Raw genomic sequence first — 72,089 nt, 5'->3', positions numbered from 1 at the left:
GGAGAAGGTGTGTTATGCAAGACTCAATAACATAGCATAGGCAGCATAGCAAAGAACTTTAAAGATTCTCTGGGTGGGTTAGTACTCTGTACAAACAAGGCAACTTCAGTGACTGGCATCAACAGGGCAGGAAATTCATATCAGTCTCCTATACTATAATCTTTGGTGCAGTGACTGGCTGGCAAAGCTGTATTTCTGCCTGTAAAATGAAGTGATATTGGAACTGAGCGATGTCTCGGCAACAAAAATGCAATGCCAGGTGGTGGCCTCAAGGGCCACTAACGGAGAAGCACAATAAGACACCATTTTGACCCAAAATTCATGAAATCTGCCCCAATGTAAGGCAGTATTTTCTTTACTAGAGTGCATGTAATCACTTCTAAGGACTCTACTTTCTGCAGTTAAATCACAGTGAGATTACTTTGCTTAAGCAGTGAAACGAGGATTGTAACCCCCTCTGCAAATTGGGCGCTTCACCAAATACCTTCTGAGCTCTACCTGGTAAACATATTTAAGCTTTGGTTTTCAATGACTACAGTAATAATATCTTATAGCGTTCACTTGAAAAACAACACAAATGCCATAGTAAAGCAACCAGACAATATGCAAATATTACAGAAACATGTTCAGCCAAAAAAACATATACTTTTATTTTCCACTTCTTGAATGCAAATCTATAAATCCTAGAATGCAAAATCATGATAGCCTGAAAAATCCCCTATTGTACAGCATGCTTTCAACATTTTAAGAAATACTGGGGTCCTTCAACTTAAAAATGCAAATTGCACGGAAGGATCCTGTTAGCTTGCCGCTGTGTGCAAACAGGTTCCCTGCATGCAATTGTAGTCATTTGCACTATGAATTGCAAAACAAAGCTGTAAATGAAGACGTATGTACAACTTCGCAGTTTCACTGTGTAGTACAAATTTAGTAAATGCCACATGGCTGGCAGTGCTTTCAATGGATTCCTTTGGAATCCGCCTGCTTTTAGCTGGTGTAAAAAAGCAGTCAGATTCCATAAGAATCCAAAGCATTTGCACTAGCATGAACATGCCATGCTGGCGAAAATGCTTGGGCCCTTGTATGACAGAGAAGATGGAGGTTTCACAAAAGGCAATTATGTTCTGTGCCCCCTCTCCATCATACAAATGAATGAACATATGGCTTTACCTGAAAGGTTTGTATAACACTTTGACATATACATTTTACACCTTTGCTTTTTATCCAACGTCATAATAATCATGGACCCAACTCTAATATAAATTATGTAAAAAGGTCACCTGGTATATGTCACAAAGTCCCAGCTACTTGTAATGAATGATGTTAAGACATATACAAGCAAGCCTTTTTTATGCTTGCTGAGCTAGTGAACATCATGGGTATAAACTCATCTTTAAATGATAGCTTTTTTGCTTTACACACTTTCTCTTGGAAGAGACACAGATTTGCTGGTTAATTGGAGCTGTAAGGTGGGACTTTCAGTTGGAAATGTCCCCTGGCAGTGCTGATTGCTTACAAATTCCTGCCTAAGGAAGGAACTGCTGAAAACCAAAGGAAAATATTTGGCAGACCGGAACTCCGTTCACGTTCTGGATGTCATCCTTCTCATAGCACCACTTCCACACCGAGTAATGGAAGCCTTTGAATGGCCGCAACCTAAGGTGCAGTTGCCCGAGCAGATTGAGCTAGCAGGTTGGTAGCTGCATAAAATGGGATATAAGCTGTCAGTAGGGGTCTGCAGCAAGCACACCAGTATCATAGGTAGCAGCGTGAACAGCAACCCAGGGCAGCCCCGTAGGACCCCCAGCACCTTGAATAGGCCTTAGCGTGAGCAGATCAGCAGCAGAGGAAGCAGAGCCTTGGGGCTCTCCAGCTCTGTGAGGTGGCAGCGGCTCACGCGTGTTACATGCAGAGGCATAGTGTGGAATATCTAAAAAGTGGGCCCTGAAGCTAATGTAGTTGGGCCCACCACAGTGACATTAACATCTGTAAATGCCTAATCAACGCTGTTGAGTGGACATTTACAGATTATGGGTGGGCCTTGCCTGCTCAGTTCCTACCCTGTCTATGCCTCTGGTTGCATGGGCATAGTAGGGTGACCAGGTCCAGGTTTTCCATGGACTGTGCCGGAATTTGGTGCACTACCACCCTCTTCAGAACCTGATGCTGATCTGTATAATATTACATGTGATTGACTCTGCTCCAATCCTACCAGCCTCTAATATGCAGCGAGTGACAGGTTTATGTTGCTGTTTTCTCGAGCTATGAATGTAGAATTGCAATATTGAAAGGAGATTATGTAGGCTTCCATTGAGGACGAGGGAAAGCAGAGCAACAGTCCTAGTCTCTTTTTTTGCTTAGCATTTTATCAGGTTATTGTGTTGTTATGTGTCTTTTAGTCTTTAAAGTACCGTTGTAAAACCCAGAGCAGATGTATATGTCCACTATTAAAAACAAGCATTGACAAAACCAATGACAATATACATTGTAAATATCCTCATCCGCTACCGTGAACGCAAATAATTTTCAATATGTCTTTTGCTAATGGTATGTGTCTTCAAACACTCAATTTACATGCATGTTTGGAACTTTAAAGTTATGTGTGGCCAATGTTTTTATGGCATTCAAGCTTATAAATACATTGTACATGTGCACGGTCAGAGAAACAGAAAGTGCCACATTCATTTCAAAGCAAAAGTCAGCAGACATCAAGCAATATGTGAAAGATGTGTGCAGGAGCAATAGGTAAAGCTGGGTGTGCTGCTAGGGCTCTGCACCCTAGGTCCTGCTCCTCCCTTGTCTGCCTGGTCTGCAGGCTCTCTATCTCTCCTGGCCTCTCTCTGACTGTGGCAACCATCTACAGGCCATCTGGCCAGGTTGCCCTCCTCCTCCCTGAATGGGCCGACCTCGTCCCTTCTCTCCTTGCCTCTACTTCTCAGCTCCTCATCCTCGGAGACTTGAACATCCTCCTGGATGCTTCTAATCCCTCCTCGGGCTTTTCCACAACCTCTGCAACACTCTCTCTCTTTCCATTCTGCTCTCTAGCCTGACACAATCTGCCAGGCATACTTTGGATGTTCTCATCACCTCAGACATCCCCCTCTCTAACCCTCTCACCGCTCCTCTCTCTTGGAATGCCCACTTTCTACTCTCCTCTCATCTGAAACTCTCTATCCCTCAGGCAAAGCACCCCCCCTAGCACTGCAACACACCTTCTCGGCCATTCGACACATGAAGCGTGTGTCAGTAGATGCCTTTGCCACTACTTTCTCTGCTTCTCCTACTCCTGCGGCTGACTCACACCAACACAACCCTTTCTAATCTGCATCTTTCCATCTCTAACACCCTGCACATCATTGCCCCTATCATGTGAATCTGGCTGAAGCCTACCTCCAAGTGAAACTCTTGGTAGGATTCCGACCTCACCATCCTGAATCACATGTTCGAGGTGGCTGAGAGGAAGTGGAGGGCTTCGGGTGCATTCTCTAACAAACCAGCCTGCCGCCTGCTCCAAAGGCAATACAGATGCTCTGTCCTGTCCAAGAAGAGAGCACACATTCAAGCATGCGTCTCTGCAGCCTCTAAAAACATGGCCAAACTGTTTAAAATCTGCAATTAGTTGGCCAATCCTGTTGCAATCTCTACCTCTCCTGTTCCCTCCCAGGCCCTCTGTACGGCTCTGGCCTCTCACTTCTCAGATACAACTCAGGATATCCTGGCCTCTATCTCCTCTTCCTCTCATGGCCCCCCTTTGGCCATCTCTTCCTCTACTTCTCCTTTCTCCGCTTTCTCTCTGACAACACCTGATGAGGTTTCTAGACAAGTCAGATATTTGAAAGTGTCATCCAAACAGGTGCTCCCCTGCTGTTCCAGAACCATTGAGGACCATATTGACACCCTTGCTTCAGCCTTGGCCGATTTCTGTAATCACTGTTTTGCCACTGGAACTTTCCCCTTAAGCACTCCCTTGTGCCCCCCCTCCTCAAGGAGCCGTCAGCCGATCTTACCTGCCCGGCAAACTATCGCCCAATTTCCATCACCACTTTCCTGGGCAAACTCTTGGAAAAGCTGGCCATCTCCCAGCTTACTCTCCATGCTGAATCTGTTGGTTGTCTCCGTGGCCATCAGTCTGGTTTCAGAGTTGCCAGAGGCATGGAAACTGCTCTCCTGAACACCCATGAAGATCTGCTCTCTAACCTTGATTCCAGCATTCCTTCTGTCCTCATCCTCCTCATCTTTCCTCTGCTTTTGACACAGTCAACCACACCATCCTCATCAATGGACTCTGTGAGAACCTTGGCATCAGGGATCAGGCTGTCACCTCCTTCCTCTTGGACTGCCCCTCCCAGGACCAACTTGGCCCCTTTATCTCTGTCACTTCTCTCTCTACCGGTGGTGTTCCCCAGGACTCTATCCTCTCACCCTGGTTTTTCAACCTCTACTTGGCCCCTTCAAGCCACCTGATCTATACCTTCCCCTCTAACTTCCAGTGTTATGTGGATGACACTCAGTTTCCCTTAAGGCTCCCCTCAGCCTCCTCTCCGTTCTCGCTCATTCCTGAATGTCTATCCGCGATTCAGGATAGGTGCGGCTCCACCGATCTCTGCCTTAATGCCAGTAAGACAGAGATCCTTCTCATTGGGACCCCCACCCCTGCTTTCCCTCTCTCATTCTGGACTTATGCCTTGGGCATTCTTCCTTTGCCTTTCTGCAAGGCAAAAAACCTTGGTGTCATCTTCGACTCCACTTTCTCTTTCTCTCCTCGCATCTTGGATGTCGCCAAGACGTCCCACTACCAGCTGCACTGCCTCAAAGAGACTCTTACTTTCTAACCTTCTCCCAGAAGCTCGATGTTGCCAGAGCCCTGGTTCTCTCTAGGCTGGACTACTGCAACAGCCTCTTTCCCAATCTGCCTTCCTCTACTCTCCACCCTCTGCAACTAATCCAGAACAGGACTGCAAGACTTATCCTTGGCCTCAAGCCCAGGGACTGTATCTCTCCAGCCCTGAAGTCTCTTCACTGGCTCCCGGTGGCTGCAAGGATCAAGTTCAAGACCCTTTGCATTATCCAAAAAGCTTTCTGATGCCAGGGCCTTCACTACATCCAGTGCTCTCTTACAAAATACCTTCCTTCTGGAGCCCTTTGCTCAGATACCTCCAACTCTTCAAGGGTTAGACACTTCTCCAGGCAGAGAGTGGGGGGTTAGATCTCTTGACTCTGCAGGTGCCTCCTTCTGGAATGTCCTTCCTGCCCATCTTAAAATTGAGACTGTGTAGAGGAGGTCCCAGACATGGCCTGCACCCCTGCCCCCATTTCTAGGTCTCAGGAACATACTCGCCAAGGTATATGACGTATGAGGAGCAAATGAACCAACAGAGAGAAGCACTCGGGCTCTGCCCAGTGTACATCAGAAGCGCAATACCTGTTGAAGCACCCTTAACTAGACAACCATGGGCTGCACAGTACCCTCTTAGACAACCCTACCAGCAGCTGACACGAAATGAAGAGTATCTACAGATGGTCTACGAAGAGACCCAAAGAGCCTTAATGGATGGCCAGTGGAAATGACATGAGGGCCTGGACAGACTCGCGGATGAACGAAAATGGCAATCAAAGATAACACGCCAGTGAGAGCAGCTATGAAAATAGATGTAATGGACACAGGAGAAGAGACGATGTCGAAACGTAAGGAAACGTTGCTGTGAAACAATATGGAAGTAGCCAACCAGCTAATGCGTGTAAGTAGGCTTGGAACGCAAGAAGCTAAGAAAACAGTTCTGCTTGTAATGCTTAGTAGACGAATAGGGCGGCAAGCTCAAACCATATATCTACCTCAATAAGGCACATTATACAAATGCGACTCCATTTTGTAAGCAGAAGTGTGCCCAGGCGGCCAGAGGCCTACCAGGCCAGGTTTCATATTCCAGCTAAAGCCAGAAGGAAGAGCGGAATCGAAACTCAGCAAAGAAGCTGCTCACGCCTGGGAATTCGAGGTCAACCTAAGGAAGGGAAGAGAGCGGCAACGCTGTAGAATCAAAACTTCAGAGCATACCAGCCTGCCCCTTGAAGGTCAAGATAAGGGGGGCCCAGGCAGGTGGCGAGGCTAAGGAAGAATCAAATACACGAAAAGCTGTAAACTGAAGCAGATTCACAGTGAACAGACATGTGACCAGCCAGGCACGAAGAGTTACCAACGCCTGATGTCACCCAGAACCAAGGATGCCATAACTTCTACAGATAAGAGACTACAGTTTCGAGGCCATACCCAGCCAACTAATTGACAAATAGCCTAAAAGCACTGATTGATGGAAGGGAGGCATGGGGAATCTTGGGGCACTAGGCACCTGGGTGTCCATTCTGCATGCTGCTAATTGAAATGGAGATTTATGTCTACGGGTCTAACCTACCCAATCACAATGGACCAGGTTATCTAGGGTCCTATAGATTGTTGAATCAATAGTACGTCGTACTTGTAGTGACGTCTATCACGTGTGATGTAGAGGGATGGGCGTAGACGCCCACCCGATAAGAGTTATCCAATTCGCATGCTCTGTTAGCATATACAGATATAGCACCTATACTTAAGTTACCCTTTCCAACCAATTATATTGCATGACAAACTTGTAGAGTTAGGCGTCAATGATGACGAGTTTTGAGAATAAAAGTTACTGTTTGTATAAAGTTCGTGGAAGTTGAAGCGAGACAGGCGATCGTATCACTGCTGATTCCCATTTGTTTCCCCGTTTTCTGTACTTGTCATTAAACAGACTTCCCTTTGCCAAACTATTTGAGTTGTTCTTATTGAATCGTGTTGGAGTAAGTGAATCCTGCACCCCCATTGCTCACATGGTGCAGCTATCTTGTTTTACAGGTACTTGAGGGTGAGCTCTGACCTATTGGCCCGACAGAGGATGTTCCGCCTCTCTTGTACACTTGGTAGCCTGAGAATGGTTCCATGACCATCTACAATTGATTAACTAATACAAAGACACCCATAGACCGATGGCATGAAGTAATTCTAGGCCTTCGGCAATATCACGAGTCCTTTTGCCATTCGGCTGAGTAGACTGAGAAGCTTACTGTGGACAATGATAGTGTAAATCCATAAAATCTGCAGTGGGTCTGAAGGAACCTGCCTTTCAAAGCATAACCCTTCTCATTCCCACGGGCAGCGGATTGGACGAAAAAGACTGCAAGAGGCTGGAAGGAGGGGCGGTGATCCCAAGGTTCCAAAGAGGAAAAGATGCGAGCATTGAGTGAAACAATAAACTCATTACTTTGGCAAATGTCTTGTAGGCATTAGAACAAGTAAGGGAAAGGTAACGGAGGGTGGCAGAGAGAAAAATAAAATCGTCATAAGTAGAGAAGACTGTATATATATATATATAAGGGGTTAATGACTCGAGTATAAGAGAGAAAAAGTGGTTACCGGGATAGACACCCGAGAGAAAAAGTGATTACCGGGAGGGCACCCGAGAGAAAACAAGTGGTTACTGGGGGGACACCCGAGAGAAAGCGAAGGATACCAGAAAGGACACCTGAGATCAAAAGTAAGGATTCTCCTTGTTCCTGCGCTTTAATACAGCGGTCAGAAGAAACGTGAACTCAGAGCCCACATAATGGGGGACAATTAGACTACGGTGACGATTAAAGACGGCACTAAGGGAGTTTGTTTAAACTCCATGTTGGGGTATTGATTAGAAGGCAGGTATATGTATGTCCAGCTGGTGTCCGTCTAGTCTGTCGAATGTCTGTTTTACATGTCCTGTTATATGTCAAATGCAAAGAACTGTATCTTATGATTGTTTGAAATGAAGTTTGGGCTTTCCACGATTCCGTAACTAAGAGGGAATCGCCAATGGTTTGTTGGTCTTAAGTAAATTGATGATATAGAATTTTGGCGGAAAGGATTGGATTGGAGCTTGCGTATTTGGTGCTCGCTCATACGGGTGAACATGTTGAGACTGCATAGAATATTGTTGGTAACGAAATTTGAACATGGAGGAGGTTACCTCACTCGCACATTTATGTAAGCAGTTACCCAAACATGCACCCAAGCTTAAAAAGTACAGCACTGAGTGGGTTAAGGGTACCGCCCACAAGATATTTATGCCATGGCCACAGAATGGGTCCCTATCCAAAGCTGTCTAACAGCACATGACGACTTATCTACATGCCAAATCGACAGGCAAAAAGTTAGAGAAACGCCTCGCTGTTCTGGAACTTTGGAAAATGTTCAAACAGACGAAGGAGGAACTGTGCCACCAGCCCCGCCTGAGACAGTCATCGAGGGAAGTAAGTCAGAGGTACTCTACGCACTAAGATAACTTAAGTCAGCCACGGGATATACCAACCCTGCATATGAGTCACCTACGTACAGTAGTGACGACGATAAAGAGAAGTATCAGGAATTCAATCTTGCTTTCGCAGTCCCGAGGGACAAGGAGAGACGTGAAGATGAAAGGAAGGACCAGGCACAGATTAGTGCACCTCTCGATAAGGAGAGAGAGGGAAAGAAATGGAGAGGAAACAAAGATAGAACTAATGAGATAACATTCGCAAAAGACAAATGGATGGGAGGACAGATATTGTTGAAACTTGATGGAAAAGGAAGTGATGATGTGAGACAGAGAGAGAGGTCTGATGAGACACAAAGAAGGGAGAGAGAAAAAGAGAAGGAAATGAGGGGAGAATAGATAAGAAGGAAGGATAGGCTGAAGTGAGAACACCTATATTGTGAAGAGCAAGAGAAACAGCTCGATTACAAATAGAAGGCAGCCTATGACCAGTACAGACAGAATCAGCAAAGGTTGGAAGAAGAGCAAAGAGTAAGTGAGAAGAGAGTGAAGAGAAGAGAAGATGAGGAAGCTAGAAGGGCAAAGGAACGTAGAAACAAAAGGATGAGGGAAGTAGATAAAGTTAGAGAAGAAGCAAGGAAGCGCAAGGAAATAGATGAGGAAATAGAACGTAAGCACAGACAGAGGGCACGGGACCTTGAATATTTGGAGCGGGAAGTTAAAAAACCCAATCCTGTTGTAAAATGGGAAGAAATAGAAGAATTATTTCCTGTGAACGACTCGGTACTAGGTACGAGTGGGGCAAATATTGAAGATGACTTCGACACCAGAAGCATCGGGGAAACCATCGATAAAATATACGATGATATGGGGCTGGAACAAATTTCCCAAGGGGGAAGCGAAGACGAGCGCTTGGAAAGCAGTCAGCTATATGACACTGAGGATGTCACCCGAAGTAGTGGGAACAGGGGACTGTCCCTAGACAGGCTGGAGATTGGGCAGAACAAAGAAGATGCAAGGAGTTGTGTAAACTTGGAGCATTCAGAATCTGACTCCGGTGGGGAAATGGAGGATGAGGCACACGAAGAAGGGAGACGGTGGGAAAAGCGGCTCCCAAGGAACAGAGGGATACTATGGTCAGACGCCAGCGAGTCTGTATCTAGGACACTGAAGTCTGCCGCGCAGTCTGGCCGACATGAAGGAACACCCCACGGTCAGAGGGGGGTGTCAGCACCTGCCTATGCAGACAGATTAAGGGCATTGCCAGGTAGACAGCAAAGCGGGAATGCTACCCCAGCGGTAGGCAGGAGAGCTATGGGAAGAGAGAATTCCTGCTGCTAGAAAAGGGGGAGCAAGACCACAATATATGCCATGGCCACACATGGATCGAGAGAACCTGAAAAATAAGCTTCCAATGCTGACGTCGGGAGCTGGGAAGTGGATACATGAGTTAGAAAAAATGACAGGGGGTGTCACCTTAGCAATAGGGGACATTAAGGGCCTCCTGATAGCCATACTTGGTGAAAGAGCAGACGATGTATGGAAACAGGCAGGGTACACTAGGGTAACCATAATTAACACTTCCCATGACGGAGCCCCATTTAATAATTGTAGAGCAGCAGTGTGGAAAGCGCTACGAACGCTATACCCAGACACTTCTTATATGGGAGCTATAATGACTTTGAAAATGAAAGAGTCAGGGGATCCGTTGAGTTATATCCAGAATTTTCAAGACGCGTGGGTACTCGAAATGCATGAGTCTTTGACGAAATCTATCCCTGTATTCTACCATATATTGTGTCAAGGGTTGCCTGAACCGGTGCAAAAACAGCTCAAGAAATGAGTGGGAGTGGAAGCTAAACCATGGGCCGAAATACAGTTGACAATTGCACACTACTGTAGATTGTTGCATGAAAAGAACCGAAAAAAGGTGGCAACACAGAAGGGTGAGGAGGCGAAGCTGCTGGAAAAGAAACTCTCAAAGTATGCTCTCGAGGGAGCCATGCTGACAAGCCCAGCTGAACCAAACGCACAACAAACAACTAACCCATCACAGAATAACCAGGGTAGCGCGGGATTATACCCGAGGGGTAGGAGATTTAGAGGAAGAGGATGGCAGAGTAATCAGGGAGGGTTTCAAAATAATCAGGGAGGTTTTCAGAATAATCAAGGTGGCTTTCAGAACGCGCAGATGGGCAGTCCAGCTACGCCAGATGGACAGATGGCCTGACCACCACCAGTGTGTTGGCTGTGTGGAATGACAGGGCATGTGGTGCGCGTGAGCAGGAGCCAAGGCATGTGGCAAAATGGCCAAGGAATGGGCGCAGGCATGGAGAATCAGCCTGCTGTCCCACAACAGGGCATTGCAAAAAATCACACAGTGCAGCAGCAGGCATCAGGGTTGCAGCCAGGTGCACATCAAGTGGTTCAACCCTCGAACATGGGGAACTTGCCACTGGGACAATCCCAACAGCAAATTTCGCAGGGCACTAACTCCGGAGGAGGAGTCAACCCTGGAAATGGGGGAAATCCACAGGTACACAGTGGGCCGAACTTATATATGAAATAGGAAAGCTCACGGGGGACTCCGATGTGCTCTATCCTATTAGTGACACCAGACCCTAATAGGGAACCTAGGGTGAATGTCGTCATAGGGGATATAGAATATTCCTTCTTAGTTGACACGGGTGCAACATGCTCGTACATACGAGAAGGCAAGTTTTCCTTGTCCGGCGAGGCCATAGATACTCAGAGTATCACAGGAGCTCACAGTAAAGTTCCCTTTACAGACGCGCTCCCAGTCTCTGTAGGAGAGTGCGATATGAATGCACCCTTATCGTATTCACGTCAGACCCCAGTAAACATCCTGGGTCGGGACTTGATGACAAAGTTGAATATGACAATCTCGTATACCGAGAATGGTATAGTGTGCTCCACTCCAGGAATGCATTATTCGAACGTGTGCGAAATGATTAGAGCATACTCAGGATGCATAGCCATGAGAGCTATACCCTTAGAACCAGAAGTCTTCGCATATGGCGTGCATGTGCTTATGGCGGGATTGCAAGGCCTCGCAGAGAAAACTATGAGAACCCCTGATGAGTTTCTATTCAGACCAAGAATACCTATGGATGAAGAAGAGGGACAAGTGTTTCCCTTAATGATAAATCTGCCGCAGTGCGAGGGAAGGTGGTATTGGTCGAAGGATATGATGACAAAGGTAGGCAATGGTGGGCGATTATCGCCATCGAAGAAGGGTATCGAGTGACTGACGTCACCGATGACGATCTGTTCGAAAAACACCATGACCTAGAAGAGACAAGGGTGGAAGTGAGTCTCATATTTTGGGTCAAAATGATTAAACGGGAGGTTCCACAGAGAGTAATGTTGGCACTGATACGTCCAGAATACTTTGATGATGACATGGCCCAAGTACCTGTCACAGTATGGACTACAGGGCCCTATGACGTAGGCCTCCTGAAGGGGGCAGGTGAAGTGAAAATTAAATTGAAACGAGGAGCAATTTTACCAAGAGCGCGATAATGGGCCTCATTACAACCCATGCGTTAACCATGGCCGTATTAGCGCCATGGTTAACGCCGGTAATTTACCGATTCCGCCATGGTGAATGGTGGAATTACCGCCCCATTCCAAGGTTGGCGGGAGGTAATTCCCCATTCACCATTGGCCCTTCCCCATTCCCATTTTTGCCCCCATAGGGCTCAATGGAAATGGGGAAGGCGGTAGTTATGGTACCGCAAATTGCAGTACCGTAATTACCTCTGAGGTCCCTTTGCCGGTGCAATCCTTAACGGCTGGTAGAGACCCGCAAAGGGAACTCGTGATTGGGCGGTAAGGGGTTAACAGCGCCATTAACCCCTTACCGCCTGGGTCGTAATGAGGCCCAATATCCCATGTCCAGAGAAGCGGATGAAGGGATCGTGTAGACAATTTCCACCATGATGGAGCAGGGCATCCTGGCGACGTCAGAATCACCTTGCAACACCGTGATTTACCCCATCAAGAAATCAAAAGGAGGGTCTTGGCATTTAATCCAAGATTTAAGAGCATTAAACGATATGGTTGAAGCTGAATTCCCTCTAGTTCCTAATCCATCCACACTTTTATGCAACATACCCACTGAGGCAAAGTATTTCACAGTGATTGACTTGAAAAAAGCATTTTTCTCAATCCCGTTGCACCGTGACTCAGAGGCCTGACGTCATTTACTTTCAGACAAATGCACCTGAAGAAAAGCACGAGGTTGCCACAGGGGTATTGTGAGTCTCCATCCATTTTCAACAGAGTCCTGCAAATGGACCTAAGCAATATTGCAGTAGACAGTGTTGTTTTGCAGTATGTGGATGACATTCTGGTCTGGTGCGTCACTGAGGAACAATGCAGGCGCGACTCTGTCCAGCTACTGACTATCTTGGCTGATAAAGGATATAAAGTTGATAAGGAAAAGTTATGGACTCAGGCAATGGAGAAGGGGTTTGCAGAACTCAAGGGGGCGATTTGTAAGGCCCCAGTTCTAGGGATTCCAAACTATGCAGAGGAATTCTACGTGTTTTCACATACTGATGGCAATTTTATGACGGCAGTACTCGCTCAGCGAACCTCGCTGGGGTATAAGCCCCTAACGTATTACAGCGGGAGTCTGGACCCGGTTATGAGAGGCCACTTCCCATGCGAACAAAATTTAGCTGCTGCCGCATTCGCCATCGAGAAGGCATCATCCATTGTGATGGGGTACTGCATGACTTTGTATGTCAAGCACTCATGATTCACCATACTAGAGAAACCAAAGGGCACGCTGACATCTCAGAGAGCATCCGCCTATGAGGTGATTATCTCTAACCCATTGATCAAAATAGTTCGATGTAAAACTGCAAATCCAGCTACGTTCATAGCTGAGCCAGTCACAGAGGGAGAACCTATACACACCTGTGCGAATTATGAGGAATTCTATGATGAAATCCCCAGGGTAAAAGAAAATGCCCTGGCGGGTGGTGAGATAGTGTTCATTGACGGTTCATCAAGAATCGACCAAGAGGATGGACAAAGATACACAGGCATGGTCGTGGTGAAACACCTAGCGAATGGAGAGTTTCAGGTACTTGTCAGTGTGTGAATACCATCTCATTACTCAGCACAGGCTGAAGAACTATTGGCACTGATACTCGCCATTGAGAATCACGCAGACCAGGAAGTAACAGTGTACAGTGACTATGCCTATGTGACATCCACGATACACGCGGGTCTAGCACGCTGGAAAAGGAGGGTCTACCTCCGAGAAGACGGCACGCCAGTGCAATATGCAGCCTTATTGGACAGGTTGATAAAAGCACTACAGCTTCCATTGGGCATAGTGGTCGTGAAATGCGCCGCCCACACCAAAGGGACAGATATCGTGTCACGTGGAAATCATGAAGCGGACACGGAAGCCAAGCGTATGGCATCCAAGAGTGAAACAATCATGGACGTGGAGGTGGCACGTTCCCATGAGAGGATGATGGTAGCACGAGCCACACCCGAGGCCTATAGCAACATGGGGCAGACTCAGCTAATGGATCTCCAAGGGGAGGCACCTCAGGAGGAGAAGAATTTATGGAAGCATCGAGGGTGCTCTTTAAGCCCCTCTGACGGATTGTGGAGGCAAGACAGCACTGGTAAACCAGTAATGCCTGTCGCCCTACTGAAGGTAGCATTGGAGCAATTACACTACCCCATACATATGTCAAAAGAAAATCTCGCTGCAACGCTCGCAGAAGACTGGTTTACACCAAATTTAGCGGAGCATGTTGCATTCTTCATGTTGAACTGCATTATCTGCCAGCAATTCACTGCTGGGCACACATTGAAAGTAGTGAGAGGAGTTATCCCCCGGCCCAATGAGCCATCCCAGCACTTGCATATTGATTATGTCGACATGATTCAAGTGTGCAATGGGTACAGGTATTTAATTGTGGTGTGTCCATTCTCTAGATGGATAGAAGTGGGTCCCTGTACACACCCTGATGCTACCTGTGCTGCCATATTTCTGGTGAGGGAAGTGTTCCCTAGATGGGGGTGTGCGAGGTAATGAGGTCAGATAACAGGCCTCACTTTGTCAATGCAGTATTCGAGCAGATCAGCTTGTTGCTTGGTATAAAGCACAAGTTCTCGTCGGCGTATCATCCGGAGGGAAATGGCATACGTGAGAGGCTCAACGGCTTGCTAAAGGAGAGGATAGCCAAGTTGAAGCTCAAATTAAAAAAGGGATGGCTACACTGTCTACCACTGGCATTGTATGCACATTGGAACCAGCCAGGCTCCGACCATCATCTAACGCTGCACGAGATAGTCACGGGCAGAAGGATGAGGACCCCTCTTACCCCCTGAGATAGAGATAGATGTGATGCCCAGCCAACAAGAGAGGTCTTGGGAACAGAGATGCAGGAATATTTGAACTGTATGACATCCAGCATCTCTGTCATTTCAGGCCAACTGCAATGACGGTGAAAAGGGTGCAGCACAGCACAAAACACAGCAGGAGGTGCTGAAACAGACCCAATTCAAGGTCTATGTGCACCTCTCGTCTTCTCTGGTGATGCTGTTCTAATCAAAAATCATACAAGGAAAAAGTGGGACGAACCAAGATTTAATTCCCTTTCATCGTGGAAGACTGCACTTCTTCAGCTGTCAAACTCCAGGGCAGAAGGGCATGGCTCTTCCTAAATGACATTAAACCATATGTTGGAGAGAGCCCTCCAGCTGCATCTAACCACGAAGAAACCACAGACAATGGGGAAGAACCTCAGCACATGCAGACAAGATCCATGGCGAGGAAGAAGGACGCATGAGCAGCAAAATAAAGGCAAAAGAACTCCGTTTTAAATTATGGCTTTTAAACAGGACATTTCCTCAGACCAGAGAAAGGTGATAAAGAACAATAATGCGGACACTCTGTGCACCACAGTTGCAAGGTGAAGAAGAGAAATACGCATCCGAAGCCACAACAACGTTAATAAAACAAACTTTTAAATCACGTCACACTCAAGCAGTATAAAGAATCAAGACTCTGTTAGACTGCAACAAAGACATTTCTCAGAGCGCAACACAGTATCCTGAAGTAACCAGAGTCAAGGTTTTGTTTACAGAATTGATGGTGTCTCCCAGCAGAAACCTCACGTGGGATGTCCTCACTTATTTCCAGTTGGTGGTGATAACATATCCGTCACTCGTAGGGTGAGTAACCAGTGTCACAGACTTTATTCGAGATCCTGCTAACAAGAAGGTAATCCGGCAACTGCTGACTGTCATTGCGGAAAGCTTCACCGAGCTATCCGAGCACAGTGAAAAGGACACAAATGCTTCCACCGCCGGTAGACATTGATGAACTCACCTTCAAGCTGTTCTTTCAAATAATCGAGAAGTGTCCGGCACTTGACAGAAGAACCACGGACACACGCACTTTCATCTGAGACCCAAGAAACCTAGCACAATTGAACCAGCTGTGGACTAAACTAAATTACCTAGTGTCAATCCACGCAACAGGAAAGTGCAGAGACTGTTTGAGTCAAAAGAAAAGCTTGTGATCAGGACCCAGCAAAACAGGACAAATGTCCCTGTCACCCAAGGACACCCATCTGGCCCATAATGTCCTATTCAGACTAGTTACAGACTATCCAGAAATGGTGGGAAGGCCAGCAGACGTTGACGTCATCACCTTTCTTAGAGATCCAGCCAATATCCCACACATGGGCATACTCCTCCACGGCATTATGCTCCAGGTAGAGCTATCTACCGTCCAGCAAGAATACTTAAGGAGATTCCAGTGAGACTTTCCGCCGTGGGACAGATCGAGGGGAAAGAGAGACAGTACTTTATCTTTCCGCCGTGTGACAGACCGAAAAGAGCGGAAACAAGAACTCCATCATCGTGTTCTTCTTTTACTCTTATTTTCTTCTATTTTTTCTTGTTCTATTTTTACTTTTTTCATGTTTACTTCTATGTTTATTTTTGTTTTTATTTTTACAACATTTTATTTTTGTGTGATTTTTAGCAGTTCCATCTTTTCATTCCTTCCCATTTAACGTGTTCCAGCATGTCCTCAGGACCAAGGCAAATTCGAGGAGTGCACTGGGACTTTACCTACTATAGATATGCATAATGAATGTGACGTGCCAAAGGTGCTAGCCTAACCTTTATCCATAGTCTAGCAAAAGAATTGTACTCCATACCCAGCGACTACCGTCATCACTCGCAAGAGGGGGGACACTTGAGAAGCACTCATCACTTTAGTAATTCAAGAACTCTTGAGCAACGAAATAAGAGTAATAAAAAGAAATAAATGCTGAAAATAGACTTATGTTCAAAATGGGGGCACGAAACAGTAACTTGGTTTTACCACCAACAGAGGGGCACGTCCGCTTCCCTGGAAGGAAATGCTGCCAGCTGTCCCACAAGTCAATAATGTGCATATGCGTAGTAATTATGATTGTGTTTCTGTCTTTGACTATCAGAACTGCATTTTTTATCGGTGCACGAAGCATCCCAATTTCAGTGCACCCGCCAGATAATGAACGCCTGGGTCCCACGAAAGCACCCAGACCCTATATAGTTATCCCAGTTCCAAGAAAAGCTGATTGTAAAGCAAATGAGCTAAAATTGAATGTAATTAGCAGTGGCACATACACACTTGAAGTAATGAATGAAGAGAAAAGCTGGAGACAGGGACAGCACGGAGTGAATGAAAATGTAGCACTGACCACTGCACGCACCCCCACACTGAATGCACATAAACAAGGGCAAGTGCCAATGGCGACAGGGCCTCAAATGAAGGCAACAGAAAAAGAGAAACTGCCTACCGAACGATCAGCCCAAGAAAATAGTTGAAGCAACCAGGAAGAACCGAGTGGAAAACCCAAGAGAAAGGGCATAGCACAATCCCTCAAAAGAACAGAAGTAACCACAAAGGAACTCACAGAGAAAACACAAATGCTGATAGATCATTTGTTCCCGTTCACAGTTAAAGCAAAGAAACTGCACGAGGAGCTGAAAAATATAACTACAGAGACTATAACAGCAAGCACGCCAGCTCCAACACAAGGAACAAGCACCAGGCCTATGACACAGCCACGCGTTGGGAAGTTGGTGAGCCAATGGTGGTTAGAGGAAGTCTATGAAAGATTACAAAAGGGAAGGAAAGGAAACACAAAACGTTCTCCTACCACTGCGATAAAGCCAAGGCAACCTGCTCCACCGAGACACCCAGAGTGGAAAAGCAGCACAGACGCATTTAAAGACATAGGCCCTCATTACGACCCTGGCGGAGAGGGGTTTACGCCAGCGTAATGCATGGCGTACCTCTCCGCCAGATTAGGACTTTCCGTAGCGCCATGGCGATTTTTACGCCCGGATTTTCCGGGCGGAAAAATCCATGGCGCTACGGGTCCCCTCGTTAATTACGCCACCGTACTCTACGGTGGCGTAATTAACGCCTTCCCCACTCCCATTATACCCTATGGGGCAAAAATGGGAATGGGGAAGGGTAAATGGGGATTGGGGACTTACCGCCCCGCCAAGGTCGGAATGGGGCGGTAAGTCCGCCAACCCCCATGGCGGAGTTGGCAGCTCTGCGCCATGGTCCATGGTGCAAATTGCACCATGGACCTCCGCCAGGGTCGTAATGAGGGCCATAGTCATAGCAAACTACAGAAGAACGCTAAGAATCAAGAGAAGCCCGCATGAAGATAACAATGAACTCAACTATTACCTGGACAGCACAGCCCATCTCAGAAACAAAATATGGTACCAGCACATGAAGGAAGTAGGACTAAGGCGGGGGCGTGGCTAGGCGGCCATGGAGTAAGACGCGCTTCAGACCGTCTCCTGCCGATCCGGAATGATCCTTGCGTGCATCAGCACCGTAATCCTGAACATTCGCCACCAAAGACAGACCAGAGTTGGTGGGAATGCTAGCTGCTTCGAATGATGCCACTCCGCCCAAGATCCACTAAGTATTAGTGTGGCTATTGTGAAAATTGTGCTGGTGGTGGAGGACAGCACCCGGAATCAAAGATGGCAGCCGTACAGGCTCTCCGAACAAACAAACGGAAGGATTGCAGTGCAGGAGTGCAGGAGATGGTCAACTTGCTCAGGTTGGACGTGGGGAAAATGGCAGAACGTACAGATGAACTAGAGAAAGAAGTGACCATAAACACAACTGCCCGGACCTTGCACGCTTCGGAGATTCATGTCCTGAGGCAGCAGGTGACCAACCTGGAGAATAGAGCAGAGGAGGCCGAAGGGCAAGTTCGAAGGAACAATGTGCACATAGTGGGCCTTTCGGAGGGGGGAAGAGGGCCCTAACCCGACCGACTATGTTGAGAACATGTTGCTTCAGGAAATAGGGGCTAAAATCTTCATGCAAGGCTTCGCAGTGGAGTGCGCACACAGAACGCTCACGAGGAAGCCCGCTCCGAGTGTCCCCCCGAGGCCGATCATCACCAAGATTCTAAACTATCGGGATAGGGAGAAGATACTGAAATATTTCAGGAAGGGAGTCACCATACACAGGGCCTCCACGACCATGTCGCCATATCCTGACTATACGCTTCAAGTGCAGAGGCGGAGGCTGAACTATGGGACGGTGAAAAGGAGATTACGAGCCGTTGGTTTGCGATACATGTTGATGTACCCAGCTAAACTGAAAGTATTCCACAAAACCAAAGCTCTGTTTTTTGAGAGCCCGGAGGATGCGTTGGAGTGGTTGGATGGCCAGAACTGCCCGGAGGGTGCGGACGGCCGCAAGAAGGATGATACGGACGAGTGAGGCCCAATCATGGGACCGAGGTGCTGTACATATTGTGACTCTGGGACTTGATTATAATATAGTGTAGTGGTTTGTTGACTCTTAGTGGCAAAGTACTTCATTGCAACACGTGGGATGCGCAATGTATCACGGTAATCATCAGGAGACAAGTGGGTAGCACTCTTGACCCCAATAGTTAGTATATTAGTTAGGTCACCTAATATTGGTGACACCCTGCTGGGTTCCCAACCTCGGCATTTCGAGGTGGGACCAAAAGCGGGGGAGCCTGAGATCCAGGGATGGAGCTGGGCATTAGGTTGGGCAGGGTTAGGGGGCGGGAGAGAAGGGGAAGTGTGCAGTGGGGAACAGTTGAGTGGGGGGTGGGGAGCAGGCTAGTTGGAGAGCCCATGTTGGGGGAGGGTTGGGAACGTGCCCAATTTCATGCTGGCCGGGACTGGAATGGTGACCCGGGGGGCAGGGGGAGGCGGTACATTTTTCACACGGCTATGGAAAGCCTCTGGATTGTAACCTGGAATGTAAGAGGTCTCAACAGCTACCTGAAAAGGAACAAAGTAATGATGTATTTGAGAAGGCTGAAAGTCGATATAGCATTGCTACAGGAGACCCATTTTACCAGGGACAAATTAGAGGTGGTCAAGAGAAAGTGGAGAAGAACCACCTAAGGAGCTACATACTCAGCATATGCAAGGGGGGTGGTCACGTGGGTAGCACCTCATGTACCTTTCCAGCTGCTCCAATCCATGCCAGACCCTGATGGGAGAATGCTAGTGATGCGGGGGATGTTGGAGAATAGGGAGGTCAACATTGTGAATACATATGCTCCCAATCATAACACAGCGGCCTATTACAGGGCCCTATATGACAAAATTTGCCCCCTAATGGGCAGCGCTACCATCCGGGGAGGTGACTTTAACTGTACAATAGATCCCAAGATGGACAGGTCTGATAAGAAATTTGAGAGACCAACCCCTGCGGCGAAGGCACTAACGGCCTTACTCTGGGATTTTGATCTAGATGATATTTGGAGGTTGCTGCACCCGGGGGACAGGCAGTACTCGCACTATTCGGCCCCACATGACTTGTACACCAGATTGGATTACATGTTTGTGTCCTCGGGCTTGGCCGGAGAAATGACAGGTTCGGAATACAAGGCCAGAGTGCTCTAGGACCACTCTCCCTAGTGGTGGAGTGGAGGCATTGGCCCTCCAGGGCGAGAATCCCGACGTGGAAACTCAGAGCAGAGGCCTTGCAGGATTCGGGATTTCGGGAGGACCTTAGGGAGGACATAACTGAATATTTCGATATTAACACTGGCAGTGTGCAGGACACCTTATGGGAGGCGTCTAAGGTATTAGTGGGGGACGTGGCCATATCTAAGTCTAGAGGGCTCCAGGAGCTGCAGAAGACAGAGCGGGAGCTTGAAGAGATAATACGGATGGGATGCACCTCACAGGAAGATACGGCGAGGGTGGCCCTACTCCAGCAGGCTAGCAATGGGCACTGGGACAGGCTTTGTAAGTTAAAATACAAAAAGCACATTGAGAGGCAGCATGCGGGAGGTGATAAACCAGGCAGGTTGCTAGCGTGGCTTTACATGAACGAAACTCGGCGCCCAGTGATTAGGGAGATAAAAGATGAAGATGGCCAGACCTGGGATACCCAAGAAGGAGTAAATGAGGGATTTCTCAGATTCTACAGGCGCTTATACGAGGACACGGGGGAGGAGATGGGCAGAGAGACCTGGGAAACTCTGGAGGATATAGGATTGCCCAACCTTAGTGATCAGGAGTGGGAGGACCTAGACGGCCCAATCACTCTTGAAGAACTAGAGATGGTGGTGCAGCACCTACCCACGTGTAAGGCCCCAGGGTCTGATGGGCTCACGAGTGAATTTTATAAAACATACAAGCAGGAGGTGCTCCCCCCACTGCTCGCCATGTTAAACAAGGCGTATGAACAGCGGGAGCTGCCGATGTCCCTGAGGGAGGTGGTAATAATCCCACTCCTGAAACCAGGCAAAAAGGGCTCGGACTGCGGATCTTACCGACCCTTGTCCATGTTTAACCAGTATAGTAAGATTCTCACTGCCGTGTTAGCAAACAGGCTTAAACGCGTTATAGGGAAACTGGTCCATACCGATCAAACAGGGTACGTACGAGGAAGGAATATAACGGACAATCATAGGAGACTCCACCACATAATTGAACAAACTGAGAAAGACCCAGGCGAAATGGCGATAGCATCGTTGGATGCAATTAAGGTGAGATGGCCGTGGCTGCTGGTGGTGCTGAGGGAGTACGGCATGGGGTCTGGGTATCTGAGGTGGGCCAAAATAATGTGTAGCTCCCCAAACGCCAGGGTTAAAACTGGCGACATGATCTCGGACAAGTGGCAGCTTAGCAGGGGCACGAGACAGGGTTGTCCATGGTCACCCATGTTGTATATCCTTGCTCTGGAACCGCTGGCAATCTGCCTCAGACAACAGTATGGGGAGATTGGCATCCCCACAAAGGGAGGGATGCACCTCACCTCGCTGTATGCAGATGACATCCTGTTATACCTGCGCTTCCCAGAGGAAAACTTGCAATTTGTCCTGGAGGTGATGGAACATTATGCCACCCTCTCGGGCATAGCGGTGAACCCCAGGAAGTCGAGCTTGTTCCCTTTGGGAAGATATAGAGGGGTCCCAGTGGAGAACTTGCCGGTCTTGCCGATACCTGTGCCAGACCAGGACCTTTAGGTATCTAGGCATTGATATATACCACTCAGTGGAGGACGAACACAAACACAACACAGAGCGGGCAGTAGCAGGTATTAAGTACAGTATGGGGTTCTGGTCTAGGCTCCCCTTGGCCATGATGGGTAGGGCGGCACTGCTTAAGATGGTGGTCCTGCCGAGACTGTTGCACTTCTTTGTGAATATTCCATGTATGCTCCGCAGACGTTTTTTTCAAATGCTCCATAGTTTATGTAGGGGCTTCATCTGGCACAATACCAGAAACAGATTGACGTTATGGAAGCTACAAAACCCGAGCGACAAAGGGGGCATAAATCTACCGAACTTTGAGCTGTATTATCTGGCAGGACAACTTCAGTACGTGACCAGGTGGCTGTCCGAGGAAGAGTCCGCTGAGACCAGGCTGCTGTATAAGGACTCGGCCCCTTATTTTTTGAGGGAGGTGGTGTGGTTGCCCAAAGCTAAGGTGCAGGGAAGTGCAGGGCTTCTGACAATGGGCTTGGAAATCTGGAACAAAACCTACCAGCTGGTGGGGATCCCGATTCCGTGCTCCCCACAGGTGTCATTGGTAGCGGTATGTGGAGAGGACCCGCAATTGATAATGGCGGTCTGTAACTACTGGGAATCAACGGGACTTGTGACCCTCGGGGATGTGTGGCAAGAGGGTGAGGCACTATATTTCAGTAGGCTGATGGATGACACCGGAGTGCATGCAGGCCAACACATTACCCATACTAGAATTATTAAACTGGTGTTGGACAGATGGTCTGTGGAAGAGTTGTAAGAGGACCACATATGGCCATCGAGACAATGTATGACATCTCAGAGGGAGGACATGAAGTGTCCCGCATATATGAGTTACTGATGTCCAGGGTGGGTAAGGAGGTGTTGCAATTGAGACGGGATTGGGAGGATGAGGTGGGAGAACCCCTACTAGATGGACAATGGGACAGAGTTCAGAGGTACCACAAGAAGGTGTCTCGCAAGGCGAGGCTTCAGCAGATACAGCTCTATGTCACCGATAGGGCGTATATGACCCCCAGTAGGATTGCCCAGTTTGGGAGCCCAGCGGAGCAAAAGTGTCCACGGTGTGGAGAGGCGGAAGCGGGGCTAATACATATGTTCTGGGCTTACCCAGAGGTGGGCAGATTCTGGACAGAGATCAAGTTGCGCCTGGCGGAGAAAGACATCACATTGGAGGTGGAATCAGTATGGGCATGTTTGCTGGGGGTGTTCGCCAGACCTCGTAACCTGAAGCATGTTAGTAAAATGAAGGAATGAAGGACCTGGCCTATATCCTGGCTAAGCATAGAATCGCAATGTGCTGGAAGGCCGCCCGGTGCCCCAGAATAGAGGCGTGGTGGACGGACCTCATAAAATGGGCGGATGCTGAAACGACAGTCTGGTACAAAGCAGTCAGCAGGGGTGGGGAGGAAGAAGTGGGACCCTTGATTGAATGGAGGCAACTGGTGTCTACATTAGCAGGCATCCCCGAGGTGGGTTCCGATGGGGACTCCGCGTAGGAGTTGTGAGAGCATAATGAGATATTTTGGCGGGCGGCCTTGAAATAGGGGCTCAAGGTAATGGGGAGGGGGAGGGAGGACTGTAATGTTTGATGTATGACTATATTGCAACAGACTTGAACGCAAATGTCCTCTAAGTTGTAATGTTTGGTGTGTTGGTTAAAAAAATATATATAAAAAATAAAAGTAAGACTAAGGCAATCAGAAGGAGAATGCTTTGTCTCTGCTCTTCTACCATACAGTATGGGAAAATCCAAGATCTTCGTGGCTGTAGAAATTAATGTCCCCACAGCACACTGTATGTCACACGTAGCAATGTGCAACACTAGAGGACAATTTATGAAAAGAGATGTCTCGTTGATATGGGCCAACGAAAAGTATTACCCAGATGAAGTAGGCTAAGTCCAGGACATTGAAAAAAGAAACAGGGCGCACACCAGGAATCACATGATCAGATACGAGAACCCTGATGCCAAAGGATCAGGAACAAGATTGGAAATAAACCCGAGACTGAATGTTCAGGGAAAAACTGCAGAAGAGGCTGAAATCTGGCAGAACAGAGGCCAAATGCAGATCTGGGGTACAGTAGTTTCCCCAGATGGATGGGAAGGAGTAGTAATCTGCTGAGCTTGGATGGTCCTTGGAGCGTGCCAAGAAGCAATAGAGAATTCACAGAGGTTATGCAAACCTCTATGGCCGAAATTGGTAAAGTTGCTGACATGGGTCGAAGACAGAGGAGGACCCCTGCAAATAGTACCACTGGAAAGCCCGAAACTATGCTTCAGAAGCAACAGTATGAGAATGATGGGGGAGAATCAAAACTGCGGATGAATTTATGAGGCCCCGGGAATGACACAAGGAACCGCATTTATTATGGACCATTACTGGGCGTGTGGATCCAAGGCATATATAAGACTATCGAAGAACTGGGGAGGCATATGCACACTGGTGAACGTCCACGTTCCTGCACTAGTGATCCTAAAAATGACCTGAATTTGGACAGTTTCCCGAAGGCAGATGCTCATCTAAGAAAAAGGAGATCTGTGGAACTGGTATCCATGATGAAGAAAGAAAATTACTTTTCTGCCAAATCAGAAGAGGCATTCCATGCGATCCCATACGAGCACAGGCTGTTTAGCCTCACCTAGACAGTATTCACCGCACTGCTCCTGCCACATATCCAAATAGGAGTAAATGCCAAATGGTTGCAGATAACCAGATGGGAGTTATGGCAGACCATTAACACCACTATAAAGGGATTTAACACGATAAAAGAAAAACTGAGAGCAATTAGACTGATGACCCTCCAGAACAGATATGTACTTGACATGATCACAGCAATGGATGGAGGTGTATGTGCAAAAATTGGAGAGTCGTGTTGCACATTTACACCATCGCACGATGAAGGAAATTGAACACTAATAGAAGCTGTAAGTATGTTGACGAACCTAAAGAACCAGATGATCGATGAGAGTGATGAAGTGGACGATGACAGCTGGTTTGGAGCCCTGTTCTCATGGGTCCCACAATGGATGGCGGTTATATTCAAGTTTCTGGGAGCCCTACTTGCAATGATACTGCTAGGATTCTGTGTTATCAAGATAATCATCACACAGTGCCAGAAAACTGCGAAGAAAGCCATCGGGATGAAAATCATGGTTGCTGTCGAACCAGGATGGAAGCCCAGAGATCTGATGGATGAAGAAATAAGAGACTTTGTGAAGGCCAGTGAATTTGCTCCAGAAGGAACAAAATGTACGTATCCCAGGAAATGAAGAAAGTATGAAGGGAAATGGATCTACTGCAGCCCAAATGGACAATGCCAGCTGATGACATGGAATAAAGATGAACATGTAAAGAAGCTAAGAAAACAATACTGTTTGCAATGCTTAGTAGAAGAATAGAGCGGCAAGCGCCAATCATATAACTACCTCAATAAGGCACACTATACAAATGTGACTCCCTTTTGTTAAGCAGGAGTATGCCCAGGCGGCCAGAGGCCTACCAGGCCAGGTTTCATATTCCAGCTAAAGCCAGAACGAAGAGCGGAATCAAAACTCAACAAAGAGCAGCTCATACCTGGGAATTTGAGGTCAACCCAAGGACAGGGGGAGAGCAGCAACGCTGGAGAATCGAAACTTCAGAGCATACTAGCCTGCCCTGTGAAGGTCAAGATAAGGGGGACCCAGGCAGGTGGCAAGGCTGAGGAAGAATCAAATACAAGAAAAGCTGGAAACTGAAGCAGATTCACGGTGAACAGACATGTGACCAGCCAGGCGCAAAGAGTTACCAACCTCTGATGTCACACAGATCCAAGGTGCCATAACTTCTCCAGATAAGAGGCTACAGTTTCAAGGCCATGCCCAGCCAACTAATTGACACATAGCTTAAAAGCACTGATTGATGGAAGGGAGGCAAGGTGAATCTTGGGACAATAGGCACCTGGGTGTCCAGTCTGCATGCTGCTAATTAAAATGAAGATTTATGTCTAGGGGCATAACCCACCCAATCACAATGGACCATGTAATCTAAGGTCCTATAATTACTATAACCAATAGGACGTCGTACTTGTAGTGACGTCTATCACGCGTGATGTAGAGGGATGGGCAGAGACGCCCGCCCGATAAGAGTTATCCAATCTGCATGCTCTGTTACCGTATACAGATATAGCACCTATACTTAAGTTACCTTTCCTAACCAATTATATTGCATGACAAATTTGTAGAGTTAGACATCAGTGATGACGAGTTTTGTGTATAAGTGTTCCTGTTCGACTGAAGTTTGAGGAAGTTGGAGCGAGACAGGCGATCGCAACGATGCTGATTTCCAATTGTTTCCCTGTTTGATGTACTTGTCATTAAAAGGACTTCCCTTTGCCAAACTACTGAGTCCTCATTATTGAGTTGTGTTGGAGTAAGTGAATCCTGCACCCCCATTCCTCACATGGTGCAGCTATCTTGTCTTACAGGTACTAGAGGGTGAGCACTGACATATGGGCCCGTCAGTGGAAACACCACCCTCCTCTACAAAAGGAAGGACCAGGCACAGAGTTGTGCACATCTCGTTAAGAAGAGGGAGGGAAACAAATGGAAAGGAAGTGAAGACAAAACAGATGAGATAGCATTCGCAAAAGACGAATGGATGGGAGGACAGATATTGTTGAAACTTGATGGGAAAGGAAGTGATGACCGAGAGAGAAGTCAGATGAGACACAAAGAGAGGAAAAGGAGAAGGATAAGGAAATAAGGGACGAGAGAACAAAAAGAAAGGATAGGCTGAGGCGAGAACAACTATATCGTGAAGAGCAAGGAATACCACTCAGTCGCACACAATACTCAGCCTATGAAAAGTACAGGCAGAATATGCAAATGTTGGAAGACGAGCAAAGAGTACGTGAGAAGATAGTGAAGAGAAGATGAGGAAGTTAGAAGGGCAAATGAATGTAGAAATGAAAGGAGAAAAGAAGAAGATAAGGCTAGAGAAGAAGCGAGGAAGCGCAAGGAAGTCGATGAGGAAAAAGAACGTAAGAGCAGACAGAGGGCACGGGATCTTGAATATTTGGAGCTAGAAGTTAAAAAACCCAATCCTGTTGTAGAATGGGAAGACATAGAAGAATTCTTTCCTGCGAACGACTCAGTACCAGGTACAAGTGGGACAAATATTGAAGATGACTTCGACACCAGAAGCATCGGGGAAACGATTGATAAAATATACGATGAAATGGGGCTGGAACAAATTTCCCAAGGGGGAAGGGAAGATGAGCGCTTGGAGAGCACTCAGCTATATCAGCTATATGACACTGAGGATGTCACCCGAAGTAGTGGGAGCAGGGGACTGTCCCTAGACAGGCTGGAGATCGGTCAGAACGAAGAAGATGCAAGGAGTTGCATAAACTGGGAACAATCAGAGTCTGACTCCGGTGGGGAGATGGAGGACGAGGTACACGAAGAAGGGAGACGGCGCGAAAAGCGGCTCAGAAGGGACCAAGTGGTACGATGGTTAGATGCTAGCGAATCCGCAACTAGGGCACCAAAGTCTGCCGTGCAGCCTGGCCGACATGAGGGAACTCCCCACGGTCAGAGGGGGGTGTCAGCACCTGCCTATGCAGACCAACTGAGGACACTGCCAGGTATAAAGCGATGTGGGAATGTTACACAGGCAATTTATAGGAGAGCTATGGGGAAAGAGAAGGAAGACTGCGCTTAACAGTTCCCGGTGCTAGAAAAGGGGGAGCAAGACCACAATATATTCCATGGCCACACATGGACCGAGAGAACCTGAAAAATAAGCTTCCAATGCTGACTTCGGGAGCCGGGAAGTGGATACATGAGTTAGAGAAAATGACGTGGGTAGTCACCTTAGCTATAGGGGACATTAAGGACCTCCTGATAGCCATACCTGGTAAAAGGGCAGAGGATGTATGGAAACGAGCCGGGTAACCTACGGTAACCATAATTAACACTTCCCATGGTGGAGTGCCATTTAATAATTGTAGAGCAGCAGTGTGGAAAGCGCTATGAACGCTGTACCCAGACACTTCTGATATGGGAGCTATAATGACTCGAAAAAGCAAGAGTCAGAGGATCCATTGATTTATATCCAGAATTTTCAAGACGCGTGGGTGCTGGAAACACATGAGTCTTGGACGAAATCTATCCCTGTATTCTACCATATAATGTGCCAAGGGTTGCCAGAACCGGTGCAAAAACAGCTCAAGAAATTGGTAGGAATAGAAGCCAAACCATGGGCCGAAATATAGTTGACAATTGCACACTACCGTAGATTGTTACAAGAAAAGAACTGAAAAAAGGAGGCAACTCGTAAGGGTGAGGAAGCGAAGCTGGTGCAAAAGAAACTCTCAAAGTATGCTCTCGAGGGAGCCATGCTGACAAGCCCAGCTGAACCAAGCGCACAACAAGCAACTAAACCATTGCAGAATAACCAGGGTAGCGCAGGATTGTACCCGAGTGGTAGGGGATTTAGAGGAAGAGGATGGCAGGGTAACCAGGTAGGGTTTCAAAGTAATCAGGGAGGATTTCAAAGTAATCAAGGTGTCTTTCAAAATGCGCAGATGGGTAGTCCAGATACGCCAAATGGACAGGTGGCCCGACCGCCGCCAGTGTGGAATGACAGGACATGTGGCACGCCTGTGCAGAAGCCAAGGCATTTGGCAAAATGGCCAAGGAATGGGAACAGGTATGGTGAATCAGCCTGCCGTCCCACAACAAGGCGGTGCACAGAATCACACAGTGCAGCTGCAGGCACCAGGCTTGCAGCAAGGTACACAGCAAGGGGTTCAACCCTCGAACATGGGGAACTTGCCACAGGGGCAATCCCAGCAGGCACCGCCGCAAATGTCTCAGGACACTAACTCCGGAGGGGGAGTCAACCCTGGAAATGGAGGAAATTCACAAGTATACAGTGGACCGAACCTATATATACAATAGGACAGCTCACGGGAAACTCTGATGTGCTCTGTCCTATCAGTGACACTAGCCCCTAACAGGGAACCAAGGGTAAATGTCGTCATAGGGGGGAAAGAATATTCCTTCTTAGTTGACACTGGTGCAACGCGCTCGTGCATACGAGAAGGGCAACTTTTCCTTGTCCGGCCAGGCCATAGATACTCAGAGTTTCACAGGAGCTCACAGTAGAGTTCCCTTACGGACAACCTCCCAGTCTCTGTAGGGGAGTGTGAGATGAATGTACCCTTGTTATATTCATGCCAGACGCCAGTAAACATTTTGGGTTGGGATTTAATGGCAAAGTTGAATATGACTATTTCGTTTACGGAGGATGGCATAGTATGCTCCACTGCAGGAATGCATTATTTAAACGTGTGTGAAGTAATCAGAGCATACTCCGGACGCATAGCCATTAGAGCCCGAAGTTTTCGCATATGGTGTGCGTGTGCTCATGGTGGGATTGCCAGGCCTCGCAGATAGAACTATGAGAACCCTTGATCAATTCTTATTCAGACCAAGAATACCCATGCATGAAGAAGAGGGACAAGTATTTCCCTTAATGATACATACTGCCTCAGTGCGAGGGAAAGTAGCGCTGGTTGAAGGGTATGATGACGAAGGCAGACAATGGAGCGCGTTTATTGCCATTGAAGAAGGGTATCTAGTGACTGACATCACTGATGATGATCTGTTTGAAGAACACCATGACCTAGAAGAGACGAGGGTGAAAGTGAGTCTCATATTTTGGGTCAAAATGATCAGACGAGAGGTGCCACAGAGAATGATGTTGGCACTGATACGCCCAGAATACTTTGATGATGACATGGCCCAAGTACCTGTCACAGTATGGACTACAGGGCCCTATGACGTAGGACTCCTGAAAGGGGCAGGAGAAGTGAAAATTCAACTGAAACCAGGCGCAATTTTACCAAGAGCGCGACAATATCCCATGTCCAGAGAAGCGGATGAAGGGATCGCAAAGACAATTTCCGCCATGATGGAGCAGGGCATCCTGGTGACGTCAGAATCACCCTGTAACACAGTGATTTACCCCGTCAAGAAATCAAAGATTTAAGAGCATTAAATGATATTGTTGAAGCTGAGTTCCCTCTAGTCCCTAATCCATCTACAATCCTATGCAACATACCCACTGAGGCAAAATATTTTACGGTGATTGACTTGAAAAAGGCATTCTTCTCAATCCTGTTGCACCGTGACTCACAAGATCTGACGTCATTTACTTTCAGACAAATGCGCCTGAAAAGCACGAGATTGCAACAGGGGTATTGTGAGTCTCCATCCATTTTCAACAGAGTCCGACTGATGGACCTAAGCAATATTGCAGTAGACAGTGTTGTTTTGCAGTATGTAGATGACATTCCGATCTGCAGCACCACTGAAGAGCAATGCAGGTGCGATTCTGTCCAGCTACTGACTATATTGGCTGAGAAAGGATATAAAGTTGACAAGGAAAAGCTACAATACTGTCAACAAGAGGTTCTGTACATAGGCCAGCTAATCTCACACGAAGGAAAAAAGCTAACCCCATAAAGGGCTGAAGCTATCATGAACACGGCTAAGCCGCTCATGATTAAGCAAATGCAGAGAATCCTGGGCCTATGCAATTATGTCAGAGCAGGGGTCTTTGATTACAGCTCCTGTACCAATCCCTTGCTTCAGGCCCTAAGGAAGGCCCAGGCAACAAAGGAAAAGATTGACTGGACTGAGCCAATGGAGAAGGGGTTTGCAGAACTCAAGGTGGCGATATGTAAGGCCCCAGATCTACGGATTCCTAATTATGCAGAGGAATTCTACCTGTTCTCACACACTGATGACAATGTTATGACGGCAGTACTCGCTCAGCGAACCTTGCTGGGGTATACCCTTGGCGTACTACAGTAGGAGTCGGGACCCGGTTATGAGAGGCTACTTCCCATGCTAACAAATTCTAGCTGCCGCCGCAGTCACCATAGAGAAGGCACCGACCATTGTAATGGGATGCTCCATGACGTTATACGTCGAGCACTCATTATTCGCAATTTTAGAGAAACCGAAGGGCACACTGACATCGCAGAGAGCGTCTGCCTATGAGGTGATTATCTCGAACCCATCGATCAAAATAGCATATGTAAAACTGTAAATCCAGCTACGTTCATAGCTGAGCCAGTCAATGAGTGAGAACCTCTACACGACAAGGCAAACTATGTAGAATTGTATGATGAAATCCCCAGGGTAAAGGAAAATTCCCTGGTGGGTGGTGATATCATGTTCATTGATGGTTCATCAAGAATCAAGCAAGAGGATGGACAAAGATACACAGGCGTGGCCGTGGTAAAACACATAGCAACACGTTCCAATTTCAAGTACTCGTCAGTGCACGAATACCATCTCACTATTCAGCACAAGCTGCAGAACTTTTGGCGTTGATACTTGCCATTGAGAATCATGCAGATCAGGAAGTAACGGTGTACAGTGACTCCTCCTATGTGACATCAACCGTGCACGCAGGACTAGCACATTGGAAAAGGAGGGGCTACCTCCGAGCGGACGGCATGCCAGTGCAACATGCAGCCTTATTGGACAGGTTGATAAGGGCACTACAGCTCCCAGTGGGCATAGTGGTCGTGAAATGCGCCGCCCACACCAAAGGGATGGATTTTGTGTCACGCTGAAACCATGAAGCGGACACGGAAGCCAAGCGTGTGGCATCCAAGAATGAAACAATCATGGACGTGGAGGTGGCACGTACCCATGAGCGTATGATGGTAGCACGAGCCACATCAGAAGCCTATAGCAATATGGGACAGACACAACTGATGGAGCTCCAAGGGGAGGCACCCCAGAAAGAGAGAAATCTCAGGAAGCGTCGAGGGTGTTATTTAAACCCCTCTGACGGGCTGTGGAGGCAAGACAGCACTGGTAAACCAGTAATGCCTGTCGCCCTACTAAAGATAGCATTGGAGCAATTACATTACCCTATTCATATGTCAAAAGAAAATCTCGCTGCAATGCTTGCAGAAGACTGGTTTACACCGAATTTAGCGGAGCATGTTGCATTCTTTATGGTGAACTGCATAATCTGGCAGCAATTCACTGCTGGGCACACATTAAAAGTAGTAAGAGGAGTCATCCCCCGGCCCAATGGGCCTTTTCAGTACTTGCATATCGATTATGTCAACATGATTCAAGTGTGTAACGGGTACAGGTACTTAATTGTAATGGTGTGTCCATTCTCTAGATGGATAGAAGCAGGTCCCTGTACACACCCAGACTCAAAGTGTGCTGCTAAATTCCTGGTGAGGGAAGTATTCCCTAGATGGGGGGTGTGTGAGGTAATGAGTTCAGATAACGGGGCTCACTTTGTCAATACAATATTTGAGCAGATCAGCTTGTTGCTTGGGATAAAGCACAAGTTCTCTTCGGTGTAGCATCCTGAGGGTAACGGTCTATGTGAGAGGCTCAACGGCTTGTTAAAAGAAAGGATAGCCAAGTTGAAACTCACTTTAAAAAAGGGATGGCTGCACAGTTTACCACTGGCACTGTATGCACTTCGGAGCTAGAGAGATCCTGGGGACCGAAATGCAGGAATATTTGAATTGCATGACATCAAGCCTTTCTGTCGTTTCAGCCAACAGTAGCGATGGCGAAAAGGGTGCAGTACAGCACAAAACACAACAGGAGGTGCTGAAACAGACAAAGTTCCAGGTCTATGTGCGCCCCTCATCTTCCCTGGTGATGCAGTGCTGACCAAAAATTACACAAGGAAAAGATGGAACGAGCCAAGATTTAATGGCCCTTTCATCGTGGTGGACTGCACTCCTTCAGCCATCGAGCTACAGGGCAGGGGGGCATGTCTCTTCCTGAATGACATTAAACCATATATCAGAGAGAGCCCTCCAGCTGCACCTCACTGCGAAGAAACCACAGACAACGGGGAAGAACCTCAGCATGTGCATACAAAATCCATGACGAGGAAGAAGGACGCATGAACAGCAAAATCAAAGCAAAAGAACTCTGTTTTAAAATTGGGGCTTTCAAAACTGGACATTTCCTCTGAGGAAAAAAAAAGAGAAAGGTGATAAAGGACAATAATATGGACACTGTGCATCGCAAATTGCACGGTGAAGAAGAGAACTGCACATACAAAACCGCAGCTACGTTGATATCACACACTTTTGAATCAAGTCACACTCAAGCATTATAAAGAATCAAGACTCTGATAGGCTGCAAACAAGACTTTTTCTCTGAAAGCGTAACAACAGTATCCTGAAGCAGCCCACACCAAGACTTTGCGTTTAAGAATTTATGGTATCCCCCAGCAGAAATATCACAAGGGATGTGCTGCCCTGTTTTCGATTAGTATTAGAGACATATCCATCACTTGTAGGGAGAGACACCAGTATCCCAGACTTCATTCAAGATCCTGCTAACAGGAAGGTAATACGGAACTACTGACTGTCCTCGCGGAGGCCTTCAACGAGTTGCCTGAGTACGGTGAATAAGGACACAGATGCTTCCACCACAAGTGGTCATCGATGAACTGACATACACGCTTTTCTTTTGCATCATAGAGGAGTGCCTAGGACTCATCGGGAGAACCACGGATACCCTAACGTACATCAGATATCCAAGAAACAATGAATATCTGAACCAACTGTGGATCAAGCTTAACTACGTGGTTGCAATCCACGCAGCAGGAAAGTGCTGAGACGTCGAAAGAAAAGCCTGTGATCCAGAACCCAGCAAAGCAGGACAAATGTCCCTATCACCTGAGGACATCTGGCTGGCACATAACGTGCTATTTCGTTTAGTCACTGACTTTCCAGAAATGGTGGGGAGACCTGCCGATGTTGATGTCATCACCTTCATCAGAGATCCAGCCAATGTTGCACATATGTGCACACTACTCCACGGCATCATGCTCCAGGTGGAGCTATCCAACTTCCAGAGAGAGTACCTGAGGAGATTCCAGTGAGACTTTACACAGAGGGACAGATCCAGGAGACAGAGACACAGTTCTTCATCTTTCAGCCGAGGGACAGATCGAGGAGAGCAGAGACGAGAACTTCACTGTCTTGTTTTTTCTATTTTTTTTAATTTTTTTTTATTTTTTCATGTTTATTTTTATTTGTATTTGTAGTTTTATGACATTTTATTTTTGTGTGATTTTTAGTAGTACCATCTTTCCATTCCTTCGCATTGAACAGGTTCCAGCAAATTCGAGGAGTGCACTGGGATCTTACCTATTGTAGATGCATAATGAATGTGACTTACCAAAGATGTTAGCCTAACCTTTTTTCCATAGTCTAGCAAGGAAACTGTATCCCATAACCAGAGACTACCATCATCACCCGCAAGAGGGGGGACACTTGAGAAGCACTTGACACTTTGTTGTTACAAACTTTTGAGAAACGAGATCGGAGTAAGTGAAAAGAAATAAACACTGATGACAGACTTATGTTTGAAATGGGGGCCCAGAACAGTAACCTAATCCTCCCAAAGGCGTAGGGCCACCCCCACTTCCCTGGAAGAAAATGCTGCAAGTTGTCCTATTGAACGATAATGTGCATATGTATAGTGATTAGAATTGTTTTTCTGTCATTGACCATCAGAACTGCATTCTTTATTGGTGCACGAAGCGTTCCAATTTCAGTGCACCCACCGGATAATGCATGCATAAGTCCCACGAAAGCACCCAGACCCTATATATTTATTCCAGTTCCAAGAAACCTGAAGGTAAAGTTAACAAACTAAAATTGAATGTAATTTACAGTGATTCATACACATTTGAGGTAACGAATGAAGAGAAAAGCTGGAGATTGGGTCAGCACGGAATGAATGAAAACGTAGCACTGACCACTGCACGCACCCACACTCAGGAGGCACACAAACCAGGGCAAGTGTCAATGGCTGTAGAATCTTGAACAAAGGCAACAGGGGGTGCAAGATTGCCTACCGAACAACCAGTCCCAGAAAACAGTGGAAGTGACCAAGAAGAAGCAAGCGAAAGACCGATTAAAGAAGAGATATCGAAGGCAGTCAAAAGGACTGAAGCAGCCACAAGAGAATTCACAGGAAAAACACAAATGTTGATAGATCATTCATTCCCGTTTATAGTTAGAGCAAAGAAACTACATGAGGAACTGAGAGACAAACCCGCAAAAGTTGTAATGACAAGCACACCGGTTCCAATGCAAGGAACAAGCACCAGGCCCACAACGCAGCCACACGTTGGGCAGGTGGTGAGCCAATGGGGGTTAAATGAGATCTACGAAAGATTACAAAAGGAGAGGAAAAGAAATGCAAAACGTTCTCCTACCACAGCAATACAGATAATGAAACCGGCTCCACTGAAAAAGCATGCCAGAAAAAACCCCAGAGTGGAAAAGCAGCAAAGATGCATTTAAAGATATAGTTATAGCAAACTACAGAAGGACACTGAGAATCAAGAGAAGCCCACATGAAGACGACAATGAACTGAACGATTACCTGGACAGCACAGCACATCTAGGAAACAACATTTGGTACCAGCACATGAAGGAAGTAGGAAGAAGGCAATCAGAAGGAGAATGCTTTGTCTGTGCACTTCTACTGTAGAGCATGGGAAAATTCAAGATCTTTGATGTGAAATTGATGTCCCTACAGCACAATGTATGTCACACGCAGCAATGCGCAACACCAGAGGGCAATTTATGGGACGAGATGCCTTGTTGATATGGGCCGCTGAAAAGGATTACCCTGATGAAGATGGCTATGTCCAGGACATTAAAACAAGAAACACAGCACATACTAGGAATCACTTGATCAGATATGAGAACGCTGAAGTTAAAGGATCAGGAACAAGATGGGAAATAAACCAGAGACTGAACGTCCAAGGAAAAACTGCAGTAGAGGCTTAAATTTGGAAGAACAGGGGCCAAATGCAGATTTGGGGAACAGTGGTTTCCCCAAATGGGTGGGAAGAAGGAGTAGTAATCTGCAGAGCTTGGATGGTCCTTGGAGCCTGCCAAGAAACGATTGAGAACTCACAGAGGTTATGCAAACCTCTATGGCCAAAGTTGGTAAGGCTGCTGACATGGGTCGAAGACAGAGGAGGACCTTTGCAAATAATACCAGTGGAAAACCCGAAACTGTGCTTCAGAAACAATGGCACAAGGAAAATGGGAGAGAATCAAAACTGCGGACAAATCTTTGAAGCCCCAGGAATGATGCAAGGGACCGCAGTTATAATGGACCATTACTGGGCGTGTGGATCCAAGGCATATATAAGACTACCGAAAACTGGGGAGGCATATGCACACTAGTGAACGTCCACATTCCTGCACTAGTGATCCCAAAAAGTGAGTTGAGTCTTGACAGTTTCCCGAAAGCAGATGCTCATCTAAGGAAGAGGAGATCTGTGGAACTGGTATCCCAGATGAAGAGAGAAAATTACTTTTCTGCTAAATCAGAAGAAGCATTCCATGCAATTCCATACGAGCACAGGCTGTTTAGCCTCACCTCAACAGTATTCACAACAATGCTCTTGCCGCACATCCAAATAGGAGTGAATGCTAAATGGTTGCAGATAACCAGATGGGAGTTATTGCAGACCATCAACACCACCATACAAGGATTCAACACGATCAAAGAAGAGCTGAGAGCAATCCGATTAATGACGCTCCAGAACATATATGTGCTTGACATGATCACAGCGATGGATGGAGGTATTTGCGCAAAAATCGGAGAATCATGTTGCACATTTATACCTTCGCATGATGAAGAAAATGGAACCTTAAGAGAAGCCATAAGTATGTTGACAAACCTAAAGAACCAGATGATCGATGAAAGTGATGAAGTGGACGATGACAGCTGGTTTGGAGCCCTGTTCTCATGGGTCCCACAATGGATGGCAGATATATTCAAGTTTCTGGGAGCCTTACTAGCAATGATACTGCTAGGATTCTGTGTTATCAAGATAATTATCACACAGTGCCAGAAAACTGCGAAGAAAGCCATTGGGATGAAAAGCATGGTCAATGTCGAACCAGGGTGGAAGCCCAGAGACCTGACTGATGAAGAAATAAGAGACTTTGTGAAAGCCAGTGAATTTGCGCCAGAAGGAACAAAGTTTACGTACCCCAGGAAACGAAGAAAGTATGAAGGAAAATGGATCTATTGCAGCCCAAATGGACAATGCCAGCTAATGACCTGGAACAAAGACGAACATGTAAAAACAGCAGGAAGCTTAAAAGGTGTGATAAACATATGGACTCCAAAGATACACACATTCACACCATCATGTACAAGCCCTGAAGACGACGAACAAGACACAGATTACCCAAAAAAGATTAATACAAAGGAGGAAGCAGAAGTGGTTGATGAACCGACCAGAGGCGGAGTGTAGAGGAGGTCCCAAACATGGCCTGCACCCTTGCCCCCCATTTTGAGGTACCAGGAACATACTCGCTAAGGTATGTGACATATGAGGAGCAAATGAACCAACAGAGAGCAGCACTCTGGCTCTGCTCAGTGTACATCAGAAGAGCAATACCTGTTGAAGCACCTGTAACTAGACAACCATGGGCTACACTGTACCCTCTTAGACAACCATACCAGCAGCTTACACGAAATGAAGAGTATCTACAGACGGTCCACAAAGAGACCCAAAGAGCCTTAATGGATGGCAAGTGGAAATGACACGAGGGCCTGGACAGACTCGCGGATGAACAAAAACGGCAATCAAAGTTAACAAGCCAGTGCAAGTATCTATGAAAATAGATGTAATTGACGCAGGAGACGAGACGATGTCGAAACGTAAGGAAACGTTGCTGTGAAACAAGATGGAAGTAGCCAACCAGCTAACGTGTGTAAATAGGCTTGGAACGCAAGAAGCTAAGAAAACAGTACTGCTTGCAATGCTTAGTAGAAGAATAGAGAGGCAAGCGCCAACCATATATCTACCTCAATAAGGCACACTATACAAGTGTGACTCCATTTTGTAAGCAGAAGTATGCACAGGCGGCCAGAGGCCTACCCGGCCAGGTTTCATATTCCAGCTAAAGCCAGAAGGAAGAGCGGAATCGAAACTCAGCAAAGAAGCTGCTCACGCCTGGGAATTTGAGGACAACCTAAGGAAGGGAGGAGAGCGGCAATGTTGGAGAATCGAAACTTCAGAGCATACCAGCCTGCCCCGTGAAGGTCAAGATAAGGGGGGCCCAGACAGGTGGCGAGGCTAAGGAAGAATCAAATACACAAAAAGCTGGAAACTGAAGCAGATTCACGGTGAACAGACATGTGACCAGCCAGGTGCGAAGACTTACCAACGTCTGATGTCACCCAGAACCAAGGATGCCGTAACTTCTACAGATAAGAAGCTACAGTTTCAAGGCCATACCCAGCCAACTAATTGACACTGCTAATTAAAATAGAGATTTATGTCTAGGGGTGTAACCTACCCAATCACAATAGACCAAGTTATCTAGGGTCCTATAGATAGTTGACCCAATCGGACGTCGTACTTGTAGTGACGTCTATCACGTGTGATGTAGAGGGATGGGCGTAGACGCCCACCCGATAAGAGTTATCCAACCCGCATCCTCTGTTACCGTATACAGATATAGCACCTATACTTAAATTACCTTTCCTAACCAATTATATTGCATGACAAATTTGTAGAGTTAGACATCAGTGATGACGAGTTTTGTGTATAAGTGTTCCTGTTCGACTGAAGTTTGAGGAAGTTGGAGCGAGACAGGCGATCGCAACGATGCTGATTTCCAATTGTTTCCCTGTTTGATGTACTTGTCATTAAAAGGACTTCCCTTTGCCAAACTACTGAGTCCTCATTATTGAGTCATGTTGGAGTAAGTGAATCCTGCACCCCCATTCCTCACATGGTGCAGCTATCTTGTCTTACAGGTACTAGAGGGTGAGCACTGACATATGGGCCCGTCAGTGGAAACACCACCCTCCTCTACAAAAGGAAGGACCAGGCACAGAGTTGTGCACATCTCGTTAAGAAGAGAGAGGGAAAAAAATGGAAAGGAAGTGAAGACAAAACAGATGAGATAGCATTCGCAAAAAACGAATGGATGGGAGGACAGATATTGTTGAAACTTGATGGGAAAGGAAGTGATGACCGAGAGAGAAGTCAGATGAGACACAAAGAGAGGAAAAGGAGAAGGATAAGGAAATAAGGGACGAGAGAACAAAAAGAAAGGATAGGCTGAGGCGAGAACAACTATATCGTGAAGAGCAAGGAATACCACTCAGTCGCACACAATACTCAGCCTATGAAAAGTACAGGCAGAATATGCAAATGTTGGAAGAAGAGCAGATATAGCACCTACACTTAAGTTACCTTTTCCAACCAATTATATTGCATGACAAACTTGTAGAGTTATACGTCAATGATGACGAGTTTTGAGCATAAAAGTTACTGTTTGTATGAAGTTCGTGAAAGTTGAAGCGAGACAGGCGATTGCATCACTGCTGATTCCCATTTGTTTCCCCGTTTTCTCCACTTTTCATTAAACTGACTTCCCTTTGCCAAACTATTTGAGTTGTCCTTATTGAATCTTGTTGGAGTAAGTGAATCCTGCACCCCCATTCCTCACATGGTGCAGCTATCTTGTTTTACAGTTATTTGAGGGTGAGCACTGACATATGGGCCCGTCAGTGGAAACACCACCCTCCTCTACAAAAGGAAGGACCAGGCACAGAGTTGTGCACATCTCGTTAAGAAGAGAGAGGGAAAAAAATGGAAAGGAAGTGAAGACAAAACAGATGAGATAGCATTCGCAAAAGACGAATGGATGGGAGGACAGATATTGTTGAAACTTGATGGGAAAGGAAGTGATGACCGAGAGAGAAGTCAGATGAGACACAAAGAGAGGAAAAGGAGAAGGATAAGGAAATAAGGGACGAGAGAACAAAAAGAAAGGATAGGCTGAGGCGAGAACAACTATATCGTGAAGAGCAAGGAATACCACTCAGTCGCACACAATACTCAGCCTATGAAAAGTACAGGCAGAATATGCAAATGTTGGAAGAAGAGCAGATATAGCACCTACACTTAAGTTACCTTTTCCAACCAATTATATTGCATGACAAACTTGTAGAGTTAGACGTCAATGATGACGAGTTTTGAGCATAAAAGTTACTGTTTGTATGAAGTTCGTGAAAGTTGAAGCGAGACAGGCGATTGCATCACTGCTGATTCCCATTTGTTTCCCCGTTTTCTCCACTTTTCATTAAACTGACTTCCCTTTGCCAAACTATTTGAGTTGTCCTTATTGAATCTTGTTGGAGTAAGTGAATCCTGCACCCCCATTCCTCACATGGTGCAGCTATCTTGTTTTACAGTTATTTGAGGGTGAGCTATGACCTATGGGCCCGTCAGAGGACGTTCCGCCTCTCTTGTACACCTGACCACCTGAAGTTCAGGAATCAGCTCAAAACTTTCCTTTTCTCCTCTGCTTTCTCTCTCTCCCTCTGCTGCTGACCTACCCAAACTACCTGTCTGTTGTACCGACTGGTTGCTTAACTACCCTCAGAGTCTCATTGGGTACCAGGCTCTTTCTTGATCAGTCGCCCTTGCACTGCCTCCGGGCCTACCACGCACTTAGGGGCTGTAACTGTAACCCTCCAATCCCTTGTTCTCCTTGCACTACCCAGAGCCGTGCTGCCCTGGCTGCACTTACTCAGAGCATTGCTGCCCTGATTTCCCCTAGCACTTTGCCCCTCCCTTTCCCCTTCGCACTTCTCTTTCTCGCACTTGCATGATCTGAATGACACAAGGCCTAGTAGGATCATTTGTCTTGTCCTGCCTCTGTCTTCCCTCCCTTGTCTTGCCACGCCCAGAAACAGTTGTGTACAGGCGCATTATAAATCACTTATCTAATCATATCATATGTCATAATACTGGCTATTGAAGGCCGCTTCCAACAAAGACAGCCTTTTTATGCTGCCTTGAAGCAGTCTTCAACAGACGTACTTTTGCCAACATAGGGGGGTTTCACAACTCCGTCTAACCCCCCGTATCAAACATGCCCCACACACTCTCCTACCTCCTTGCTGGTCGGACTTTCTTATCCTCCTTCACGTCGCTCCCAGCCCCATCCCTTTCCCACCACAACCATTGTGCCTTGCTCCCCCGTGACGCGCGCGCACACACACACACACGCACGCACACACGCACGCACGCACGCACGCACGCACACACACACACACACACAGGAGCGGACAGCGGTCCTTTCCAATTGTTGCGTGCAATCATAACATCACAGGCACAAGACCAAATACCACTATTAGACCAGTAAGTGGGAGCTTTACCACTCAAACGATGAAGCAAAGTGTGTGAGAAGTGTGCAGGAGTGGTATGTATTGTATGGTGTAAAGTGTAAGATGCCGTTGAGATGCAGTGGAGCGCTGTCCTGTGCTATTATTGGGTGCTTAATATACTGCTGGCATTTGTGGTCCTTTACAGCTGTTAATTGACCCGAACTCTCGTTTATGATCCATGCTCCATTCAAGTTTTGCTTTAACTTACTCCCTTTTTGGGGTGCTTCTTGATCATTCTATTGAATTGATTAGGGTCGTGTTAATATCATAGAGCAGAGTTTTTGGGCAGACCCAATCTGTTTTGGGAGGGACTGGTGCTACGATTAATGGATGAATGGAGTCAATGAATAACTGTTCACCTGAGACCATATGCAAGATTTTGTATGAGGGTGTGCTAAGATAACTGATGCCCAGGAAGATAGGAAGCAGATTTGAAACTGAATGGCAAAATGGTGAGTCTGAGCCTGTGCAAGGAGCGTTTGCCTCCAGATATGTGGAGTTTAGCCGCCAGCTATGATCGTATGCTAGTTGTGACTGCTTTGTAGATGATACATTCAGTCTTCAATAATATCCTAGCCTGGAGAGGAAGCCAATGTAGCTTGCGTAGGACAGGGGTGATTCAGTCAAATTTCCATTTTCCTGCAATAAGAAGTGCTGCAGCTAGGTGTACTGCTTTTAGGCGAGACAAGTGAGCAGCTGTGAGCCATGTCTGAAGAGCATCGATGTGCGAGACAACAAGGGCCTGCACTACGGTCCGAAGTCCTGCCCGGGATAAAGGGTATGATTTTGCGAACGGTGGAGATTCTGAGAAAGGCATCTTGGCTATGTGTTTCTGGAAGGTCAGGCTTCTGTCAATGATAAAGCATAAGGATCTTGCTGAGTCTGAGAGTTATGGATGATATCCTTCGAGGCGCTTATCATTGAGCCATTATTCGACAATTTGTTTTTTAGCAGACATAACGAAGTGGAAAAATTCAGTCTTGGATTGGTTTAGTTCGAGGTAGGCAGTCTTCATCCAGGACTGGATGATGGTTAGGTAATCTCAGAGTTGAATGGTGTCCTGCGTAATATTTACTCTCATGTACAACTGAGTATGGTCCGTGTATTGGTGGGTGGATATATTTGGATCTTTGAGGAGAGTTTCCAGAGGCTCCATCTAAAGGTTAAACAGGATTTGTGTGAGGGTGGAGCCTTGGGGACTCCGCAGGAGACCTGGAGTCAGTCAGAATGCAATTTAGTTTATCTGGACAGCCTGGTGTCTGCCCGAGAGGTAGGAGGTAAACCACTTCAGGACAGTGTAAGAAAATGCCATCCTGATAGCAAGGAGGGTGAAGAGGACGAGGTGGTTGAAGGTGCTCAATGCAGTCGAGAGGTCAAGGAGGACAAGGAAGCATGAGTTGCCCTTGTCCATAATTTTGAGGGCATCATCCAACACCTGGAGGGTTACTGTCTCAATGCTGCTGTGGGGCCGAACCATGACTGATAATCATTTAGGAGGTTAAGTTATTTGATTCTGACGAGTAGTTATGTAGTGACTACTTTTTCCAAGATTTTGCCAATTAACGGGAGGTCTTTAATGGGCCTTAAGTTGGCCAGGTCGTCTGGATCTAGGGCTGTTTTTTTCAAAAGAGGTCGTATGAGACCAGTCTTGAGGGTTCTTGGAAGGTCCTTTTTGTGAGGGAGGCCGTAATGATGCTGAGGAGCATGTTGAGGGCCAGGTCCGTCAACTGTTTAATGATGGAGGCCGGGATGATATCATCAGAGTAAGAAGTAGGTTTCAAGGAATCAATAGTTCTCTAGGAGATAGGCAAGAGGGAGAGAGAGGAGATAATATGCCCCACAGGGAAGCAGTGTGCATGCTAGGGTACAGCGGGCGCTAATGCTGCACGAGGTTGATTCAATGGTCCCTTGGATTGTGTATATTTTTTTATTTAAAAAGTGTAGATTTCGTATTTCTCCTGAGTTGCTGGTCCTCGAAGTCAGGTGAGGGTTTGGTATAATGTTTACTACTTCATAGACCGCTTTACTCCTAATAGAGACCGTCGCAATGGTGGTGAAGTAATAAGCAGCTTTGTCATCGGTAATCAGAATCCTACAGTTGGCACAGAGAGACTTGAGGGTGATCAGGTCTCCAGGGTCACGGTTTTGCACCACAATTTCTCTAGGGCTCTGTAGTATAATTTATTGTATTTTGGAGTGCAGCGCCACTGCATGGGATCACATTATTGCTATAATGTGGCACACATATAGTCAGTCAGATGTTGCCAGTGTAACATATGTGATCCTATGCAGTGGCGCTGCACTCCAAAATACAATAAATTAAACTACAGCTCTGATTGAGCATTTGTTGGAGCTGAGTTCAGGGGTGTAACAAGAAACGGATGTTTTGGTTTTAGTATTGCTGGTTTTTAAAGGGCATGAGTGTCCACCAGTTTCATAGCAGAGTTGTTGAATAATTCTGCTTCCTGTGGTGTGGAAGTAAGAAAAGTTTACTTCCAGCTCATTGACTGGGAAGGTTTTGAATGAGCGGCGATGAGTGAGGGGCTATTTAGCCTGACCTTTGTGGGCCATAGTCGAGTGGTTGACCAATAGAGGAGTGGTGTTGTGGTCAGACCATTCGAGTGGGATAGAGTCTACGTATGTGGTGAGGGGGGATGATGTAAAGACTAAGCCTACGGTGTTGTATTTGCTGTGTGTGAGGGATAGCACAGTTTGCTTAAAATCCATGGAACCAGCGTGCTTCAAGTGTGGTTGTCGGCCTGTGATCTGGGTTAAAATCTCTGAGAAAGAAATGATTGCTAATTTGGCAGAGGAGAGTGAATTGAAGATAATGGCAATGAAAGAGTCACTCCTGTGAGATGGTTTGTAGATGAGGTGGAAGGTGATGGATTCATTGTGCAACACAGGGAACCGGCAGGCGAGTGATTCAAACCAAACTGTTCTAGGAAAGATGACGGAGCATGCTACTGTGGTTTTCTAAATCTCTGGCAACTTTCTCCAGTACTGGAGAAGGCAGGAGAATGGGAGGAAGAGTCCCATTTGCCATAACTATAGTCGACCTTTCTGTTCATATACATTTGATGTGCACAGGATTTGAAATCTATTATGGATTATGCGCACTGAGACAGGCAAGATATGCAAGTATTTTGCATATTTCACTACCAGCCTTGTTTATTGCACGTCTTGTTTTGGCATGTTTTGAACTTATCTGTTTTATTGATGGTATCTTCACCTTTATGATGATTTCTATATTAGTTATAGCTTGTCTTAAGAAAATAATGATTTAATCTAGTATGAATAACTATGCCATTAATGTCACCCCCAACCCCAGCCCTGGTGAGCCTGAAGGAAGGGCTCAGGGCCATTAACAACCAAGACTGCCACCTACAAAATGACTAATGCTGAGCCGAGAACTCACCCGCGAGCAGCCCATGCTTCAGAAGAAGATGCAGCACGCAAGACTAAATGCAGAAACAGACAAAGCCTCACATCCTGTACACACCCATCCAAATTGGTAGATAGGTCTTGAAATGTATAGACATTTTTAGGGGAGTATTGTGATTAATAAAAAGAACAGAGTCCAGGGTCCATTACTCGCAAAAGTTTTTTTTGCTGACTCACTGTCACAGACATGTTTCAAATTTTGAATTGTGGGTATTCTTATGTTCCCAAAATGCTCTTTGCATTTATGCAAATCAACAGACTTGGGTTCCATAAAGAGATACTGTTTTGAGTGACATGCACCACGCCACTCGGTCTGTCTCCCGGGCACCGCCAGACCTTCAAGGAGGAGGGTGTTCCCTGAGTAAATTATTTCCATTTCCAGCACTGCAGGGGGAGGCAGTGCTGTTATCAGGTTACAGTGTTACAAAAGGATTAACACATGAGAGACATGAAGGCGGGGGCTCCACGCAAAGCCCCTTTTCCATTTCTATCACCATTGTGGACATAGACAGCAAGGACAGAGTAGAGCTGGCGTCAAGAGGAAGGGGGAGTCTCCAAGCGGCTAGCCAGAGCAACAGGTCAAGAGCCAGAGGCCCTGACTTCTGGTCTCTCGGGAGCGTGGGGGGGGGTGGAGCAGAGGGGAGGAAGCAGAGCCCCCCGAAAAAAGAAGTCTCATTGAAAGTATAGGGATTATTACTCAGATGGCCTTTCCCGTACTGAGATGGCCTTTCCAGGGGGGTGCCCCGGTCAAGTGAAGACAACAAGGGTTACAGAAGAGTGAAGGGATGGTGAGGGGAGCGTGGCGGGAAACCACGGGCCTATATCACAAGGGGTCCTGCCAAGTGAAAACAAAGGGGGAGTGAGGACACAGAGACAAAGATCTTCAGAGAGAAAACGTGAGGGAAAAGAGAGTGAGACAGGACACAGAGAAACAGTAAGAGAGAGAGCAGCAGGAAGAAACAGAGAGAGAGAGAGAGGGAGAGAGAGAGAGAGAGATGGAAACAGAGAGAGGCAGAGAGAAATTGAGAGGAAGGGCGAGAGGGAGCCACACAGAGAGAGGGAGAGAGAGGAGTAGCTAGAAAGAGAGAGGAAGAGGGAGAGAGAGGAGTAGATATATATATTTATATAGAGAGAGAGAGAGAAAGAGAGAGAGAGAGAGAGAGAGAGAGAGAGAGAGAGAGAGAGAGAGAGAGGAAGAGGGAGAGAGTGAGAAGCCTGTTTCCACTGCCAGGCTCGGACCGGTTTACTGGGCAGTAAGGGAATAATGCCCAAAAGGATGACCAAAAATGCTAGTGTAGACCATTTCTTTTAGAAGTGGGCCAGTCTGATAGTCTACTCAACTAGGCATGTTGTAGTTTTGCCCAATGATACTGTCCAAAAGTGTTTTAAAATAGACATGCATTTGCAACACATTTCACCAAACCGCTCGCGTAGATAGTACTCAAACTTCTTGTTAGGAAAATTATGAAACGGACACTTACTATTGTCAGGCCTTGTTTTAATGTTGCCACAGCCTAATGCTATTGGTCCCATACCAACCCTGTCCGTAGGCTTCCAATGACGTGCCTTGGGGCGCCTAGCGGCTGCCCGCTACTTAGCAAATTACTCCCCTTGACTAATGACTCTTACTGCCACCCCCTGATTTCTTGTCAAACCTCCTCTTCTGTTCTCAGGGTGTCCCGCTGAGGGCCGCACCACCCAGAGACGGTTCACTCGTCAGGGCTCCCGTTGCAACACTCAAGGTATTATCTTACATTATGCTGAAGGGTGGTGAACCCCACGAGCAAACATCTCTAATACTAAACAGACACTCAGTGAGGCGGTTCCATGAGATGGAAAGCTGAAACTAGGCAGTGGAACCTCTGACATCTTCCAAACCACTCTTTCCTGTTTAGGAGCCGGTTTGAGCTCTTGCGTCAATGAGAGCGTGAAGTTAAAGTTAAAGGTTGCATTCTCTATTGCGCGTTTCTCTAGGCTATGTCTGGATTACAGGGTGGAATGTATTGAAATCACAGTTGGATTGACAGTGCGCTTGGGGTATTGAGACAGTAGCTGAATGGAACATTTCACAAGTTCAGGTTGAATGCCAACCTGTGTCTGTTCTGTAGGGATCCCTGTGCTCATAACATGAAGGTTAACAAGCCTGGGCAGAGGCAACCGTTTTGATTTTTGTATAGTCGTGTGATAAGCATTTGCCAGGGTCTGCCCCAATGATAGTACTGGCCATTAGAAGACAATAGATGGAAATGGTGCGAGTACCTGGCCATATGATAGCAGTGCCTATCTAACACCTATACACAAGCCGACACTGTTGACTTTAACAATGCTTGTTTTTAGCAAGTTGTGAGTGCAAGGAGCAGATATAAATGAAGTGGTTGAAATACACTTGGTAAGGACATTTGTATTACACCAGTAGCCATTTACAGCTGCAATTAAGCCATTCGTAGGAAAAACGTTGTTACCTGATAGAACAAGCTCAAAGTGATCCCAGGATGTTGGGCTTTGGGCAGAGAGGGCATGTGAATGGGCTCTCGGAAATGCATATCCATGGGCACTCGATGGGTGGATAAATAGCCAGCCTTTTGGTGCTGGACTGCCCTTGTGGGTGGGACAAAGACTGATATGCAAATGGATGTTTCTCCTTGTGAAGGGTGCAGTGAGCTAAAACGTGGTTGTAGACCCTCCTGTGTGGAAGAAATTCCATGGAACAGGGTATTCGACCCATGTTCGTTCTCAGTAGAGGGGCTTCCACACTCCTATTTAACTTTGAAAAACTTGGGGTTTCACCCTAAATAACCCAGGGTAATCCAGACGTGCACCCCTTGCTCACTGTGGCTTAGTGATGCTCTGCTTCACCTCACTGAGGAGGCCCGACTAGGCCAGAAAACGTGTCTGGGGTTGCTGATGGTACTCTTGTTCAGAGAGGAATTGCCATAGCATTTCGGTGCTGGACTGCCCTTGTGGGTGAGACAAAGACTGATATGCAAATTGATGTTTCTCCTTGTGAAGGGTGCAGTGAGCTAAAATGTGGTGGTTGTAGATCCTCCTGAGTGGAAGAAATTCCATAGAACCCTTGAATCATGGTGGGACAAAGTCTGATATGCAAATGGATATTCCACCTTTATGAAAAGTACAGTGAGCAAAATACGATGGCTGCAGACTCTCATTGTGGGAATAAACCACAGAACAGGTTATCATGCCATGTTCTTTCTAGAAAGGGGTTCCTGCTAATTTCTTTGTATTTTTGCAATGAACTTGCGGTTGGTCACCCTAAATTACCTGGGGGAACCCAGACGTGGACCCCTTGCTCACTGTGCTCGCTCAGAGATGCACAGCTCCACCTTACTGATGAGGCGCAACAAGGCTGAAACCTGTGTCTGGGATTGCTGTTGTACTCTTGTTCAAGGAGGTTTACCTGGCATTTCGGTGCTGGACTGCCCTTGTGGGCAGGAAAAAGACTGATATGCAAATGAAAATTCCACCATTGTGAAAAGTACAGTGAGCAAAATACGATGACTGCGGCCTATCAATGTGGGACAAAAACCACAGAACAGGTTATCATGCCATGTTCATTCTAGAGAGGTGCGCCTGCTACCTTTTTTGTATATTCGAGAAGGTATGCCTCGGAAATCTTAAAAAACAAACCAACAGGCTTGTTGGGCAAAATTTGTTACCTCTCTTGCACCCAAACTGTATCCTGAAAACACTGTGAAGAGAGGAACTAATATCTATTTATGGACCTGAAGTTCTAGGTAGATGTACCTGCACAGATTCATAATATCTCTTAGTGCAAGTGTGCTACTTCTAGTGAGCAGTGGTGGGATGACTATCTAGGGAAAATCCAGAGATAGTATTGTCCCTATCTACACTACCTGGTTAAGTAAAAAACAGCCATTCATGTCACATTAATCTAAAATGATGGCTATAAACTGGTCACATTCAATTTTATTCTTGACTGTTTTACCATTGTCTCAAAAAGCAATATATTAAACAGAAAACACATGGGGAAAAACCTTCACTTGAAATTGTTCTATCGTAATAATTTGTGTTGGTGTTTGTGTTTGCCTTCCACATCCACTAATGTCAACCGGTTTCGGTGGAATGCAAAATATTAATATCACTTTCATCAGGATGGTAGGTTCAATTTGCGCTCATGAAACACCATGATTGGCTGTTCAATTGCCACAAACACTATACTACAGCATACTGGAGATTGCACACTCTGTTGAGGACAAAACAGAAAAGGTGCACTATTAGGAACGGAACTGACTGTCAAGGGTTACACAAATAGGACGCAACATTGGTTGCCTTGTGACCAAGCATTAGTAAAGAATCGCTTACATTGTAAGCAAGATCTTGGTAAACTCCCCAGTGTGTTCATGCACTGGGACTTCAACCGTAGTATTTGCTGTTTTTACTCTACGACATTCCCATGTTCTGTTAGTTATTATTGGGTCCTCTACCGCCATCCACCTACATATAGGTTGGCGAGACTGGAACAAATGTAGCCCCCATTACAGCACCTGTGGCTTGTTGGTAGAATCGTTCTTCATAGCCAAAGAGAGTGAATGCAATTTTACTAAATTGCAATATTTGTTGGATCGGAATCTCTGCTGGTGGTCTGCATCCTTCAAGAACCTTTTGGATCACTATCAATGTTTCTTGTTGGGGAATTCTGGTATCCAAACACTTGATGGGCCTCATTACAAGTTTGCCAGTGGGGAAAACAAGGGTGCCAGTAAGATCACCGGCACCATTGTTTCCGAACCGGCAAACTAGGAGTCTACCTGATGGAGCCGCTGTGCCCGACAGGTCTTACCCTGGAAGGTGCAGCGGCCACGATAGGCAGACCGGGAACAGAAGCGACGGCCCCGTTAACAACAATGGCGGCGCTTCCGTGTCCCCATTCCCATACAGTCCTATGGCAATGGGGACATACATTTTACCCGCGCCTGACTTCCTGGGCTGCCGGACTTGGAATCTCCCGGTGGCACCATGAAGTCAGGCACCAGTCAAATTTGACGAGTCTGGCGGCAACACGCTGGTAGCACTGGTAGGGTTACCGTCGGACTAATGATGAGGCCCAACCTCTAGGGTTACTAGCCATTGTGTGTCAGGGTCACAGGGTTTCATTGAGAATGATAAGCATTGTTGTGGTGTCCTTGATGTACAATCTACTTTTGGGTACTTCTCCCTTCAAGAAGAAGTCAGCAAACTGGGATAGTGGTTCAAGCATTGAGCCAATTCTCCGCACAATGGGTCTGCCTGAAGGAGGACTGACCCCCTTATGAATTCTGGGCAATGCATACATCACAGGTGTGCATGGGTGACTAGGTGTGAAAAACTGCTTCCTTCCTACTGATCCTCCCCTCTGTAAGTGCCTCTTCAACCAGAGGATTGGTGAGGTTGCGCAGTATATATGTAGGGTCTGTGACTAATGGTGTGTAACTTTCCCCGTCCAGTATTAAGTCAGTGAGAGAAAGAGGGTGTAAAGGTGCACTCCTTTAGTTAATTCAAACCCCAACTGGGTGTTTATAACAAAGTAAAGAAATAGTTAAAGGAGAGGTCAAAGAAAACGTAGGTACTTCTAATTTGGATCTCGGCTACAAGATCTAAAACATGAACATGAATGATCCCTCTATAATCAGTGGGACAAAATCCGGGCACACTATATGGCAAAAAAATGCCTGATACAATTCCAATGATTTGTATGTATATAATACATAAAATAATACATTTCCTACAGCATCATATTCAGTGAGTTTTTAGCAAACAAATTAGCGTCTGTTTAACATTTAAGCATGTGTGTTACAATTCAATAGCAAGGCTGACAAATGATAAACGATGAGTTTACACTTTTTTCAAAAATACGTTGAAATAAAACATAGACTGAATCTTTGTTTCAAGTAGAAAAAAGGCACTCAGATTAGGTAGTAGACACTGAGTGCGCTTTCAATGTCAATACGACACGTTTTGGCATTCATGCCCTTCATCAGGTATTGTGAAATTCGAATATTCTGTAACAAAAATAAAATGGTATCAGCAATGTGTTTTTTTCATTACTGTCATTTTTCCAAGCAAAATGACCAATACAATACAGGTCACTGAGCTGTGTATTCTTGAGATATCTCTTCTCTAATAGATTACTTGTTCAGTTTGGGATCTGATTAGTCACTGCACTAAAGTTGGTGGACACTGGAAAAGAAATGTATAGGATGGATTGTAAAAGCTTGATGTGGGTATGTTCACAGGGGCGGGAAGAGGTGAGAGAACTAGGCACAGAAGCGATGGCAGTTTCAGTAGAGTGATAAGGGCAGAAACAAGGCTGCGGTGTGGGAAAAAGCAAGAAAGAAATCAAGAAAAGAGGAAGGCTAGTGGTGGGGTCACGCAGCTTAGAAAGAAAAGACAGAAGACCGATGGGACAGAGGTCTGACTCCATGGAAGAGAAGTTATTACTTTAAATTGATACAATGACAGCACGTTTGCAGGAGGCAGGGGTAGTGATAGCCTAAATAGAAAGTTTCAAGAGAGCATGCAGTTATGGTAGGAAGAGCGACTGGGGAGTGGGACTATGACCCAAAGGCAGAGGTTAGTATGAGTGGTAGCAGAGTTTGTTAACTGTAAACAAAGAAGAATTCCTCGATTTCTGACAGTCTGGCAGGTGGAGAGATTGGGTGACCGAGGGGAAGGCAACCAACAGGCAGACCAGAATTGGGGTCAAATGAAAAGCAGAGACAATCAATCTAGTCTACATTGGCCCGCAGATGAGCCAGCCATCCTTGGGATTGTGATACAAATCCAGTCCTGGTGAACCCAATGCTGATGCTCCGCACCTCAATGCCGCTATGATGGTCAAGCACTAGGGGTCCTCTCAAGGGGCTCCTTGGGATGCTTGTTAAGTCCTGAGCCTATGCACTCCTGTGATGGAAGTGGGAGCCACAAGTGTTGCTTGGTGGGCAGCTCGTGCCTGTCAGAAAAGCTGCACATTATTGCAGCCAGGAGCAGAACAGAAACAATAAAAGGGCACTGACTTTTTATCTAGGACCACAAGCCATGATCAGCTGGGGCCCAATGTATTCTGCACCAGGAAAGCAGAGGGAGGGATATAGGGGGCTGCAAGTGCAGTTCACTGCTCTAAAGACTGATGACATGTCACCGATGCAATGCCCTGCTGCCAGTGTCACAACTCAAGGGATGAGTCCAAAAGGTGAGGGGGTAGCAAGCGGCAAGTCACTGCTCACCCTTCCACCCCATCACCCATGTTAGCTGTGTATATGTTGCCAGACTGGCCTTCAGAAGTACTTGGACATAATGTTCAGCCCTTAATGTGAACACTAAGTGACTGGTATCTAAATAACTGCCCAAACTAAAGGTTCACATCTCTCCTCTAGAGAGAGTCTAGCAGAGTTAAGGAGATGAACAACAAGACCTGTACAGAGTCTCCGGTTTTACCCTTTCGGAATCTTCTGAACTCAAGTTCTGACCACATCTCACGCATTTTGGCTGTCTTGGGGTCTTGCAAACATTTAGAACTCTCCCTGTGATTCGTCAGTGGAAGCTTCCAGATCGCACATTGGTAGAACATTAGAGGCCTGTAAGGGAGGGCAGGCTACTGCCATTGCGTACAGGTAACTGCACCATGCCCGACTGAGGTTATCTTAACCCCCACATTTCACTGGCCTCTTTTGGGAATGTTTGTCCAGCCTTTTTTGTCACCACAAACCAGATGGATCTGGCAGTCACCGGTAGTTACTCTTATTCTACCTACCTATTCTGCATATGCAAAACACTAGTTACCATATATGAAAAACATCTCCAGTGCAAAAGGTCTAAACCTATTGCGGTTATGAGGCAGGATGTGTTTGTAAAGGTCATATATTTGGGCATTCCTGTCATTCCTACGCAGCGACCTGATACACATCTGCGAGACATGGTGCACAGGTTAAAAATCAACAGCCAGGGCAGGTCTCGTGCGTGCTTGCCATTGCATCACAACCATCATTTATCTGGCTTTGAAAAATAATCCAAACTAATCTAGCCTTTGCACTGCTTCTGCTGGTAAAAACAGAACCACACATCTCTGAGGTCACCTGGCTCATGTACTAGGAACGTTCATCCATTCGATCAAATCAACGGAGGCTTTTATTATATTGTGAAACTAGGTTTTAAATAAATAGCGCGCTGTTACTATGTTCATGCCCTCTTGGCACTTTGGCAACCCTTTTGTCTGCACATTATTCAGGTGACACATGAATTAATGCATGAACGTACAACGAAGCGCCTCCTTGCAAGCTTACATTCAAGACGCTTTCCGGTGAGAAGTGAGTTCAGGGAGGATTACAAAGAAAAAGATGAGATTTGAGTTTTTCTGTAATATTTCCACTTTGGGATTTATGCAGCACCCCTCTGTCACTTACATGACGTTTTGGCACTGGTGGCCATCTTGCGAGCTAGCTGATGTCCTGGGCATTCAGTAGATCTCTGTGGTAGGTAGTATGAATGTGCTTGAAAGATGGAGGTCGGGTACCTATCGGCTTTCCCCATCGCCTATCTGCTGGGTTTATCGATGAGGTATGCACCGCTGGGGTTGATCATTAAAGGAATGGTTCACCCAAAAAAATGTATTTCAAAAATAGATAGGCAATATAAAAAAAAAAGATTGCCATTTTTTTTTCTTTCGAAGTGCCTATGTAAAATATTGAGCAATTCAAGCTCAAAGATAGCACATGAGGGCATCCATTTTGCGAAATGGATGCCCGCCGCTGTGCTCGCTTTGGCTTTTGCGGCACTAATGAAGGAAAAGCCAGCCAGCTGTAGTAAACAAAAGCTACCACTGGGTGGCTTTTCCTTCATTGGTGCTGTACGCGGAGGACGGGGACCGGAGACTACAGGCAGAAAAGCTGCAGCTGCATCTCGGTAAGTGGTATTTTTTAATAAAAATAAACACTAGCTGCGTTTTATTTTTCTAAGTTTTCGGGGCTGGAGGAGCCCGGAAAACTTAGAAATAAAACCGCAGCTTTAAAAACGTATTTATGTTTGCGGTAGCTTTTGAAGCGACCGCAAACATAAATACAATGTTATTGCGTTTGAAAACGCTCCGGTTTTTCTTTCTAAGTTTCTCACTCAGAAAGAAAAAGTGCAGCGTTTTCAAAGACAACCGTGTTGTGTTTCTGCCTGCCGTGGCTATCACTTTGGGTCTCCGGTGCTCCCCCAGCAGGGACAGATTTAGGCAGAAACACTGCGCGGTTGGTTTCCACAATGCTAAATGCTGCAGTGTTTCTGCCTAAATCTGCTTTCCCATTTGGGGCTCTAGGGCTCCCCGTGGGGAGCCCTAAAGCTCCAAATGGGAAAGCAGATTTAGGCAGAAACACAACGCAGTTGTGTTTGAAAACGCTGCGGTTTATCTTTCTAATTTTCTCAGGCTCAGAGGAGCCTAAGAAACTTAGAAAGAAAAACCGCAGCGTTTTCAAACACAATAACGTTATATTTATGTTTGCGGTCGCTTCAAAAGCTACCGCAAACATAAATATAACGTTTTTAAAGCTGCAGTTTTATTTCTAAGTTTTCCGGGCTCCTCCAGCCCGGAAAACTTAGAAAAAAAAACGCAACTAGTGCTTATTTAAAAAAAAAAAAATTGCACTTACCGAGATGCAGCTGCAGCTTTTCTGCCTGTAGTCTCCGGTCCACGTCCTCCGAGTCCCGGCACCAATGAAGGAAAAGCCACCCAGTGGTAGCTTTTGTTTACTACAGCTGGCTGGCTTTTCCTTCATTAGTTCCGCAAAAGCAAAAGCCAGCACAGGCAGGCATCCATTTCACATAATAGATGCGCCCATGTGCTTGCTTTTGCGCATTTTTTGAGCTTGAATTGCTCAAAATTTTACGTAGGCACTTCGAAAAACAAAATGCCAATCGTTTTTTTTTAATATTGCCTATCTATTTTTTAAATAAAATTTTTTGGGGTGAACCATTCCTTTAAGCCGTAATAACGTGTTCTGTGGGCTTCACCCGACCCAGTAATGTCACCGGTGGCCGGTGTTTCACTGCCTGCTAACGGCCCAGGGCCCAAGTTAACGCCGGGCACCGGTGACGTTACCAGGTCGGGTGAAGCCCACAGAACACGTTAACACGTTATAATTTCTATTAGCATCCTGAGGCCAGGGAATGACTGGCCTAGAGGGAACTCTGTATTTCCCCGGTGTCCTCTGCAGAAAATGTGTATTATGAGGCCACTTTGACAATTATTTCAAGGGGCTCTTTGGCTCACAGTCAACCCCTGCCTGAGGCAAACCCTCGCCAACTCCCATCTGCTCACGTTGAAAGTGATGTTTGTGCATCTGTGCGATTTGCTAAAGGAGTAGGGCAGGTATCTTATTGCTCCTCCCTGTCTCCTACCTGAAGTTTGAATGAGCGTGATCCATAACCTGGGTACTTGTGTAATCCCCTTATCTTAATTTTTGATCCAGGCAACGCTTGATTTTATCATCCTTAAAATGTTTATAATGGATGAGCTGTGGCCGGGATGATGAGGGGGGTTCCATTTTGCTGACTTCTGAATAACATGCCTGTGTTTTCAATGGACAGCTATCCTGAATTGCAGTTGGAGACATTTCAAGATAGGGGCAAAGCGGCCTTAGGGGTCGGCCTGCCCGGGCCGACTGCCCGGGGCGCCCTGACTTTAGCCCACCACCACGCCAGTTCGGGGGAGTCTTTCAAGGTCTCCCCCGAGATGGCATCGGAGGAGAAGGTGTGGCAGGCACCCTATTGAAATTAATTGCGCTCTGCTCTTGGGAGCAGAGCGGACTTAATAACAATAGGGAGCTGATCAGCGCCTATTGAATAATTTGGCACCCCCCTTGCATGACATGGGGAGCACTTAAGAGGAGGGCGCACCAAATTATTGTTTTGGCGTCCAGTGTAGCTGTGGCTGCCAAGGCCGCCTCTGATAGGGGGCATTGTGGTGGCCCATGGTTGTGTAACAAAGAAGCATCAGTCATTAGCAGACAGAGAAGTGACAACAGACAGGACCATTGACAGAGTGAAAATTGAGCTCTGACAGTGGGAGTCTGGGGAAAACTCGAATGAATATTGGTGTAGAGTGCAGAATGGTTTCAGCTAAGGGAAGATTTGAAACTTGTCACAGTAATAAAACTCCTCAATTGTGTGGAGGGGGCTTTCAACATGCAATTCTAGACAACCTGAATTGCGTGGGTCTCAGCTCGCTAAAGTAAGACATCCAAGAAGGACACTAGCGTGGGGCTAGCTATGGTAGAACCCTTGGCTGGAATTTGGTACCAGAGATCTGTGGGTAGTGATGTGACCGTCTGACTGCTAGTGTGACAGATACAGGAATGTGGTTATGTAATAGGAAGGTAAGTGCTCACGTCCCTATAGTGCCTCTAAACCCTGTGAGTGCTCTTCTAGGAGGGAGAAAGTCCAGAGGCCCCATAATGCCCCACACATTAATAAGGCTCAGCTGCATTATTCATTTCTCATGCACCGTGCAGGGTGAGGAGCAAAGGCCTCCGAAAATGGACCTTCATGAGAAGTGCTTGTGATGAGGAACACCAACAGGTGCTTTTCAAGGACTTCTGAAGGGCATAACCAGCTATCGGTTGGAGTGACCCTCCGATTATAACATGCGTCCCATAGGTAACCTGAACAGGTCTTGGGTTGGGAGAAATTGACACTCATTAGATGTCCCCCTTGAGTACTCCCATCAGATCAGTGGCATTCAAGATTTTTCGTACTGACCCCCCACCCACTGAGTAAAAATATTGTTTCTGGACCCCCACCTATGGGTTGCCCCCTAAGGGACCCAACTGATGGTGAGAGGGCCCCCAGGCTCTTTAAAATAAAGGCAGATTGCCTACTGCTTGTAGTGTCTATTAAAGGCAGTCACCGTAAGCTTTTTCATAGAGCAGACGTCCTCATGTGAACCAGCGGGAAATACGGCCCATACGCTGTTCTTAATCTCAAAGGAATGTATAATGCTAGGTTCATTCACGGATCCATTGTTTCATGCATAAACAGTATGAACTGCAAAGCCTGCCTAGTAAATTATTCGCGACTGACATGCAGAAGAGAGAGTGTGCCATGCCTTTGTAGTGGTTTATTGCTTATATGTGTGCTATTTACTTCATATAGCCCATTGGGGAGTGTCTGACACCTTGACGTAACTCCATTTTCAGAGTATCCCATCTGCCCATTTTCCTGGGGCGGGGGCACTTTTTAAATTAAAGTTAGGCAAGTCTGTACTAGGGTGGGGAGGTCGGTAAGAATTTCAAGTGGATTTTAATGTGCTCCTCTCCCCACTCGCAAACTCTCAGAGCCTAAATATTGTCTCCAAGCCTAAAAAGGGGTTACACTGCATCTGCCTCCTTCCCAGTTTCAACATGTTTGAGAGATATGGAGAAAGTGTTTGTCTACAAATGCTGGACTCACCCATAGGGTGAGTTTGAAGTTGTTTCTGTGCTCTTTATTTTTATTTATTTATTTATTGTGCATTTGTAAGGCACATATGCATCAAGTGCATTGTGTTTCAAAGCACCCACAGGGCAACGGGGAGGGAACATGGGAATGAAAAGCAAATATAATAACAATGTAGAGAGAAAGAGAGGCGGTCCTACTAGGGCTTCTGAGCATTCAGAACGTGCAATTGCAGAGTGTGAGAGAGGATGAGGAAGGGGGTAAGTGCTAGGAGTACCATGGAGGAAGTGCTAGGGAGTAAGTTGCAAGCAGTTGTTAAGGGCACAGCAGAGATCACTTGGAAAGAGTGGTCACCTGCCAATGACAATAAGTGCAGGCCTGTGAGATAGCACAGGCCAGTGGGTGGCCGAAGAAGGCAAGTGCTCGGAGTGGGCGGAGGATGAGGGTGATTGGGGGGAGGCCAGGACCCCAAAGGACAAATAAGGGCCCTGGTCACGAATCTTAGCAACTGTGGGGTTTACCAAGGGAGATAGAGGGGGAAGGAGGAGGTGAAAAGGAAAGTCTTGAGGAGCCTCCGGGATTTGAGGAGATCCTGCTCAAGATAGAAAGGAAGGGGGAGGCTGTTCCAGAGGAGGTAGCCAGCCGAGGAGGGATGTCGGCCACCAGTTCGCTGTTCATAGACATGTTTGACACGCAGAGAGTTTTGGAGGCAGAGTATTTGGTGAGAGCCAGTTGTAGATAGCGTGGTCCCAGGCCCCAGACAACCTTATGGATGATGCAGAGGGATTTGAATTTGATCCTTGCAGCAACCGGGAGCCAGTGGAGAGATTTTAGGGCTGGAGGGATGCGGTCTGTGGGCTTGAGGCCAAGGATAAGTCTTGCAGCCCCATTCTGGATAAGCTGAAGGGGACGTAGAGAGGAACAGGGCAGATTAAGGAAGAGGCTGTTGCAGTAGTCCAGCCTAGAGAGTACAAGAGCTCTTGAGACATTGAGCTTTTGGGGGAAAGGGAGGAATGGAAGGATTCCTTTGAGGAGGTGGAGTTGAAAGTGGGCCATTTGGGAGTCATCCTCACCATATATTTGTGGGTGCAGCAGATGGTCTTGAAAGTGATTTGGATATTGACTCCGAGCCACGGTAGTGGTTTCAGGAGTGGTGAGATGGGGGCCTTGTCTTTTCACTTTGTTGTAAAACTGAAGCAACAAGAAATTGGAGAGTCAATGTATTGCAGCCCAAGGTAGAGGGAACCGACAATGTCTAGTTGTTAGTTGTTTGTGTCCCCACCACTATCAGGCTGTACTCTGGGCTGTGAGTGGAAGGATGATTCTGAACAGTCGAACAGTCTTTCCATACCAGAGCTGCAGCTCTGTCTGCCTACCCCAGCTGCAGAAGCAGCTCCTCCAGCACCTTCACCCTGCTGGGTGTCAAGGTAAGCTCTGGGCATCATTATAGAGCGCAACCCAATATCGCGGATGACTTTGCATCCAGTGACTTATTTTATAAATATAATAGTATCCCCAGCTGTAGCAAAATACACCCGCAGCTTTTGCAAATGAAACGCGGATTTTCTACATTTTTACTAAAATCTAGTGCAGCCGCCATTGTGCACCACGAGGACCCTGCACACTCCATGACGGCAGCCCAGGCCTCCTGCACCCTCCCCAGCCAGTGCCTCGGACCCAGGAGCCTTGTGATTGGAGCCAGCTCCAATAACCAGCCAATCATCCCTCGCTGGCAGGCGAGCGCCGGTCCACGAATGAAGGCACAGGAAGAAAGGCACCTGACTGAGCTGACCGAGCGTGCTGAGCTGCGGGCTGCCCCAGGTCTAAGCTCCCCTATCGTGCCTTGACTCATTCCCCTTCCTAGATTGCTGCTATCACGTTGTGACACTCCACAGACAACTCTAAATGCTAATTTCCACAGTATGATATTACGAGCCCCTCTCCATTCATACCAATGACTCGCCTCATAACAATTAAGTATAGCGTACTACTCGCACTGCCCTACCTTCTTCCTGTATCCCATATGTGTCCCGCTCTATACACGGATGTGTTGTACTGACTATTTGACCATGTACTCTACCGTTCCAAACGCCATATCGTGCCGTTTAGCATTACTTACTACATTTAAACATTGCACTGCCATGTCTCTTCAATGTTACTGCTAAATCATTCAATCGCTATATACACAATAGTACATAGCCTGCCTGTAAGGTTTCGAGTAAGCCCTGCTACTGTAGTAATTTCAAGCACATAGATGCACAGTTGCACTTAGACTGCATTTAGACTGCTCTGACGTGTTTAGTCAGCTCTGTTATTGCCATTACCAGCACCTAGGTGCACAGTCGCTTTTAGACTGCTCTGATGTGTTTAGTCAGCTCTGTTGTTGCCATTACCAGCACCTAGGTGCACAGTCGCTTTTAGACTGCTTTGATGTGATTAGTCAGTTCTGCTATTGCCATTTCCAGCACAGAGGTGCACAGTTGCTTTTAGACGGCTCTGATGTGTTTAGTCAGCTCTGTTATTGCCATTATAAGCACAGAGGTGCACAGTCGCATTTAGACTGCTATGCTGTGTTTAGTGAGCTCTGCTATTGCCATTTCCAGCACAGAGGTGCACAGTCGCATTTAGACTTCTATGATGTGTTTAGCTAGCATTGATATTGCCATTTCCAGCACACAGGTGCACAGTTGCATTTAGACTGTTTGGATTGTCGTTAATAAGCCCGGCCTTTGCTATTACTTCTTAGCACATAACTGCTTTAGTACCCCTAGCTCATTGGTAATGTGTTAAGTAAACGCTCCTGTCACTGCCTAGATTTGCATTTCTAGATCCCCCAATCACGTAGTAGCAGCCTTTCTGTACTGTTACTCGCCCAGACCCATTCCACAGGTGTGACATTCCAGTTACACTATGGCTAGCCGGCACCCAGCCAGCCCTCCTCACTTAACTAAACCATGCCAGGTTGGTTACTACTCATGATGTTTCCATTTTGTATTGTACCGTATGATACTCCCTGCACAGGCTCCCACTTTATTATCCACGATAATGGCCTCTCCAGAGTAGCATGCCCCCGCCACCACCCCATCCCCTGCCCCACACCCTTCTTGCCTCTGACCAATCCATTGCCCAAACATCACCATCTAATTAATGATCCTACAGACCACATAGGGATCCAAAAGCCACAAAGAACCAGCTCACCCTACTCAACTACTACCAATAAACCACCTAAAATGACTTTTCCGGTCCTCAGCTCACTTAGACGCTCCAGACTTAGATCACAGACCGCCACCACGTTATGTTCTACGATCAGGAACCACCCTGAAGTCAAGCAAACAAAACAAATCCCTCTGCTAGGAGTCTTAAGAACCCAAAGACTCAGATCCCGATTCTTAAACCATCCTAGTATAAGTGCCTCCTCTACCTCTGCCATCACAGGAAGCTCACCTCTACTAGTGACCCATTTTAAATGCCCCAAAAGGATCACCACACCACCACAAGAACCATCCCCTCCTTTACACCTCAAAGCAGCGCTCATTAATGCACGGTCCATACCTGCTTACGACACAGAAATACATGACTATATCACTGAACAACAACTTGACCTACTTATAGTGACGGAAACCTGGCTCCACCAAGCTTCTGGACCCTCACTCTCTATTGGCATTCCTCCAGATTACACCATCCTTAGGACTGATAGAATAAAATCAGTAGGTGGGGGAGTAGCTATTATTGCCAAAACCCATCTCAAAATAAGAACCTGCCCTATTGAGAACCCAGACGGTAATGAAGTCCTGCTAGCCAAATTAGCTACAAACCATAAGACAAACATAATAACTATCTATAGAGCACCTAACGCTAAATCTCAGCCAGAATTAGATATACCACTACTGCTAACGCCACTTATTAAACCGAACACAAAATGTCTAGTCCTAGAGGACTTGAACTTAGGATTCAATGATACTCAGGACCACAAAGCAGAAGCACTACACAGTGCACTCAAAGACATGGCATTCACACAGCTAGTGAACGCCCCTACCCATACAAAAGGGAGAACATTAGATTGGATACTACCACTCAATACCATAGTATCCATAGACTCCATTAACCCGATACCCTGGTCAGACCATCACAGTATACACTTCTCTATTTTGTGTAACGAACCAGACCTACCTAAAACTATCGTTGAGGAATCTTATGTAACAAGAAACATCTGGAAACTTACAGCAGAAAACCTTAACCTTCTATTAGCCACCTCCCTTAATAATAAAAAGATCAATACTGAAAACCCCTGTGCCCTAGCTGAAATTTATCATAATTCTCTCACCAGTACAATTGATACTCTAGCACCTTGTGTTAACAAAAACAAACACAAGGATAAAAAATCTTCTTTCTGGTTTAACGAGAAACTAGTATCTCGTAGACGGATTAAAAGATCGCTCAAACACCGGCTAAATAAAACCCATACCATAGAAGCTATGGAAGCATTCAACTCTGCAAATAAAATCTATGAATCAGCTATCATTACCCATAAAGCAGATGCCTTCAACACCAGAATCAGTAATGCATCCTCTGACAGCAAAGAACTGTTCACCATACTCAATGAGTTGAGAATCCTATCCCTATAATTTACCCAGTCCAACCAAGTAAAGAATGGTGCACCACCATCCAAGATGCCTTGGCATCTAAAATCAAACTATTACACAATAAAATCATCTCCAAAAGAAATCTCCTTTCTGATAAGCCGTCCATGTCTAACCAAATCTCCATGAACATAGTAGACACCACCCTCTCTTCAGCTTCTCACCAGTCTCACATGATGTAGTACTTAATACTATATCCAAACTTAAAGGGATGGTCTAGTAAAAATGTTTATTTAAAAAATAGATAGGCAACATAAAAAAAAAAATACTAGCATTCTCCGTTTTAAAACTTCCTATGTAAAATTTTGAGCTATTCAAGCTCAAAATTCGCAAAAGCAAGCACATGGGCGCATCCATTTTGTGAAATGGAGGCCCTCCTGTGCTGGCTTTTGCTTTTGCGGCACTAATGAAGGAAAAGCCAGCCAGCTGTAGTAAACAAAAGCTAAGGGATATAGGTGAGAGAGGGCGCTGGAAGCAATGCAATGGATGGACTTATGCTGACACGTTAAGACAAGGGCAACAGAATAAGCAGAGTGAGTGTTGGGAGGCTGCTGCGGGTGCGAGCCACCCTGAAATAACTGAGACCACAACTAGCTCAGATACCAAATGGGGAGCAGAACACTGCACGCCTCTTTTTATTCTTTTCCCTCGTGTGGCCAAACGCATCCCACTGGGAACTAGAGGCGTAGCCAGGGTTGTCTGACAAGTGGGGGCTGAAGCTCATGTAGCTGTGTCCACCCACAGAGTTCAACCAATCACTGTGGGCCCACCTCAGTGAAATTAACATCTGTAAATGCCCACAGATGTTGGGTAGGTCTGGCCCACCCTGTCTACCTCTCTGGTGGGGACGTGCTGTGGTCACTATACGAAGGAGAAACACAGACAGGAGATTGAACAAATAGAGTTGCGGGCTACATGGAATTATTCAGGGGCGGGATGGAGTTAAGGGGTCAGCCATTTTGTTCTGCTTGGCTCCACTTAACAATTAGCTGTGGTTAACTCGTGAGCAAGGCACAAGGAGTGGCAGTAACAGAGAACACGTCCTGTTCCCCTGCAGTGTTTTTTTATTGCCGTGACCTATGTTCCTGCCCCAGGCAGAGAGGCCGATGTGTTGTGCGACCAACATTCCTTTCTTTAAAGTTTCTCTATGTGAGTTCAGCCCGAAATCTGATCGTTGTTTGTTTACTGCTCAAGACTGCGGTTCAGTGCCATGCCTCCTAGGCCCCACACCCACACCCGTGAGCGCGGAGAGAAAACGCACGTGAGCTGATGCTTCCCTTCCGAGAATAGAACTAGGCTCACCTTTCCAAAGCCTCCCATTGCTGCCAGCTAGGCCCTTGTCAAGAGTGTCACCTTCAGCCAGTCTTGTTGTGTCTTTTTATCTAGCAGCACTGCATGCTGGGACTTATCCTATGTTTGTAATGGGTGGCGTATTTTACGTTTTGCTGGGGCAGGGAGAGTGGTTGGAAGGGGTATTGCTCGAGTCTTACGCAGTGGCTTTTGATCCTGGTTATGGCATGGGAAGTGTCCTCATGGAAAGCTCGTCATCGATTTGTGGTGGCATGCGGCACGCTAGCCTGGGTGTCCGAGGGGATAACCAGTATGCAGCAGTGAGACTGGTGCGGTGACTGCCATTATAGAAACATTCAGCACATGATTTGAACATGTTCAAACATTTGGTTTCAGTTTGGTCGTTTGTAATTGTTCACAGCAAATCATATCCATCATTGCTAAAGGTCACCACCTGTAACAGCGCCTTGATGCCTGAGGGTTTTGGGCACTTAATAAATGCAAAAATAAATAAAATAAATAATTAATTGCACGAATATTATATTTCATCAACCCATGAAACCAGATATGTAGCGGTCTGTGTGCTTGAGAAATGCCTGTTTTGATATGTTTAAGTTATGTATAAAATAGTACCGCCCTTTAAAACAAAAACAGTTTTTTGGAGTGAAATGCTTGCATTTGGGCTAACTTGCATACCCAAAAACCTTACTCATGCGGTTTTGAACGGGGGAGCCTCCAGCGATGGTTACTGGGTATCGCTGTGGAATGGGTGACTTGGCTACAATGGCTTACTCTACGTTGACATTTCAGTTGAAAGTTTTTTTTTTTAAAGCCTTTTTAAACCCACTATAACCTTGCTGATGTTTGCTACACATGCTACAACCACCAAACTGTCAGACTATACTACACTGTTGATCCCTAATAAAAGGGAAATCAGTTATGTAGTTGTCTGCAGCCTTGAGAAATGTTTGTCTTGGGCTGATTAATTTAGGTATAAAATAGCACTTCCTTGAAAGACAAAGCACATTTTCTGGGGCAAAAGGCTTGCATTTGGGCTAAAGTTATATCCACAATGCCTTGCTCATGTGGCTCTGAACTGGAGATGAACTTCCAGCAATGGGCATCAGGTGGCATTCTAGAATGTGTGACTTGACTGAAAGGGCGCATTCTACTTTCACATCAAACCATGTGAATTGTGTTGCATAGAATAAGACGTGTATTTAGATTTGTAGAGGATAAGGGTAACACGTGAGAGCGAGGTGGTTGCTAGACAATGGATGATGGGGGAGAAGGCCATAGAGACCAGAGACAGGACGAATAATAAGATAGCAATTAGAATGCATAATGATGGCAGAGAGCAGAGGACAGGGGCAGGGAGTAATGTGGGAGTAGGTGGAAGAAGCATCCTCTTCATTAAAAAGGTGGAGTTTGAGTGGGGATATCATCGCAGGCAGCCTCTCAGGCACGCGCCTGCGTCCGCTGAACTTGCTAGGCCTCATTCTTTTTTAACAGCAGTCAGCTTTCCACAGTAGTGAATAGTGATAGATAAAAGGATCTGAATCAATAGTTCTCTCTGGCATTGCTCTGGGGTGCCTTCCACCATTGTTAGACAATTGAACTTGGTCCTGCCACCAATGGAAGCAGCCTGGCCACAAGACGGCAGCATGTTTGGGGTATGTGTTCCTGTGCAGAGTGAACATGGCATAGCAGTTTGAGGTGGACTGCACCGATTGGTGGCAGAATCAAGAGTGGGTGCTTGTGGCTGGTACCCTCCTTCAATGATGCATATGCATGAAATGAAAGGCCAACCAGAGGAGTGCCAGTGGTTATGATTTTTTCAGTCTTCCATCCATCCTATTAGGTTTTATCCCCCATTCTCCTCAGGACTTACATTTCATGTGTATAAGTACCTCAGTTGGTTGATGCATTTGCTGCATCGATCTCCTTGGAAGCTACAAGTCGTACATTTGTATCCTGGATTAACCAGTAAGGCATTTAATCCTTTTGAGGATGATAAAATGAGTTATTTTAAAATAAATTGAAACGTGTATCATACAGTCAATTCTTTAGTGTTTCGTGATGATAAAATGTTTACATTTTAGTAATATATTGGTGCACAATGAGTCAATCGATTTTCAAGGTTAGTCATCATGGACGCACTATTACTTTAGTATTTGTCTGCATTACTCATAGTTATACTCCTGAAACACTCAAAACCTTAGAAGTCAATTATTATGTTTCAAGAATTCTACTTTGTTGAATTCTCCCATGCTCCCTCCGCTCTTCCTGGCGCCCTAATCTCTCCATCCCCATTCTTCCTGCTCTTCTTCTTGCTTCTTTTCCTTCTTCTCCTTGCCCCACTTCACTGCAATTCTCTTCTCCTACATTCTAAAAACTCTTCCACCATCCACTCATTCAGGTTCTCACTCAAGCTCCACCTCCTTCATAAAGAAGGCGGTCTCTCTACCTACTCCCACATTATTCCTCCTCCCTGACGTCTGTGCTCGCTACCCTAATTATACACTCTTGCATGTTAGGAACCAGTTCCATTTTATGATTGTTGTCCTGCTCCCAGATTCTGTAACATTTTCCTCCCATCATCCATTGGCTAGAAACCATCTATCACTATCTAGTCAATCCAGGCCATGGCTCAGAATTTCCTGACTGAATGCTCACTGCCAGGGACATCATTTGGGGGTCGCCAGGGATCGTAACAGCGACCCCTGCGGTCTCCCTTGTTACCCCTGTGGTCTCTCTTCCAAAGCTAAAAAAAAAAAAAAACAATACGAAATGATCTTTGTTGTTTTTTTTATTTTTTAATGCAAGCACCTGGGCTGTGTCCAGCGCCATGTATCTCTTTGCTTCTGGAGTGGCTGGCATTCTTGTTCAGGCCTCTTTAAAAAAACAGGGGGTTCCACAAGTGCAGTCACCCTAAATAAGAAAGAAAAGAAATACCATTTAATGTGTCTTTCTGGAATTCTATGCAATAATTGCTAGACTCATTAAAGGTTTATTTCAGGCACACTTCAGGGGGTGAATCACTGATTTAGTCTGATCTTAAACACCTCAAATTCACAATGTAGACAAAAACGTCCAAAAAGTATTTAGAGTAGAATAAGCATGTATGTATTTTGCTTTTTGCAAGTTGCAGTTATAGCATGTTTTTATCTGCCTTTGTCTCTGTTACGATCATCACAAGACATTCCATCTCAGTGTCCTCGGTCACTTGACAGAACCCTTGTGCCTAAAAGCTTGTGTACTGTTTAGAAATATGACCATAGCACATCAAATGACCCTTGATTGCATTGTGCCACAATGAACGTTTTGTTGTAATGTGCCTATCTTTCCCATCTCCATGGCATGCTGTTCATGATGTTTGTTTGCATGTATGAGGTAACGAGTGCCCAGAGTACGGGATGTCGTGTGAGTGTGCTGCTTTCCCTATTTTGCCAACTTCTGAAGCCTGAAAAGTAGATCCATGCAGGCTTGACATGTGGTCAACTTTGCACCAGTCTTGCAGATGAACTGGCCTGTTGTTAAACCTGCTACCAGTTTAATGGTATCCACTACAGAGTGTAATTTGCTTTCTGACATTGAGAACATTCAGACATGTAATTGCACATTTTACTGTAGCCGATGAGATAGCCCATTGGGTTGAGCACGTGCTGGTGCAATGTATGTGTGACCTGCAGGTTACAGGTTCAAATCCAAGCAAGGCCAACTCAGCCTTTCATCCTTCTGAGGTTGATAAATGAGTACCTACAGGGTTGGGTGATATTGTATGTATATTTGTTTTATATAAAGCGTTAACGCGTAAGTGCTATATATTACATCATTACCATTTAACCTTGGACCTTTGTTTGCATGCACAGTAATTTGGTAACATGGGCCCATACACACTGATATTAACGATACATGTGGTGATCCGTTCTTCTATGAAATTCCAGTGATGTCACCAGAGGTCAAGGGTCATGTGATGTCCCTTGACGGTACCCCAGGCCGTTTGTTGAAATGACGTTCCTGTTCATTGCTTCTGTACGTGGTTCTGGTTGAAACACCTGTATCCTCAATCAATAAAAAACAAAAAATGTCCACGCAATTTACATGGCCTGATGTGAGGTATATTCACAAAACATTTCAGCTGGTGATCTTTCTCAATGTTGGACATGATTTGCTGTAACCAAATACAAAGATTACCAAATTACAACCCTTTTTAAAATCTTGTGCTGACATTTTCTATATGTTTGTATTTTAACCACAGTCACCTGACACATTTTGTTGGCACATAACGCTCATCCTTACACTCATCCTTACAGGCACTTTTGTTGGCGGTCTGGATATTTCTCCATCCCGATGAAACAAGCTTTCCCTCATTTTGACAGAAAAGTTATCTTAGAATTCTATGCCGCATTAATGGGAATGTGAGCGCCATCTTTTCACAGGTTGTTTTTGTAAGAACCATCTTGTTATCCCTTGCTGAGTGACGCGCTCTTTAAATCTTAGAGTATGCATCTGTAATCCATAACTCACTTCTAATGCTAATCTTGTATGTGCCCCTGCAGTGTAACTTATAATTTTCGAATTGTATTCACATTGTCTTCTTTATGCAAAAAATGGAGGCCATGTTGTTGTCACGAGGGAAACAAAACTCCGTTCCTGGTCTTTGCTTTTACCATTGTTTTACTTCATTGCATTTTATGAAATTGAAGTGACCCAACAAAACAACTCACAGCAGGCAATTGATGGAGAAGTGAAAGCCCAGTACTGGATGTGGTGTCCCTCCTGAAATGGAGTCATCTGATAACCCCAAATCAACCTGACAAATAATCACAACAATCTCTCTTTTTGCTGCCTACTCATGTAATGAACCCTCTGTACTTATTGAAGAATTGTTATTTGTTTGTTTTTTCTGGATTTCTTTGTGTCATGTCTGGTATTACCCCTAATTACAATGTTTCTATCGTTCACTGATTCATGTGTCCACTTTATTGAAAGCAAGAAAAAATGTAAATGGTCATTTAGGCAGTGGCATCAAAAAAATAACATTTGAACCGTGTATGAATGTTGTTCAAGAACATGTGATTTATCATCTCAGAACAAGCAACTCGATTCCATGAAACACGTATGTGGCCTGGTTACCCATTTATACAAGCTACAGTATGATGTCCCTGGGCTGATGTGTGTGAACATATGGAAAAACCTAGGGAAAGATAGTGGATAACTCGCTTACGAACATTAGATCTGAAATGGCTTAATGGCTAGATTGATGCTGCTGGCTATCTGCATATTTTTTTTTTATTGAATGTGCATTTGTAAGGCGCTTTATACAGCAGAATTGTGTTTCAAAGCACCTCAAGGCTAATGGGAAGGAAACAGGGCAAATAATAACAATGGCAAACACAGTAAATATACAGTTGTGGTCCTACTAGGCCGTGTGGCATTCAGATATTTACAACAATTGTTGTAAAGAAACAAAGCTCTGAAGTTGTCCCAGCCAAGGGTTGAGATGTGATTGAGATGTTTCAGCAGACATCATTCTGTTTGTCTGCACAGCACTGGTACTTTTATTTTCCCACTGTTAATTCAGAAGCACAATTACCAGAAAGGAAATTAAGGGAAGTATAAGCTGTCACCCTGTAGTCCCCAAGTTCCCTCACTGAGAAACTCAGCCTCTCCAGAGGGCTACCATCCACCAGAAGTAAGGACACGTGCAGACTAAACCTCTGCCGATCTAGGAAGGAAATAACCAGAAAACAGGCATACTCTGTCTACCCCCAAGACTCTGGAACCACCTCCATGTCAAGATCAGAGTCACCCCCCTAATATTTACAGTTCCGGGAGGAATGGCTCCTCCCTAACACCTAGGTCCAGACACCCTGTGCACTCCACCCTTGCTGAGATTGGGAGATATGCTCCCCTCTTTCCTCTACTGGTTACTTGTTGATCTCGTGCTACCAATTCCACCTCCATCCCCTGTTTTTAGCTCCTTGCTCCCAGTTTTCTGCTCCCCTTACCACATTCTTCCCTCTATGATTGTAAAGTGCTCTGTTGCTTCACGCAGCTAGGTTCGCTCCCAATAAATACCATACTAATAAAGTTGATGGAAGTATAAAGCCCGGATGCATGACATGGCCCAGCTCAAGATGGGTTTAATCTATCTCTCGTCTGGTTTGACAAAGTTACCTGCTCTTAGTCATTGTTTCATACAGTCATGCATCTTGTTTGTATGCATGATGTGAATACTAATTACAGGCCTACAAAAAACGAAATATATTCCCTGGAAATCAACTGGTGATTTTCACTTTACAAAAAGTGGCTTTACTTCATGCAATGTAAATGGTGGCTGTTTAAAAAGCCAGGAATGGCTGCTCGTCTTGGTTCTGAGAAGCACTCTCAGTATTTTGGCCATCGTCAGCTCTTGCAGGGGCAGAATCTCCCATGTAGCCTTTCGGCGCCCACATGGCATCCCAAGGTCGGAACGTAGCCTCAACAGGCGTGTTTTGTGTCTGCCTTGCTCCCATCACCACTGTGCTTGTCCATGCAAAACACTACTGACAATGATGAAATAAGCCCAAACCATGAGTCGAACCCACAGATTTGTAGTCTCAAGAAAAACACTGTGAAACGTTTTCTTTTTCCTAAGCCTTGCCCTGCTGGCTGCAAGTTCACCTACAGAGAGGATCCAGAGGGTCCCCAGCATTCCCAAGTTCCTACCATGTAACACGCAGTATAAGGCACCATCACGGGGTGCAAAAACCTACAAATCGCAACCTCCCCCCAAAGTCGGTGTCCCTGATAAGAGAACAAGTGGCCCAGTTGGTTGGGCCATTTAGAAAAGGATTTCCATGCCATGCGAAAATATATTTCAGGAGTGAAGAGGATGATGGCAAATACGCAGTGACAGCCACTGCACTGACCTCACATTTACACCTACAAGAAAACCCAGAATTCAAGTTTTTTCACGTGCACCAAGGCCTGCAGAAACCAGAATGGTCAAATGATGAGATGCTGAAGATGAAATGCATGCACGATCCATTCAAGGGAGAGGCACCGGACTATGGAAGCAAATCCTACGAAAACACTGTATAACTGTACTGAATATATTTTGCAAATGGTGATTCCATGAAGTAGCAGGCACCTAAGCACCTGTGATGGAGTTAAACAGGGCAACATCAAATGCCCCTCACTTGTGACATTTGAATACTAACTGCAGCAGTATCATACAACCAGATGCGCGTAAGAGCGCACCAGGAACGAAATTGATGCAAGTACTTGGTGAAGTGGACCGAACAATTGCTGTTGGATCCATAACCTTAAGCAGTCCCGAAGACGAGAACTCTGTCATTGAAACAGAAGCATTGCATGCGTTGTGTTCCATCTGAAAAAATGTGTGACGTTTTTGTAGGTGTGCCAATTATATCAATAGGATGGATCACAAGATACTATTGAGTCTTTTCAATGAAACGTGATTGGATTGTATTCCTCGGCAAAGTATGTGATTGGCAACTCGATTGCCAGGGCTTCACTATGAGGTGCAGCATATCTCTAGTAAAGACATTTTTTGGGCTGGCCCATTGTCGAGGAAATCCATTAAGGAGAAGCCGTTTCATGAGGAAACCGAAAATAAGCCTATCTTTTTGGTTTTTGAAAATGTTGTGACAAAGGAAAAATAAGATCGGTCCAAGGAAAATGACAATATATTAAATTGTTGGACATGATAATTGTTTTGTAGGAGCCAATGTTGTGTTGTTCTTCGAGATCAGGGATAACGCAGGCTTTGAGGAAGTCTGAGAGAAGATTCTGCAGTAGTGTCATAAAGGACATCTACATATGACAAATAATTAATTATGTGTAATGTGTGATTTCTGGTGCCCAGGAGTAGATGGGGAGATAGTGGTGATGGTGAAATCACATAAAGGGTGATGTGATCAACGATCGAGAAAGTAGTGAAAATGAACATGCAACCATGGAAACCAATAGAACTACATAAAGTGCTTTGCAAGTATGTGGTGTTGAGTGTCCTGGGTCCAGTACAAGGCAGTGATTGAAGTCATATGCTGATAGTAGAGTAAATAGATCTGGTTTCAAAATGGGCTTTCGTGGACATTGTGATATGTGTAATCACAGGAAATGTCATCAAGTTACTTAATGAAATATTCAAAACTGATTGGTAACCCAACAAAATTTTGACAGGTAACAGTGCGCAACTGGCTTCAGGTGAGATAGAGAATATTTGAAAAGTAATGAATAAGTCATTACACACATCTCAGATTTATAATCCTGCAACGAATGGCTTGCCTGAGAGGTTTAATTTAACCACAATGCACAGTCCCACACTAGCTGAAAAGAATTGGAGATATGCACCTCTTTTCATGAGAGAGTTGATACCTTTCCAGGTGCTTACGAGGAGAAAGCCTAACACATTGGTGTGCCCTGGATCAATGGGAAAAGTGAAGTGCATTGAACTAAATGATGAGGAATTGTGTAATAAAGGAGGGATTTACTAAACTACGGTCATGCAAGTCCTTCACTGTTCATGTTTGAGATTGAGTGGCTAAAAGAACACCACAATCTGCAAGAACACGGCAATTCCAAGTTCTCCGAGGCAAGACAAATGGTGACGGTGATGTAAGGTGCAATTTAAACTTAAAATATGGTGTCAGGAATTGCATCATGGTGATAAGGAAACAGCATATCAATGTTTCTTGAGATCATTCCAGATTAGTACATTTAGATATCTAGTTAGTGTATAAGGGAAATGATAGATGTGTTATTTCTAAGTAGTTGTGTTTGTTGATGTGTATATACATAGCCACTATCCATAATGTTTTCGTACCACGAAAAACACCATTGGGTACCAGGTGTTTGTGGAAGATTATTTCTAATATTTTATTTTTAATGTATTGTGGTGTATAGCAAAAGCAAATCACAAACAAGTAATTATAAAACACATGACAGGGCTTGTAATTTTCAACTGACAAGGACAAACTTGTTAGGGTGGAACTCCCAGGCAGGCAGAGTGATGTGCTAGGAGTCCGCGGTTGCCAAACTCATGGAAGGCCTAACTCCTTCCCAACCCAAAAGAAAGTAATTGTCCAGACAAGTAGCAAGTTCAACTGGGTTT

The sequence above is a fragment of the Ambystoma mexicanum genome, chromosome 3q (genome assembly GCF_040938575.1).
Source record: "Ambystoma mexicanum isolate Mex_15411 chromosome 3q, UKY_AmexF1_1, whole genome shotgun sequence".
In the NCBI taxonomy this organism is placed as follows: Eukaryota; Metazoa; Chordata; class Amphibia; order Caudata; family Ambystomatidae; genus Ambystoma; species Ambystoma mexicanum.
Note: the sequence above shows the minus strand (reverse complement) of the source record.